Source organism: Gavia stellata, unplaced genomic scaffold (assembly GCF_030936135.1).
Source record: "Gavia stellata isolate bGavSte3 unplaced genomic scaffold, bGavSte3.hap2 HAP2_SCAFFOLD_53, whole genome shotgun sequence".
NCBI classification, from domain to species: domain Eukaryota; kingdom Metazoa; phylum Chordata; class Aves; order Gaviiformes; family Gaviidae; genus Gavia; species Gavia stellata.
The window spans coordinates 156,666-217,613 of record NW_026776569.1 but is presented as its reverse complement, the minus strand read 5'-3'; the positions used below and the strand labels follow the sequence as shown (position 1 = coordinate 217,613).

Genomic DNA, 60,948 nt, shown 5'->3' with positions numbered 1-60,948 from the left:
CAGGGACTGGGGGGACAGCGTCGGTGTGCTGGGACATAGGGACCATGCCGGTGTCCTGGAATATGGAAACAGTGCTGGTGCCCTGCCGGGGACATGGGGACAGTGCCGGTGCTCCCTGTGTCCCGCTGGAGGTTTTGCCGGGGGCTGGAGCTCTACAGCAGAAGGAAAGGCGCCATGGGCAATGGCTCCTGCCGGTGCAGCGAGGGCAGCCGTTTACGCAGGATGCTGGATACACCCTCCTGCCTCCAAATCGGGCAAGAGCCAGGTCTGAGGCAGACCTCAGACCTTCCTTTTTACAAGGAAGACACACAAGCCAAACTGCCACACATCTTGTTTCATTAGTCTTCTCAAAGGAGATCTTGGGCCTGTGGGTGGTCGTGGTGGCTCGCCGTCTTCCCGTGAACCTGTACACGGTACACACAGGTGTACTCTGGGTTTCCCCAGTTGCTCTGCACCTCGAATTTGATGTAGCGAAAGGTCCTGGGAAGCTCCTTCTGTAAAGAAATGGGGGCAGCCATCATTAGGCAGGTGGCAAGAGCCACAGCACATCGCCGGAGCCCCCTCTGCCCACGCTGCCCCTGCCGAGGACCAAACGGCAGCCCTGACGAAGGAGGAAGCAAGGGCAACCAGAGCTCTTTCCTCCACGGACTTGCAGGGAACCCGGCCTTCTTCCCGCGCATGCTGCCCACAGCTCTTGCGGTACCTGCACGTGGAACGTCTGAGCCACCTCCTTGTGCACCTCGTAGGTGAATGTCCCCAGGAGAGTTTCTGCCCCTGCCTCATCCACGCCCTCACAGACAAGAGACAAAGGGAGCAGGTCAGGCTCGAGCAGGGCGCCAGAAAAAGGGCCCGCCGAGGCCGAACCGGGAAGCCTTGCCCACCTCCCTCGGCTCTAGCGGTAGACTAGCACGGCTTAGGCTGACTCTGGGTGCTTTGAGCACGTGCTCCAGGATCCTTGGCCATGAAGCAGAGGGAAGCCCCCAGAGGCACAGACCCGCCACGTGCCCCCAGTGGCCCCCCAGGGGAGGCGGTGCCCTGCAGCAGCCAGCCCCAGACAGAGCTCTGAGAGAAGCTGCTGTGAGAAGCACGTCTCTGGTAGAGCTTTTCCCTGGGGCCAGGCCCCACCCTGAGAAGCACAAGGCAAAGACTTACGGAGACGGCAAACTCTTTGGGGGCGCTGCTGACTTCCCCGGAAGGAGAGACTGCCTCGGAGATATGCCAGATGGTGAAAGCCCTTGGCCAGATCTGCTCAGGCAGCCGGATGACCACGTGGCCCCGAGATCCTTGGAAAGCCCAGCAGTTGCCAGGGGCCATACGGGGCTGAAACCAGAAAGCCGTGACCATCAGTAGCAAGGCAGCCAAAGAGCCTCGCAGAGGTCAGGACTGCAATGCAGGCGGCAGGGCTGAGCGATACGGCCGGCCGGAAGGGAAGCGCTGTGCACTTCGTCTGGCAGCCCAAAAGCAAGGAGGTGAGCCACGAGTCCGGACTGTCCTCGTGATACCTGCAAGATCGTCTCTGGAGGGTTTGCAGAAGAGAAGCCGAATGGAGAAAGCCACCAGCTCTTCTTGCCTTGCCCACCGTAACTCTTGGATGTCCTCTCCTCCTCAATGGTGGCACCTGACATGAAGGTGGCCAGAGATTAGGAGTTGAAGCGGTGCATTAGGATGTATTTCTCAGGCTTGACAGCAGAGCTCGGCAGATTTGGGGAGTGCCATACACAAACCGAGGGCAGTGAGGCTTCCCGTCTGCGTACCTATGGCTTCCAGAGCCCAGTCAGGCATCGGGAGGTAGTTTTCAAGCACGTTCTTAATTGCCGCCTGAGTCAGCTGCAGAATTTCCTGGGGAAAGATTAGGACCGGAGAGATGGCAGTGAACACAAACACATGGATGGGCCGTTCTGTGCGAACAGCGGGCCACAAAGAAGCAGCAGGAGGCAGCCCGCAAAGGCAGCAAGGTCTCTGATCTACCCCCAGCACCCTTACCTCTCTCTTCTCCTCTTGGACACCATGGTCTCTGAGGACCTCTCGCACTGCCTGCAGTATATTCGCCCTGGCAGCAGACACCTGAGCCGCCGTCTCCTTGAGCTCCTGCATCTTCTGCTCCAGCCAAGCCTGTGAGTTCCTGGAGGCAAAGAGAAAGCAGCTCTTGTCCAGCAGCTGCCCAGCCTCTGCAGGCAGGCTCCAAACGCCGTGCAGAGAAGGGTGCTCTGGGCTTGGGTCACCCCCCGCCCCCCAGCCCCTTTCCTTCCTCCTGTTTACAAACGGCTCCCTTCCACCACCGCAGGTAGCAGACGGGGAAGGTCAGGAGCCCTGGACGCGAGGCGAGTGAGTGCAGGCAGCACGAAGCCAGCTGAGACGGCTCCACAGAGTGCGTTCCTTGGCAAGAAAGCGCTCTTACCCCAGAGACTGCAGCTCCGCTTCAGGAAACCCTGGCGCCTCCTGCAAGATGAAGAGGGGGCGGGATGGATGCAGGCAGCAAAGGCACCTTCTGCCAAAGTGCTCCCCACTTCAGCCTGCCACCCTGCGGAGGTCACTCGGGAAGATCCGTCTCCGCCTTTGCAGGCGTTGGCTTTCCCGCAGCAAGAGACACTTACGTGCAAGGCTCCCTTTCCCCACGCCGTTGAGCCCCGGCAGTAGACAACAGCTGTGGGTCACATTGTCAAGAGGTGGTTATTTTCCGCAGGAGTTGGTCCCTCTCCCCAGGACTGAGGACACCATTTGTGGTCAGGGATACTCACCAGACAGGATGGGAAGCAGCAGGAAAAGGAGCCTCAGGACCCTCCTGCCCTTCTGGTGGGTGATGCATTGTCTAAAAAGAGAAGGAACACTCTTGTTACCAAAGCCCAAGGCTGGGACGCAGGTTTGCCAGGGATCCGTTCAGGAGCTCACTTGCTATGAGGTTTCTGTGCTCAGCACAGCTGCAAGCCCAAGGGCCCCCGGGCCTTTGGGAAGGTCTGGCCCCTTGCACAACACCCCTGGGACACACACAGGCCTCTGGCCTGACACAGGGGCGGCAGCCTGGCCCCGCTCGGCTCTCCCCAGAGAAGGGGCAGGACGGTGCCCCCGGAATGGGGGTGCTGGGCTGCGCGGCTGGAGGGCAGTAGTGCAGACAGCCCCCATGCTCTGAGGCTGCCTGCTCCTGCCGGGCAGCCGGGCAGCACACGGGGCTTCTGGCCTGATCCCTCCCTGCTTTCTGGGCCCTCTTGCACCCACCTGCCCAACCTGGCTGGCATCTCCGCAACCCCAGCACCCTGGCCAGGTGGAGGGAAAAGCCTGCTCTCCTCCCGAGACCCAAGCACCTCTTCTCTAGGCATCGGCTAGCAGCTGGAAGCGCTCTGCTTCGCCCTGCTGCCCACCTCTGCAGCGTGGGGTTTTATGGAGGGCAGCAGGTTATGACCGGGCTCTCTCCGTCTCTAGTCGTGCTGCTGTCCTGGCCTCACTCCCTGCCTGCCTGCCGCCCTCCTCCCAGGGCTGGGGCCAGCTGCTCTCCCCAGGCCAGGAAGAGCTGCTGCAGGCACCCAGAGCACTCCGCGGTGAGCCCTGTACCGCCTCCGCTGCCTTCCTGGCTGCCCAGGGATGTTCCTTAGCCCACAGCTAAGCTAAGCTGTCACAGTTACTGCAGCAGGATGGAGCTGGGCAACCGCTTGGGACTCCCTCCGTGCGATCCAAAAGGGACTCGTCCCCCATTTGGCAGAGACAAAAGGCTTTCAAGGCCTAGTGCTGGCGTTTGTGAAGGGACTGAGGAGACTGCTGCTGCCTTACACCGCCTCCAGGCCGAGCTCTCAGGCTGCCCTCGTGTGCGTCCCCTCTCCGTCCCCCACCCACCCCAGCAGATGAGGCGGAAAATACCCTTGGGGAAAGGAGAGGAGGATTTTTCAAACATACCCGTTCAGATCGAGGGCCCTCCATGGCTGTCTCTCTGCATCCGTTGAGGTGCGGGAAACAGGCATCCTGCTTGCTCGGGAGCGAGCCAACCACTCTCTTCTCTCAAGACCGAGAGTGACAATGGTGCAGGCACGACCCCGATCTTATGCCCTGCTGGGTCTAACTCAGCGCCGACGACGCTTTGTGACATCAACGGCAGTCAGTGATGTCACAACAGAAAGGGCAGCGCCACGTTTTGAGGCAAAGTCCAACCTGACGGGGAGCAGGTTTTGCACTCCTCTCCGCAAGGGAAGAAACCCTGAAAAACCAGAACGTCTCCTACCGAGGGGTCAGCTCTTTCAATTCCCACTTGTCCTGGTTTTGGCTGGGATGGAGCTAATTTTCTTCCTAGTAGCTGGTATGGTCCTGTGTTTTGGATGTAGGAGGAGAATAACGTTGGTAACACACTGATGGTTTAGTTGTTGCTGAGCAGTGCTTACACTAAGTCAAGGGGGTAACCAGTTTGGAAAACCCCACCGAGACCCGTCTAGTCTACCTTTTGGTTGTGCAGCCTCCTCCAAGACCAAAGGAAGAGACATCATTCTACTGCTGTTAAAGATTTCAGTAACACTTGCTTCCCCACGGACGTCCACCTGCCTCAACTGAACCGTCATTCGAGAAATCCCTCAGGCACCAGCATGAGCTGTCATCTGAGAAGTAATAAAAGAGGAATTGGACACCTTCACTCGGACCTTGCACTTTCAGCCGTATCCTAGGGCCGGACCCTGGCACGCTTGCTGGCATGTGGAAAGTCATATCACTTGGGACCATAAAACTGAGGCTTTGGAGCCTGAAATGAGGCTTTGGAAACCAAACCTAAGATTTGGAAAGTAAAAAGGAGGCTTTGGACACTAGAAATGTAGCTTTGGAGCCTAAAAAGAGGCTTTCTGCCCTGATGGTGCGGGATTAGACCCTCAGAATGAAACCGTAGGCTTAAAAAATAGACTATGGGTAATAAAAGACAGGTTGGGACCCTAGAAATGAGGGGTCTGGCCCTAAAAAAGAGACTTTTGGTGCTAAAAGATGGGCTCGATGCTAAAAATGAGATTTTGGAGCCTGCAAAGGAGGGGAAACTCTTGGATCGTCCATGGCCCCAAGAAATGAAGTTTTAGAGCTTTGGGCACTCCAGTGGAGGCTCAGAGCTGTAAAAGAGAGGTTTGGACCTAATAATAAATGAGAGTTTGGACCCTCAAAAGGAGGGTGTGGGCCTTCAAAATGGGGCTTTGTTCTTTAAAAACGGGGCTTTGGAAATGAGATTGAGACTTCAAACCCAGAAATTAGGCTTTGTGCCCTCAAATGATGCTTCCGTACCAAAACCTAAGCCTTTGCACCCTAGAAATGGGTCTTGGGAGGCTCAAAATAGGTGTTGGGTTCTCCAAATTGTGGACCGAATCCTGAAAAGGAGGCTATGGTCCCTGAAAAGGAGGCTTTGGAAGCTACAAATGAGCCTTTGGACCCACTACATAAGGCTTTGGCCTCTAAAACTGAGGCTTTGACCTTCACAATCAGAGTTTGGGCTTTAAAAATGAAACTCTGGGCCCTTAAAAGCATAGAATCATAGAATTGTAGAAATATAGAATCGTTAAAGTCGTTCATCGTTGAGTCTTTGAACCTTAAAAGGGGGGTTTGGAACTTATGATTGAGGGTTTGTACCCTAAAAATGAGGGTTTGGGACCATACAAATGAGGCTTTCAACCGTACAATCAAAGCTGTGGACTCTGAAAATGAGGCTGGGGGACAAAGTGCCACCCCCCATCCCTTGGCAATGACAGGGACTCACAGGTGAGGATGGCGGCCCTCCTGCAGGGACGGGCGCTGGCGGCGGCCGGGGGAGAGGGGTGCAGAGGTGGCGCCAGGCGGCCTCGCTGTCGCACACCTCGTGGAGGCAGCGGCAGGTCTGGCCCAGTCTCAGCAGGGGGTGGGGGCAGCGTCAGGAAGGAGATGATGTGCAGCAGCTGTGGGGAGAGAGGTGGGGAGAGCATCAACCCTGGGACCCCCCTGCTCTGAGGGGGGACCCCAGCCCCACATCCCCCCTACTCAACTCACCACCTCAGGCGGGAGACGCCGGATGGCGGCCGGGTCCTCCCCCTCCTCCCCACCCTCAGCCTCACAGCAGGCCCCACCTGCGCCATCTTGAAGCTCGGCCCGGCTGCCGGTGGAGCCCGCCTTCTTCTCACACCAGTCTTTGCCGGCATAGGTCGGGAGGGCTGTCAGTCTCCTCCCCTGAGGGGATGCTGCCTCTGATTGGCCCCCAGCTGGTTCAGGCTGCCCTGGTGGGCTCCCGCCCTTCACCTGGACTCTGACCTCTCATTGCCCACATGGGCTGTCACTCTGCCCTCAGTTGGGGCCCACCCTCCCCTGAGGTGATGCTCTCTCTTATTGGCTGCCTGAGGGCTCCCTCCCCACCCCCATCAGTGCCCGCCCTTCCCTGAGGTGATGTTGCCTCCGATTGGCTGTCTGGTTACATGTCAATCACACCCTTCCCAAATGCGATTGGCTGTCCTGGGTCCACTGACTCCCCCCAGACTCCTGGGCGGCCGTTGCCAGGCGACCAGCTCCGCCTTCAGGGTTTAGGCCCTCGAGAGGGAACTGGGGGCCCTGAGAAAAGGCTGGGGGTCATGAAAGACAGGTTGGGACCTGTAAGTGAGGAAACGCGGAAGAAATGGTGTCTCTCTTTTCTCCACGGCCTGAACCTCTTTAACCAATGCCCTCCCGTCCCCAGACTGAGAGACAGAGAACTTGAGGAGTTGTTTTGAGAGACAACACTTCATTTTGAGGGCCCAAAGCCTCATTTTGAGGGTCCAAAGCCTCGTTTTGAGGGTTCAGATAGTAAATTTGTGGGTTGAAATAGTCATTTTGAAGGTCTAAAACATCATTTTGAGGGTCCAAAGAGGCATCTTGAGGGTCCAAATGGTCATTTTGAGGGTCCAAAACCTCATTTTGAGTGTCCAAACTTTCATTTTTGCGCCTCCGCAGACCCATTTGTAGGCTTCCGCGATGCAATTTTTGGTGGCAACAGATCCCTTGAGGGCACAAAACCTAAGGTGAAGATCCGAGGCCCCGTTTTCAGGGCCGGAATCCAAAGTTTGGGAGTCCAAAGCCTCATTTTGAAGGTCCAAGTGCTCTTTTTGTGCATCCAAATCCTCATTTTAGGGCCCTTAGCCTCATTTTGTGGCTCCAAATAGCCATTTCGAGGGCCCAGAGCCTCATTTTTAGGTTCCAGATAGTCATTTTGAGGGCCCGTAGCTTCACTTTGAGGGTCCAAATAGTCATTTTGAGGGGCAAATGGTCATTTTGAGGGTCCAAAACCTCATTTTGAGGGTCCAAAGGTTAATTTTTGCACCTCCGCAGACCTGTTTTTAGGCTGCCGCGCCCCAGTTTTTAGTGGCAGTAGATCCCTTGAGGGCATAAAACCTATTGTCAAGGTCCAAGGCCCCGTTTTGAGGGCTGGAATCCCCATTTTGAGAGTCCAAAGTCTCATTTTGAAGGTCCAAATATTCTTTTTGAGCATCCAAATCCTCATTTTAGGGCCCTTAGCCTCATTTTGCGCCTCCAAATAGTCATTTTGAGGGCCCAGAGCCTTATTTTGAGGGCCCAAATAGTCATTTTGAGGGTCCAAAGCCTCATTTTGAGGGTCCAAAATCTTATTTTTGCACCTCTGCAGACCCAAGTCCAAGTATTCTTTTTGAGCATCCAAATCCTCACTTTAGGGCCCGTAGCCTCATTTTGTGGCTCCAAATAGCCATTCTGAGGGTCCAGATCCTCATTTTGAGGGTCCAAATAGCCATTTTGAGGGCCCAGAGCCTCATTTTGAGGGCCTAAAGAGTCATTTTGAGGGCCCGTAGCTTCACTTTGAGGGTCCAAATAGTCATTTTGAGGGTCCAAATTGTCATTTTGAGGGTCCAAAACCTCATTTTGAGGGTCCAAACTTTCATTTTTGCCCCTCCGCAGACCTGTTTTTAGGCTGCTGCGCCCCAGTTTTTAGTGGCAGGGGATCCCTTGAGGGCACAAAACCTATTGTCAAGGTCCAAGGCCCCGTTCTGAGGGCTGGAATCCCCATTTTGAGAGTCCAAAGTCTCATTTTGAAGGTCCAAGTACTCTTTTTGAGCATCCAAATCCTCATTTTAGGGCCCTTAGCCTCATTTTGTGCCTCCAAATAGTCATTTTGAGGGCCCAGAGCCTCATTTTGAGGGCCCAAATAGTCATTTTGAGGGCCCAAAGGCTCATTTTGAGCTTCTGCCAACCTGTTTTTAGGCTGCCACGCCTCAGTTTTTAGTGACGATAGATCCCTTGAGGGCACAAAACCTAATGTCCAAATGCGAAGCCTTGTATTGAGGCCCAAAATCTTCATTTTGAGGGCCTGAAGCCCCTGATTTGAGCGCCGAAATCTTCATTTTGAGCATCGAATTCTTCATTTTGAGGGCCCGAATCCCCTTTCTGAGGGCTGAAATCTTCATTTTGAGGAAGGAACTCTTTGTTTTGAAGGTCAAAAGCTTTATTCTGAGGGCCCGAATCCCCATTTTGAGTCTCCAAAGCCTCATTTTGAAGTCTGAAAGTCTTCTTTGAGGGTATATTTCCTCATTTTGAGGGCCCAAATAGTCATTTTGAGGGCCGAAAATCTGATTTTGATCTTCCAAAACCTCATTGTGACGGTCCAAATACTCACGTTTTGGGTCCAAATAGAAAGTTTGAGGGCCCAAATCCTCATTTTGAGGGTCCAAATTGTTATTTTGAGGGCCCAAAATCTCATTGTGAGGGTCCAAAACCTCATTATGAGGAGCCCAGACATCATTTTGAGGGCCCAAAGCCTCATTTAAGGGTTCAAAGCCTCATTTTGAGGGTCCAAACAGTGATTTTGAGGGTCCAAACAGTAATTTTGAAGGGTCCAAAGAGGCATTTTGAGGGGCCAGATGGTCATTTTGAGGGTCCAAAGCCTCATTTTGCGCCTCCGCAGACCAGTTTTTAGGCTGCCACGCCTCACTTTTTAGTTGCAATGGATCCCTTGAGGGCACAAAACCTATTGTCAAGGTCCAAAGCCCCGATTTGAGGGCCAAAATCTTCATTTTGAAGGTCCAAGAATTCTTTTTGTGCATCTAAATCCTCATTTTAGGGCCCGTAGCCTCATTTTGTGGCTCCAAATAGCCATTTTGAGGGCCCCTAGCCTCATTTTGAGGGTCCAAATAGTCATTTTGAGGGCCCGTCGCCTCAGTTAAGGCTCAAAGCCTCATTTTGAGGGTTTGAAGCCTTGTTTTGAGCCTCCAAATCCTTATTTTCTTCAAATTGTAATTTTGAGGGTACAAATAGTCATTTTGATGGTCCAAAGACTCATTTTAAAGGCCTAAATAGTAATTTTGAGGGCCCAAAAACTCATTTTGACAGTCCAAATACGCATTTGGAGGGCCCAAAGTCTGATTTTCAGTGTCCAAATGCTAATTTTGAGCCTCAAATAGTCATTCCGGGTCCAAGCCCCCATTTTGAGGGCCGGAATCCCCATTTTGAGAGTCCAAAGCCTCATTTTGAGGGTCCAAGTATTCTTTCTGAGCATCCAAATCCTCGTTTTAGGGCCCGTAGCCTCATTTTGTGGCTCCAAATAGCCATTTCGAGGGCCCAGAACCTCATTTTGAGGGCCCAAATAGTCATTTTGAGGGCCCGTAGCTTCATTTTGAGGGTCCAAATAGGCATTTTGAGGGTCCAAATAGTCATTTTGAGGGCCCAACGGCTCATTTAAGGGTCAAAGCCTCATTTCAAGGGTTTGAAGCCTCCTTTTGAGCGTCCATATCCTTATTTTGAGGGTTCAAATGGTAGTTTTGAGGGCCCAAATAGTCATTTTGAGTCTCCAAAGCTGCAATTTGAGAGTCCAAAATGACATTTTAAAGGCCCAAACAGTCATTTGGAGGGTCCAAAACTTAATTTTGAGGTCCCAAAGCCTCATTTAAGGGTTCGAAGCCTCATTTTGAGGGTCCAAATCCTCATTTTGGGCGTCCAGACAGTAATTTTGAGCATCCAAACAGTAATTTTGAGCGTCGAAATTGTCATTTTGAGGGTCCAAAGCCTCATTGTGACCGTCCAAAACCTCATTTTGAGGACCCCAGGTGTCATTTGGAGTGTCCAAAACTTCATTTTGAGGTCCCAAGGCCTCATTTTGAGGGTCCAAAGCCTCGTTTTGAGGGTCCAAATCCTCCTTCTGAGGGTTCAGATAGTGATTTTGAGCGTCGAAATAGTCATTTTGAAGGTCCAAAGCATAATTTTGAAGGGTCCAAAGAGGCATTTTGAGGCGCCAAATGGTCATTTTGAGGGTCCAAAGCCTCATTTTGGGCCTCCGCGGACCGTTTTTTAGGCTGCCACGCCTCAGTTTTTAGGGGCAATGGATCCCTTGAGGGCACAAAACCTATTGTCAAGGCCCAAAGCCCCGATTTGAGGGTCCAAAGCTGTGGAGGAATGGTTTAGTAACAAGGGACACGATCTGATTCCCATGAGCAACTCAGTCTCTGATGAGAGGAAAGGCTCAGAGGAAACCGCTAACTGTCCTTGAAAGCCTGTTGTGATAAGAGACAGCGGAATGGTAAACAAGAAGAAGGAGCTACATCCACGAAGAGGAGAAGTGCTTCTGTGCGTGCACAAGAGCACTGTACCAATCACACTCGCCGCCCTGGCGCATGAACAGAGGCTGTAAGCCAATTATACAACTGTTGCGGACGCGTGTTCTTGGCATCTGTCTATATATACTCTGTAAGCTTGAATAAAGGGGAGAACGACTATACTCATACTGAGATTTCATCGTTACTCCGGGTGGTTCTCCCTCTCCAACACAAAGCCTCACTTTGAAGGCCCAAGTATTCTTTCTGAGCATCTAAATCCTCATTTTAGGGCCCGTAGCCTCATTTTGTGGCTCCAAAGAGCCATTTTGAGGGCCCAGAACTTCATTTTGAGGGCCCAAATAGTCATTTTGAGGGCCAAACCCTCAGTGAAGGCTCAAAGCCTCATTTCGGGGGTTTGAAACCTCGTTTTGAGCGTCCAAATCCTTATTTTGTGACTTTCAAATTGTAATTTTGAGGGTCCAAATAGTCATTTTGAGGGCCCAAAATCTGGTTTTGATCTTCCAAAACCTCATTTTGAGGGTCTAAATACTCACGTTTAGGGTCCGAATAGACAGTTTGAGGGTCCAAATCCTCATTTTGAGGGTCCAAATTGTTATTTTGAGGGCCCAAATCCTCATTGTGAGGGTCCAAAACCTCATTATGAGGACCCCAGACATCATTTTGAGGGTCCAAAGCCTCATTTAATGGTTTGAAGCCTCATTTTCAGGGTCCAAATCCTTTTTTTGAGGGTTGAAATAGTAATTTTGAGGGTCCAAAGCCTCATTTTCAGGGTCCAAAACACTAATTTTGAGCATCCAAACTAATTTTGAGGGTCCAAATTGTCATTTTGAGGGTCCAAAGCCTCATTTTGTGCCTCCGCAGAGCGGTTTTTAGGCTGTCACGCCTCAGTTTTTAGTAGCAATGGATCCCTTGAGGGCACAAAACCTATTGTCAAGGTCCTAAGCCCCGATTTGAGGGTCCAGAGTCTCATTTGGAAGGTCCAAGTATTCTTTTTGAGCATCCAAATCCTCATTTTAGGGACTATAGCCTCATTTTGTGGCTCCAACTAGCCATTTTGAGGGCCCAGAGCCTCATTTTGAGGACCAAAATAATCATTTTGAGGGCCCATAGCCTCAGTTAAGGCTCAAAGCCTCATTTTGAGGGTCTGAAGCCTCATTTTGAGCATCCAAATCCTTATTTTTGAGGTTTTCAAATTGTAAACTTGAGGGTACGAATAGTCATTTTGATGGTCCAAAGCCTCATTTTAGAGGCATAAATAGTAATTTTGAGGACCCAAAACCTCATTTTGATGGTCCAAATAGTCATTTGGAGGCCACAAAGTCTGATTTTCAGTGCTCAAATCCTCATTTTGAGGCCCAAATAGTCATTTTGAGTCTCCAAAGCCTCATTTTGAGAGTCCAAAACCACATTTTAAAGGCCCAAGTAGTCATTTTGACATCCCAAAGCCTCATTGCGATGGTCCAAAACCTCATTTTGAGGACCCCAGGTGTCATTTTGCGTGTCCAAAACTTCATTTTGAGGTCCCAAGGCCTCATTTTGAGGGTCCAAAGCCTCGTTTTGAGGGCCCAAATCCTCCTTCTGAGGGTTCAGATAGTGATTTTGAGTGTCGAAATAGTCATTTTGAAGGTCCAAAGCATAATTTTGAAGGGTCCAAAGAGGCATTTTGAGGCGCCAAATGGTCATTTTGAGGGTCCAAAGCCTCATTTTGGGCCTCCGCGGACCGTTTTTTAGGCTGCCACGCCTCAGTTTTTAGGGGCAATGGATCCCTTGAGGGCACAAAACCTATTGTCAAGGCCCAAAGCCCCGATTTGAGGGTCCAAAGCTGTGGAGGAATGGTTTAGTAACAAGGGACACGATCTGATTCCCATGAGCAACTCAGTCTCTGATGAGAGGAAAGGCTCAGAGGAAACCGCTAACTGTCCTTGAAAGCCTGTTGTGATAAGAGACAGCGGAATGGTAAACAAGAAGAAGGAGCTACATCCACGAAGAGGAGAAGTGCTTCTGTGCGTGCACAAGAGCACTGTACCAATCACACTCGCCGCCCTGGCGCATGAACAGAGGCTGTAAGCCAATTATACAACTGTTGCGGACGCGTGTTCTTGGCATCTGTCTATATATACTCTGTAAGCTTGAATAAAGGGGAGAACGACTATACTCATACTGAGATTTCATCGTTACTTCCGGGTGGTTCTCCCTCTCCAACACAAAGCCTCACTTTGAAGGCCCAAGTATTCTTTCTGAGCATCTAAATCCTCATTTTAGGGCCCGTAGCCTCATTTTGTGGCTCCAAAGAGCCATTTTGAGGGCCCAGAACTTCATTTTGAGGGCCCAAATAGTCATTTTGAGGGCCAAACCCTCAGTGAAGGCTCAAAGCCTCATTTCGGGGGTTTGAAACCTCGTTTTGAGCGTCCAAATCCTTATTTTGTGACTTTCAAATTGTAATTTTGAGGGTCCAAATAGTCATTTTGAGGGCCCAAAATCTGGTTTTGATCTTCCAAAACCTCATTTTGAGGGTCTAAATACTCACGTTTAGGGTCCGAATAGACAGTTTGAGGGTCCAAATCCTCATTTTGAGGGTCCAAATTGTTATTTTGAGGGCCCAAATCCTCATTGTGAGGGTCCAAAACCTCATTATGAGGACCCCAGACATCATTTTGAGGGTCCAAAGCCTCATTTAATGGTTTGAAGCCTCATTTTCAGGGTCCAAATCCTTTTTTTGAGGGTTGAAATAGTAATTTTGAGGGTCCAAAGCCTCATTTTCAGGGTCCAAACACTAATTTTGAGCATCCAAACTAATTTTGAGGGTCCAAATTGTCATTTTGAGGGTCCAAAGCCTCATTTTGTGCCTCCGCAGACCGGTTTTTAGGCTGTCACGCCTCAGTTTTTAGTAGCAATGGATCCCTTGAGGGCACAAAACCTATTGTCAAGGTCCTAAGCCCCGATTTGAGGGTCCAGAGTCTCATTTGGAAGGTCCAAGTATTCTTTTTGAGCATCCAAATCCTCATTTTAGGGACTATAGCCTCATTTTGTGGCTCCAACTAGCCATTTTGAGGGCCCAGAGCCTCATTTTGAGGACCAAAATAATCATTTTGAGGGCCCATAGCCTCAGTTAAGGCTCAAAGCCTCATTTTGAGGGTCTGAAGCCTCATTTTGAGCATCCAAATCCTTATTTTTGAGGTTTTCAAATTGTAAACTTGAGGGTACGAATAGTCATTTTGATGGTCCAAAGCCTCATTTTAAAGGCATAAATAGTAATTTTGAGGACCCAAAACCTCATTTTGATGGTCCAAATAGTCATTTGGAGGCCACAAAGTCTGATTTTCAGTGCTCAAATCCTCATTTTGAGGCCCAAATAGTCATTTTGAGTCTCCAAAGCCTCATTTTGAGAGTCCAAAACCACATTTTAAAGGCCCAAGTAGTCATTTTGACATCCCAAAGCCTCATTGCGATGGTCCAAAACCTCATTTTGAGGACCCCAGGTGTCATTTTGAGTGTCCAAAACTTCATTTTGAGGTCCCAAGGCCTCATTTTGAGGGTCCAAAGCCTCGTTTTGAGGGCCCAAATCCTCCTTCTGAGGGTTCAGATAGTGATTTTGAGCGTCGAAATAGTCATTTTGAAGGTCCAAAGCATAATTTTGAAGGGTCCAAAGAGGCATTTTGAGGCGCCAAATGGTCATTTTGAGGGTCCAAAGCCTCATTTTGGGCCTCCGCGGACCGTTTTTTAGGCTGCCACGCCTCAGTTTTTAGGGGCAATGGATCCCTTGAGGGCACAAAACCTATTGTCAAGGCCCAAAGCCCCGATTTGAGGGTCCAAAGCTGTGGAGGAATGGTTTAGTAACAAGGGACACGATCTGATTCCCATGAGCAACTCAGTCTCTGATGAGAGGAAAGGCTCAGAGGAAACCGCTAACTGTCCTTGAAAGCCTGTTGTGATAAGAGACAGCGGAATGGTAAACAAGAAGAAGGAGCTACATCCACGAAGAGGAGAAGTGCTTCTGTGCGTGCACAAGAGCACTGTACCAATCACACTCGCCGCCCTGGCGCATGAACAGAGGCTGTAAGCCAATTATACAACTGTTGCGGACGCGTGTTCTTGGCATCTGTCTATATATACTCTGTAAGCTTGAATAAAGGGGAGAACGACTATACTCATACTGAGATTTCATCGTTACTCCGGGTGGTTCTCCCTCTCCAACACAAAGCCTCACTTTGAAGGCCCAAGTATTCTTTCTGAGCATCTAAATCCTCATTTTAGGGCCCGTAGCCTCATTTTGTGGCTCCAAAGAGCCATTTTGAGGGCCCAGAACTTCATTTTGAGGGCCCAAATAGTCATTTTGAGGGCCAAACCCTCAGTGAAGGCTCAAAGCCTCATTTCGGGGGTTTGAAACCTCGTTTTGAGCGTCCAAATCCTTATTTTGTGACTTTCAAATTGTAATTTTGAGGGTCCAAATAGTCATTTTGAGGGCCCAAAATCTGGTTTTGATCTTCCAAAACCTCATTTTGAGGGTCTAAATACTCACGTTTAGGGTCCGAATAGACAGTTTGAGGGTCCAAATCCTCATTTTGAGGGTCCAAATTGTTATTTTGAGGGCCCAAATCCTCATTGTGAGGGTCCAAAACCTCATTATGAGGACCCCAGACATCATTTTGAGGGTCCAAAGCCTCATTTAATGGTTTGAAGCCTCATTTTCAGGGTCCAAATCCTTTTTTTGAGGGTTGAAATAGTAATTTTGAGGGTCCAAAGCCTCATTTTCAGGGTCCAAACACTAATTTTGAGCATCCAAACTAATTTTGAGGGTCCAAATTGTCATTTTGAGGGTCCAAAGCCTCATTTTGTGCCTCCGCAGACCGGTTTTTAGGCTGTCACGCCTCAGTTTTTAGTAGCAATGGATCCCTTGAGGGCACAAAACCTATTGTCAAGGTCCTAAGCCCCGATTTGAGGGTCCAGAGTCTCATTTGGAAGGTCCAAGTATTCTTTTTGAGCATCCAAATCCTCATTTTAGGGACTATAGCCTCATTTTGTGGCTCCAACTAGCCATTTTGAGGGCCCAGAGCCTCATTTTGAGGACCAAAATAATCATTTTGAGGGCCCATAGCCTCAGTTAAGGCTCAAAGCCTCATTTTGAGGGTCTGAAGCCTCATTTTGAGCATCCAAATCCTTATTTTTGAGGTTTTCAAATTGTAAACTTGAGGGTACGAATAGTCATTTTGATGGTCCAAAGCCTCATTTTAAAGGCATAAATAGTAATTTTGAGGACCCAAAACCTCATTTTGATGGTCCAAATAGTCATTTGGAGGCCACAAAGTCTGATTTTCAGTGCTCAAATCCTCATTTTGAGGCCCAAATAGTCATTTTGAGTCTCCAAAGCCTCATTTTGAGAGTCCAAAACCACATTTTAAAGGCCCAAGTAGTCATTTTGACATCCCAAAGCCTCATTGCGATGGTCCAAAACCTCATTTTGAGGACCCCAGGTGTCATTTTGAGTGTCCAAAACTTCATTTTGAGGTCCCAAGGCCTCATTTTGAGGGTCCAAAGCCTCGTTTTGAGGGCCCAAATCCTCCTTCTGAGGGTTCAGATAGTGATTTTGAGCGTCGAAATAGTCATTTTGAAGGTCCAAAGCATAATTTTGAAGGGTCCAAAGAGGCATTTTGAGGCGCCAAATGGTCATTTTGAGGGTCCAAAGCCTCATTTTGGGCCTCCGCGGACCGTTTTTTAGGCTGCCACGCCTCAGTTTTTAGGGGCAATGGATCCCTTGAGGGCACAAAACCTATTGTCAAGGCCCAAAGCCCCGATTTGAGGGTCCAAAGCTGTGGAGGAATGGTTTAGTAACAAGGGACACGATCTGATTCCCATGAGCAACTCAGTCTCTGATGAGAGGAAAGGCTCAGAGGAAACCGCTAACTGTCCTTGAAAGCCTGTTGTGATAAGAGACAGCGGAATGGTAAACAAGAAGAAGGAGCTACATCCACGAAGAGGAGAAGTGCTTCTGTGCGTGCACAAGAGCACTGTACCAATCACACTCGCCGCCCTGGCGCATGAACAGAGGCTGTAAGCCAATTATACAACTGTTGCGGACGCGTGTTCTTGGCATCTGTCTATATATACTCTGTAAGCTTGAATAAAGGGGAGAACGACTATACTCATACTGAGATTTCATCGTTACTCCGGGTGGTTCTCCCTCTCCAACACAAAGCCTCACTTTGAAGGCCCAAGTATTCTTTCTGAGCATCTAAATCCTCATTTTAGGGCCCGTAGCCTCATTTTGTGGCTCCAAAGAGCCATTTTGAGGGCCCAGAACTTCATTTTGAGGGCCCAAATAGTCATTTTGAGGGCCAAACCCTCAGTGAAGGCTCAAAGCCTCATTTCGGGGGTTTGAAACCTCGTTTTGAGCGTCCAAATCCTTATTTTGTGACTTTCAAATTGTAATTTTGAGGGTCCAAATAGTCATTTTGAGGGCCCAAAATCTGGTTTTGATCTTCCAAAACCTCATTTTGAGGGTCTAAATACTCACGTTTAGGGTCCGAATAGACAGTTTGAGGGTCCAAATCCTCATTTTGAGGGTCCAAATTGTTATTTTGAGGGCCCAAATCCTCATTGTGAGGGTCCAAAACCTCATTATGAGGACCCCAGACATCATTTTGAGGGTCCAAAGCCTCATTTAATGGTTTGAAGCCTCATTTTCAGGGTCCAAATCCTTTTTTTGAGGGTTGAAATAGTAATTTTGAGGGTCCAAAGCCTCATTTTCAGGGTCCAAACACTAATTTTGAGCATCCAAACTAATTTTGAGGGTCCAAATTGTCATTTTGAGGGTCCAAAGCCTCATTTTGTGCCTCCGCAGACCGGTTTTTAGGCTGTCACGCCTCAGTTTTTAGTAGCAATGGATCCCTTGAGGGCACAAAACCTATTGTCAAGGTCCTAAGCCCCGATTTGAGGGTCCAGAGTCTCATTTGGAAGGTCCAAGTATTCTTTTTGAGCATCCAAATCCTCATTTTAGGGACTATAGCCTCATTTTGTGGCTCCAACTAGCCATTTTGAGGGCCCAGAGCCTCATTTTGAGGACCAAAATAATCATTTTGAGGGCCCATAGCCTCAGTTAAGGCTCAAAGCCTCATTTTGAGGGTCTGAAGCCTCATTTTGAGCATCCAAATCCTTATTTTTGAGGTTTTCAAATTGTAAACTTGAGGGTACGAATAGTCATTTTGATGGTCCAAAGCCTCATTTTAAAGGCATAAATAGTAATTTTGAGGACCCAAAACCTCATTTTGATGGTCCAAATAGTCATTTGGAGGCCACAAAGTCTGATTTTCAGTGCTCAAATCCTCATTTTGAGGCCCAAATAGTCATTTTGAGTCTCCAAAGCCTCATTTTGAGAGTCCAAAACCACATTTTAAAGGCCCAAGTAGTCATTTTGACATCCCAAAGCCTCATTGCGATGGTCCAAAACCTCATTTTGAGGACCCCAGGTGTCATTTTGAGTGTCCAAAACTTCATTTTGAGGTCCCAAGGCCTCATTTTGAGGGTCCAAAGCCTCGTTTTGAGGGCCCAAATCCTCCTTCTGAGGGTTCAGATAGTGATTTTGAGCGTCGAAATAGTCATTTTGAAGGTCCAAAGCATAATTTTGAAGGGTCCAAAGAGGCATTTTGAGGCGCCAAATGGTCATTTTGAGGGTCCAAAGCCTGATTTTGGGCCTCCGCGGACCATTTTTTAGGCTGCCACGCCTCAGTTTTTAGGGGCAATGGATCCCTTGAGGGCACAAAACCTATTGTCAAGGTCCAAAGCCCCGATTTGAGGGTCCAAAGCTGTGGAGGAATGGTTTAGTAACAAGGGACACGATCTGATTCCCATGAGCAACTCAGTCTCTGATGGGAGGAAAGGCTCAGAAGGAACCGCTAACTGTCCTTGAAAGCCTGTTGTGATAAGAGACAGCGGAATGGTAAACAAGAAGAAGGAGCTACATCCACGAAGAGGAGAAGTGCTTCTGTGCGTGCACAAGAGCACTGTACCAATCACACTCGCCGCCCTGGCGCATGAACAGAGGCTGTAAGCCAATTATACAACTGTTGCGGACGCGTGTTCTTGGCATCTGTCTATATATACTCTGTAAGCTTGAATAAAGGGGAGAACGACTATACTCATACTGAGATTTCATCGTTACTCCGGGTGGTTCTCCCTCTCCAACACAAAGCCTCACTTTGAAGGCCCAAGTATTCTTTCTGAGCATCTAAATCCTCATTTTAGGGCCCGTAGCCTCATTTTGTGGCTCCAAAGAGCCATTTTGAGGGCCCAGAACTTCATTTTGAGGGCCCAAATAGTCATTTTGAGGGCCAAACCCTCAGTGAAGGCTCAAAGCCTCATTTCGGGGGTTTGAAACCTCGTTCTGAGCGTCCAAATCCTTATTTTGTGACTTTCAAATTGTAATTTTGAGGGTCCAAATAGTCATTTTGAGGGCCCAAAATCTGGTTTTGATCTTCCAAAACCTCATTTTGACGGTCTAAATACTCACGTTTAGGGTCCGAATAGACAGTTTGAGGGTCCAAATCCTCATTTTGAGGGTCCAGATTGTTATTTTGAGGGCCCAAATCCTCATTGTGAGGGTCCAAAACCTCATTATGAGGACCCCAGACATCATTTTGAGGGTCCAAAACCTCATTTAATGGTTTGAAGCCTCATTTTCAGGGTCCAAATCCTTTTTTTGAGGGTTGAAATAGTAATTTTGAGGGTCCAAAGCCTCATTTTCAGGGTCCAAACACTAATTTTGAGCATCCAAACTAATTTTGAGGGTCCAAATTGTCATTTTGAGGGTCCAAAGCCTCATTTTGTGCCTCCGCAGAGCGGTTTTTAGGCTGTCACGCCTCAGTTTTTAGTAGCAATGGATCCCTTGAGGGCACAAAACCTATTGTCAAGGTCCTAAGCCCCGATTTGAGGGTCCAGAGTCTCATTTGGAAGGTCCAAGTATTCTTTTTGAGCATCCAAATCCTCATTTTAGGGACTATAGCCTCATTTTGTGGCTCCAACTAGCCATTTTGAGGGCCCAGAGCCTCATTTTGAGGACCAAAATAATCGTTTTGAGGGCCCATAGCCTCAGTTAAGGCTCAAAGCCTCATTTTGAGGGTCTGAAGCCTCATTTTGAGCATCCAAATCCTTATTTTTGAGGTTTTCAAATTGTAAACTTGAGGGTACGAATAGTCATTTTGATGGTCCAAAGCCTCATTTTAGAGGCATAAATAGTAATTTTGAGGACCCAAAACCTCATTTTGATGGTCCAAATAGTCATTTGGAGGCCACAAAGTCTGATTTTCAGTGCTCAAATCCTCATTTTGAGGCCCAAATAGTCATTTTGAGTCTCCAAAGCCTCATTTTGAGAGTCCAAAACCACATTTTAAAGGCCCAAGTAGTCATTTTGACATCCCAAAGCCTCATTGCGATGGTCCAAAACCTCATTTTGAGGACCCCAGGTGTCATTTTGCGTGTCCAAAACTTCATTTTGAGGTCCCAAGGCCTCATTTTGAGGGTCCAAAGCCTCGTTTTGAGGGCCCAAATCCTCCTTCTGAGGGTTCAGATAGTGATTTTGAGCGTCGAAATAGTCATTTTGAAGGTCCAAAGCATAATTTTGAAGGGTCCAAAGAGGCATTTTGAGGCGCCAAATGGTCATTTTGAGGGTCCAAAGCCTCATTTTGGGCCTCCGCGGACCGTTTTTTAGGCTGCCACGCCTCAGTTTTTAGGGGCAATGGATCCCTTGAGGGCACAAAACCTATTGTCAAGGCCCAAAGCCCCGATTTGAGGGTCCAAAGCTGTGGAGGAATGGCTTAGTAACAAGGGACACGATCTGATTCCCATGAGCAACTCAGTCTCTGATGAGAGGAAAGGCTCAGAGGGAACCACTAACTGTCCTTGAAAGCCTGTTGTGATAAGAGACAGCGGAATGGTAAACAAGAAGAAGGAGCTACATCCACGAAGAGGAGAAGTGCTCCTGTGCGTGCACAAGAGCACTGTACCAATCACACTCGCCGCCCTGGCGCATGAACAGAGGCTGTAAGCCAATTATACAACTGTTGCGGACGCGTGTTCTTGGCATCTGTCTATATGTACTCTGTAAGCTTGAATAAAGGGGAGAACGACTATACTCATACTGAGATTTCATCGTTACTCCGGGTGGTTCTCCCTCTCCAACACAAAGCCTCACTTTGAAGGCCCAAGTATTCTTTCTGAGCATCTAAATCCTCATTTTAGGGCCCGTAGCCTCATTTTGTGGCTCCAAAGAGCCATTTTGAGGGCCCAGAACTTCATTTTGAGGGCCCAAATAGTCATTTTGAGAGCCAAACCCTCAGTGAAGGCTCAAAGCCTCATTTCGGGGGTTTGAAACCTCGTTCTGAGCGTCCAAATCCTTATTTTGTGACTTTCAAATTGTAATTTTGAGGGTCCAAATAGTCATTTTGAGGGCCCAAAATCTGGTTTTGATCTTCCAAAACCTCATTTTGAGGGTCTAAATACTCATGTTTAGGGTCCGAATAGACAGTTTGAGGGTCCAAATCCTCATTTTGAGGGTCCAGATTGTTATTTTGAGGGCCCAAATCCTCATTGTGAGGGTCCAAAACCTCATTATGAGGACCCCAGACATCATTTTGAGGGTCCAAAGCCTCATTTAATGGTTTGAAGCCTCATTTTCAGGGTCCAAATCCTTTTTTTGAGGGTTGAAATAGTAATTTTGAGGGTCCAAAGCCTCATTTTCAGGGTCCAAACACTAATTTTGAGCATCCAAACTAATTTTGAGGGTCCAAATTGTCATTTTGAGGGTCCAAAGCCTCATTTTGTGCCTCCGCAGACCGGTTTTTAGGCTGTCACGCCTCAGTTTTTAGTAGCAATGGATCCCTTGAGGGCACAAAACCTATTGTCAAGGTCCTAAGCCCCGATTTGAGGGTCCAGAGTCTCATTTGGAAGGTCCAAGTATTCTTTTTGAGCATCCAAATCCTCATTTTAGGGACTATAGCCTCATTTTGTGGCTCCAACTAGCCATTTTGAGGGCCCAGAGCCTCATTTTGAGGACCAAAATAATCATTTTGAGGGCCCATAGCCTCAGTTAAGGCTCAAAGCCTCATTTTGAGGGTCTGAAGCCTCATTTTGAGCATCCAAATCCTTATTTTTGAGGTTTTCAAATTGTAAACTTGAGGGTACGAATAGTCATTTTGATGGTCCAAAGCCTCATTTTAAAGGCATAAATAGTAATTTTGAGGACCCAAAACCTCATTTTGATGGTCCAAATAGTCATTTGGAGGCCACAAAGTCTGATTTTCAGTGCTCAAATCCTCATTTTGAGGCCCAAATAGTCATTTTGAGTCTCCAAAGCCTCATTTTGAGAGTCCAAAACCACATTTTAAAGGCCCAAGTAGTCATTTTGACATCCCAAAGCCTCATTGCGATGGTCCAAAACCTCATTTTGAGGACCCCAGGTGTCATTTTGAGTGTCCAAAACTTCATTTTGAGGTCCCAAGGCCTCATTTTGAGGGTCCAAAGCCTCGTTTTGAGGGCCCAAATCCTCCTTCTGAGGGTTCAGATAGTGATTTTGAGCGTCGAAATAGTCATTTTGAAGGTCCAAAGCATAATTTTGAAGGGTCCAAAGAGGCATTTTGAGGCGCCAAATGGTCATTTTGAGGGTCCAAAGCCTGATTTTGGGCCTCCGCGGACCATTTTTTAGGCTGCCACGCCTCAGTTTTTAGGGGCAATGGATCCCTTGAGGGCACAAAACCTATTGTCAAGGCCCAAAGCCCCGATTTGAGGGTCCAAAGCTGTGGAGGAATGGTTTAGTAAAAAGGGACACGATCTGATTCCCATGAGCAACTCAGTCTCTGATGGGAGGAAAGGCTCAGAAGGAACCGCTAACTGTCCTTGAAAGCCTGTTGTGATAAGAGACAGCGGAATGGTAAACAAGAAGAAGGAGCTACATCCACGAAGAGGAGAAGTGCTCCTGTGCGTGCACAAGAGCACTGTACCAATCACACTCGCCGCCCTGGCGCATGAACAGAGGCTGTAAGCCAATTATACAACTGTTGCGGACGCGTGTTCTTGGCATCTGTCTATATATACTCTGTAAGCTTGAATAAAGGGGAGAACGACTATACTCATACTGAGATTTCATCGTTACTCCGGGTGGTTCTCCCTCTCCAACACAAAGCCTCACTTTGAAGGCCCAAGTATTCTTTCTGAGCATCTAAATCCTCATTTTAGGGCCCGTAGCCTCATTTTGTGGCTCCAAAGAGCCATTTTGAGGGCCCAGAACTTCATTTTGAGGGCCCAAATAGTCATTTTGAGGGCCAAACCCTCAGTGAAGGCTCAAAGCCTCATTTCGGGGGTTTGAAACCTCGTTCTGAGCGTCCAAATCCTTATTTTGTGACTTTCAAATTGTAATTTTGAGGGTCCAAATAGTCATTTTGAGGGCCCAAAATCTGGTTTTGATCTTCCAAAACCTCATTTTGACGGTCTAAATACTCACGTTTAGGGTCCGAATAGACAGTTTGAGGGTCCAAATCCTCATTTTGAGGGTCCAGATTGTTATTTTGAGGGCCCAAATCCTCATTGTGAGGGTCCAAAACCTCATTATGAGGACCCCAGACATCATTTTGAGGGTCCAAAACCTCATTTAATGGTTTGAAGCCTCATTTTCAGGGTCCAAATCCTTTTTTTGAGGGTTGAAATAGTAATTTTGAGGGTCCAAAGCCTCATTTTCAGGGTCCAAACACTAATTTTGAGCATCCAAACTAATTTTGAGGGTCCAAATTGTCATTTTGAGGGTCCAAAGCCTCATTTTGTGCCTCCGCGGACCGGTTTTTAGGCTGTCACGCCTCAGTTTTTAGTAGCAATGGATCCCTTGAGGGCACAAAACCTATTGTCAAGGTCCTAAGCCCCGATTTGAGGGTCCAGAGTCTCATTTGGAAGGTCCAAGTATTCTTTTTGAGCATCCAAATCCTCATTTTAGGGACTATAGCCTCATTTTGTGGCTCCAACTAGCCATTTTGAGGGCCCAGAGCCTCATTTTGAGGACCAAAATAATCATTTTGAGGGCCCATAGCCTCAGTTAAGGCTCAAAGCCTCATTTTGAGGGTCTGAAGCCTCATTTTGAGCATCCAAATCCTTATTTTTGAGGTTTTCAAATTGTAAACTTGAGGGTACGAATAGTCATTTTGATGGTCCAAAGCCTCATTTTAGAGGCATAAATAGTAATTTTGAGGACCCAAAACCTCATTTTGATGGTCCAAATAGTCATTTGGAGGCCACAAAGTCTGATTTTCAGTGCTCAAATCCTCATTTTGAGGCCCAAATAGTCATTTTGAGTCTCCAAAGCCTCATTTTGAGAGTCCAAAACCACATTTTAAAGGCCCAAGTAGTCATTTTGACATCCCAAAGCCTCATTGCGATGGTCCAAAACCTCATTTTGAGGACCCCAGGTGTCATTTTGCGTGTCCAAAACTTCATTTTGAGGTCCCAAGGCCTCATTTTGAGGGTCCAAAGCCTCGTTTTGAGGGCCCAAATCCTCCTTCTGAGGGTTCAGATAGTGATTTTGAGCGTCGAAATAGTCATTTTGAAGGTCCAAAGCATAATTTTGAAGGGTCCAAAGAGGCATTTTGAGGCGCCAAATGGTCATTTTGAGGGTCCAAAGCCTCATTTTGGGCCTCCGCGGACCGTTTTTTAGGCTGCCACGCCTCAGTTTTTAGGGGCAATGGATCCCTTGAGGGCACAAAACCTATTGTCAAGGCCCAAAGCCCCGATTTGAGGGTCCAAAGCTGTGGAGGAATGGCTTAGTAACAAGGGACACGATCTGATTCCCATGAGCAACTCAGTCTCTGATGAGAGGAAAGGCTCAGAGGGAACCACTAACTGTCCTTGAAAGCCTGTTGTGATAAGAGACAGCGGAATGGTAAACAAGAAGAAGGAGCTACATCCACGAAGAGGAGAAGTGCTCCTGTGCGTGCACAAGAGCACTGTACCAATCACACTCGCCGCCCTGGCGCATGAACAGAGGCTGTAAGCCAATTATACAACTGTTGCGGACGCGTGTTCTTGGCATCTGTCTATATATACTCTGTAAGCTTGAATAAAGGGGAGAACGACTATACTCATACTGAGATTTCATCGTTACTCCGGGTGGTTCTCCCTCTCCAACACAAAGCCTCACTTTGAAGGCCCAAGTATTCTTTCTGAGCATCTAAATCCTCATTTTAGGGCCCGTAGCCTCATTTTGTGGCTCCAAAGAGCCATTTTGAGGGCCCAGAACTTCATTTTGAGGGCCCAAATAGTCATTTTGAGGGCCAAACCCTCAGTGAAGGCTCAAAGCCTCATTTCGGGGGTTTGAAACCTCGTTCTGAGCGTCCAAATCCTTATTTTGTGACTTTCAAATTGTAATTTTGAGGGTCCAAATAGTCATTTTGAGGGCCCAAAATCTGGTTTTGATCTTCCAAAACCTCATTTTGACGGTCTAAATACTCACGTTTAGGGTCCGAATAGACAGTTTGAGGGTCCAAATCCTCATTTTGAGGGTCCAGATTGTTATTTTGAGGGCCCAAATCCTCATTGTGAGGGTCCAAAACCTCATTATGAGGACCCCAGACATCATTTTGAGGGTCCAAAACCTCATTTAATGGTTTGAAGCCTCATTTTCAGGGTCCAAATCCTTTTTTTGAGGGTTGAAATAGTAATTTTGAGGGTCCAAAGCCTCATTTTCAGGGTCCAAACACTAATTTTGAGCATCCAAACTAATTTTGAGGGTCCAAATTGTCATTTTGAGGGTCCAAAGCCTCATTTTGTGCCTCCGCGGACCGGTTTTTAGGCTGTCACGCCTCAGTTTTTAGTAGCAATGGATCCCTTGAGGGCACAAAACCTATTGTCAAGGTCCTAAGCCCCGATTTGAGGGTCCAGAGTCTCATTTGGAAGGTCCAAGTATTCTTTTTGAGCATCCAAATCCTCATTTTAGGGACTATAGCCTCATTTTGTGGCTCCAACTAGCCATTTTGAGGGCCCAGAGCCTCATTTTGAGGACCAAAATAATCATTTTGAGGGCCCATAGCCTCAGTTAAGGCTCAAAGCCTCATTTTGAGGGTCTGAAGCCTCATTTTGAGCATCCAAATCCTTATTTTTGAGGTTTTCAAATTGTAAACTTGAGGGTACGAATAGTCATTTTGATGGTCCAAAGCCTCATTTTAGAGGCATAAATAGTAATTTTGAGGACCCAAAACCTCATTTTGATGGTCCAAATAGTCATTTGGAGGCCACAAAGTCTGATTTTCAGTGCTCAAATCCTCATTTTGAGGCCCAAATAGTCATTTTGAGTCTCCAAAGCCTCATTTTGAGAGTCCAAAACCACATTTTAAAGGCCCAAGTAGTCATTTTGACATCCCAAAGCCTCATTGCGATGGTCCAAAACCTCATTTTGAGGACCCCAGGTGTCATTTTGCGTGTCCAAAACTTCATTTTGAGGTCCCAAGGCCTCATTTTGAGGGTCCAAAGCCTCGTTTTGAGGGCCCAAATCCTCCTTCTGAGGGTTCAGATAGTGATTTTGAGCGTCGAAATAGTCATTTTGAAGGTCCAAAGCATAATTTTGAAGGGTCCAAAGAGGCATTTTGAGGCGCCAAATGGTCATTTTGAGGGTCCAAAGCCTCATTTTGGGCCTCCGCGGACCGTTTTTTAGGCTGCCACGCCTCAGTTTTTAGGGGCAATGGATCCCTTGAGGGCACAAAACCTATTGTCAAGGCCCAAAGCCCCGATTTGAGGGTCCAAAGCTGTGGAGGAATGGCTTAGTAACAAGGGACACGATCTGATTCCCATGAGCAACTCAGTCTCTGATGAGAGGAAAGGCTCAGAGGGAACCACTAACTGTCCTTGAAAGCCTGTTGTGATAAGAGACAGCGGAATGGTAAACAAGAAGAAGGAGCTACATCCACGAAGAGGAGAAGTGCTCCTGTGCGTGCACAAGAGCACTGTACCAATCACACTCGCCGCCCTGGCGCATGAACAGAGGCTGTAAGCCAATTATACAACTGTTGCGGACGCGTGTTCTTGGCATCTGTCTATATGTACTCTGTAAGCTTGAATAAAGGGGAGAACGACTATACTCATACTGAGATTTCATCGTTACTCCGGGTGGTTCTCCCTCTCCAACACAAAGCCTCACTTTGAAGGCCCAAGTATTCTTTCTGAGCATCTAAATCCTCATTTTAGGGCCCGTAGCCTCATTTTGTGGCTCCAAAGAGCCATTTTGAGGGCCCAGAACTTCATTTTGAGGGCCCAAATAGTCATTTTGAGGGCCAAACCCTCAGTGAAGGCTCAAAGCCTCATTTCGGGGGTTTGAAACCTCGTTCTGAGCGTCCAAATCCTTATTTTGTGACTTTCAAATTGTAATTTTGAGGGTCCAAATAGTCATTTTGAGGGCCCAAAATCTGGTTTTGATCTTCCAAAACCTCATTTTGAGGGTCTAAATACTCACGTTTAGGGTCCGAATAGACAGTTTGAGGGTCCAAATCCTCATTTTGAGGGTCCAGATTGTTATTTTGAGGGCCCAAATCCTCATTGTGAGGGTCCAAAACCTCATTATGAGGACCCCAGACATCATTTTGAGGGTCCAAAGCCTCATTTAATGGTTTGAAGCCTCATTTTCAGGGTCCAAATCCTTTTTTTGAGGGTTGAAATAGTAATTTTGAGGGTCCAAAGCCTCATTTTCAGGGTCCAAACACTAATTTTGAGCATCCAAACTAATTTTGAGGGTCCAAATTGTCATTTTGAGGGTCCAAAGCCTCATTTTGTGCCTCCGCAGACCGGTTTTTAGGCTGTCACGCCTCAGTTTTTAGTAGCAATGGATCCCTTGAGGGCACAAAACCTATTGTCAAGGTCCTAAGCCCCGATTTGAGGGTCCAGAGTCTCATTTGGAAGGTCCAAGTATTCTTTTTGAGCATCCAAATCCTCATTTTAGGGACTATAGCCTCATTTTGTGGCTCCAACTAGCCATTTTGAGGGCCCAGAGCCTCATTTTGAGGACCAAAATAATCATTTTGAGGGCCCATAGCCTCAGTTAAGGCTCAAAGCCTCATTTTGAGGGTCTGAAGCCTCATTTTGAGCATCCAAATCCTTATTTTTGAGGTTTTCAAATTGTAAACTTGAGGGTACGAATAGTCATTTTGATGGTCCAAAGCCTCATTTTAAAGGCATAAATAGTAATTTTGAGGACCCAAAACCTCATTTTGATGGTCCAAATAGTCATTTGGAGGCCACAAAGTCTGATTTTCAGTGCTCAAATCCTCATTTTGAGGCCCAAATAGTCATTTTGAGTCTCCAAAGCCTCATTTTGAGAGTCCAAAACCACATTTTAAAGGCCCAAGTAGTCATTTTGACATCCCAAAGCCTCATTGCGATGGTCCAAAACCTCATTTTGAGGACCCCAGGTGTCATTTTGAGTGTCCAAAACTTCATTTTGAGGTCCCAAGGCCTCATTTTGAGGGTCCAAAGCCTCGTTTTGAGGGCCCAAATCCTCCTTCTGAGGGTTCAGATAGTGATTTTGAGCGTCGAAATAGTCATTTTGAAGGTCCAAAGCATAATTTTGAAGGGTCCAAAGAGGCATTTTGAGGCGCCAAATGGTCATTTTGAGGGTCCAAAGCCTCATTTTGGGCCTCCGCGGACCATTTTTTAGGCTGCCACGCCTCAGTTTTTAGGGGCAATGGATCCCTTGAGGGCACAAAACCTATTGTCAAGGCCCAAAGCCCCGATTTGAGGGTCCAAAGCTGTGGAGGAATGGCTTAGTAACAAGGGACACGATCTGATTCCCATGAGCAACTCAGTCTCTGATGGGAGGAAAGGCTCAGAAGGAACCGCTAACTGTCCTTGAAAGCCTGTTGTGATAAGAGACAGCGGAATGGTAAACAAGAAGAAGGAGCTACATCCACGAAGAGGAGAAGTGCTCCTGTGCGTGCACAAGAGCACTGTACCAATCACACTCGCCGCCCTGGCGCATGAACAGAGGCTGTAAGCCAATTATACAACTGTTGCGGACGCGTGTTCTTGGCATCTGTCTATATATACTCTGTAAGTTTGAATAAAGGGGAGAACGACTATACTCATACTGAGATTTCATCGTTACTCCGGGTGGTTCTCCCTCTCCAACACAAAGCCTCACTTTGAAGGCCCAAGTATTCTTTCTGAGCATCTAAATCCTCATTTTAGGGCCCGTAGCCTCATTTTGTGGCTCCAAAGAGCCATTTTGAGGGCCCAGAACTTCATTTTGAGGGCCCAAATAGTCATTTTGAGGGCCAAACCCTCAGTTAAGGCTCAAAGCCTCATTTCGGGGGTTTGAAACCTCGTTCTGAGCATCCAAATCCTTATTTTGTGACTTTCAAATTGTAATTTTGAGGGCCCAAAAAGTCATTTGGAGGGTCCAAAGCCTCATTTTGAGGGTCCAAATTGTTATTTTGAGGGCCCAAATCCTCATTTTGAGGGTCCAAAGCCTCATTTAAGGGTTTGAAGCCTCATTTTCAGGGTCCAGATCCTTTTTTTGAGGGTTGAAATAGTAATTTTGAGGGTCCAAAGCCTCATTTTCAGGGTCCAAACACTAATTTTGAGCATCCAAACTAATTTTGAGGGTCCAAATCCTTTTTTTGAGGGTTGAAATAGTAATTTTGAGGGTCCATAGCCTCATTTTCAGGGTCCAAACACTAATTTTGAGCATCCAAACTAATTTTGAGGGTCCAAATTGTCATTTTGAGGGTCCAAAGCCTCATTTTGTGCCTCCGCAGACCGGTTTTTAGGCTGTCACGCCTCAGTTTTTAGTAGCAATGGATCCCTTGAGGGCACAAAACCTATTGTCAAGGTCCTAAGCCCCGATTTGAGGGTCCAGAGTCTCATTTGGAAGGTCCAAGTATTCTTTTTGAGCATCCAAATCCTCATTTTAGGGACTATAGCCTCATTTTGTGGCTCCAACTAGCCATTTTGAGGGCCCAGAGCCTCATTTTGAGGACCAAAATAATCATTTTGAGGGCCCATAGCCTCAGTTAAGGCTCAAAGCCTCATTTTGAGGGTCTGAAGCCTCATTTTGAGCATCCAAATCCTTATTTTTGAGGTTTTCAAATTGTAAACTTGAGGGTACGAATAGTCATTTTGATGGTCCAAAGCCTCATTTTAAAGGCATAAATAGTAATTTTGAGGACCCAAAACCTCATTTTGATGGTCCAAATAGTCATTTGGAGGCCACAAAGTCTGATTTTCAGTGCTCAAATCCTCATTTTGAGGCCCAAATAGTCATTTTGAGTCTCCAAAGCCTCATTTTGAGAGTCCAAAACCACATTTTAAAGGCCCAAGTAGTCATTTTGACATCCCAAAGCCTCATTGCGATGGTCCAAAACCTCATTTTGAGGACCCCAGATGTCATTTTGAGCGTCCAAAACTTCATTTTGAGGTCCCAAGGCCTCATTTTGAGGGTCCAAAGCCTCGTTTTGAGGGTCCAAATACTCATTTGAGGGTCCAATGCTTCATTTTGAAGTTTGGAAGTCTTCTTTTGTGGGTATAATTCCTCATTTTGAGGGCCCCAAATCTGATTTTGATCTCCCAAAACCTCATTTTGACGGTCTAAATACTCACGTTTAGTGTCCAAATAGACAGTTTGAGGCCCAAAGCCTCATTTTGAAGGTCAAACAGTAATTTTGAAGGTCCAAATAACCATTTTGAGGGTCCAAATTGTTATTTTGAGGGCCCAAATCCTCATTGTGAGGGTCCAAATCCTCATTCTGAGGGCCCAAATAGTCATTTTGAGGGTCCAAAGCCTCGTTTTGAGGGTCCAAAGTCTCATTTTGTGCCTCCACAGACCCGTTTTTAGGCTGCCACGCCTCAGTTTTTAGTGGCGACGGATACCTTGAGGGCACAAAACCTAATGTCAAAATCGGAAGCCTTGTATTGAGGGCCAAAATCTTCATTTTGAGGGATGAAATCCTCATTTTGAGGGCCTGAAGCCCCTTTTTGAGGGCTGAAATCTCATTTTGAGGAATGAAGTCTGTTTTGAGGGCCAAAAGCTTTACTCCGAGGGCCCGAATCCCCATTTTGAGGGTCTGATTTTGATCTTCCAAAACCTCATTTTGACGGTCTAAATACTCATGTTTAGGATCCAAATAGACAGTCTGAGGGCTCAAAGCCTCATTGTGAGGGTCCAAAGAGTCATTCTGAGGGTCCAAATGCTCATTACGCCCATTGAATTTCTTCTTGTGTTGCCCATTCTTGCACTTCCTACACGGGAGAAGTGCGAGCCGTTATCACTGCAGATGACATCAGGAGTAGGTAGACTTGAGAACCAAAACCATAGCCCTCATACTGTATTTCACCCATCGGCCTTCGGGCACTTTGTTGCCAAAAGCAAGCCAGAGACGACTTCCGCTCCTGCAAGAATGCATCGATGCATTGGCGTTAGCGTGGCTGATGTGAGGGGAGACGATCTGGGGTCAGATCCTGAACACGGGGACTGTGGGCCATATCCGCAGCTGCGGCTGAATGGCCCCAGAGCCCTGAAAGGCCGCACAAGAGGAGCGAGGAGGGGAGCCCTGCCCGAGTGCTGCCCACAGGGCTGGGCTGAAGGGCAGCTGTCTTTGCAGAGCACCCATCTGTAGGGCTCAGGCTCCCACGGCAGCCTTACATCACCAAAGAGGGGCAGGAACTTTTCCGCCAGCTGCAAAGCGATGACGCTGGCCTCCTCCCTCTTCACGTGACGCATCGTGTTCCTGCGGAATACCAGGGCCTTCATCTTGACATCAGTGTTGGCATCCTGCAGGGTCTCCATGACGTCCGGCAGCAGGACCGGCATTTTTCTTGCCTATATGCTCACCGTCTCAGGTGTCTTCGCAAGCGTGATGAGGGCCCTGAGCACCAGCGAGAGCATCACCAGGCTTGGATGCCTCAGGTACCTCTGGGCCTTGTACAGGGCAACAAACTCCTCTGTTTTGACGTCAGCGCAGAGCAGCAGCTGAAATGAAGTCAGCAGGGAGAGACCAGCAGAGCCCGCCGGGCTCCCTCCACCGCGCTGGCACAAAGGAGGCAGGACACGCGGGCGGTGGCAAGTGTCTCCTCTCCCCAGACTTGAAGCTCCCTCAGCCTGTGTAGAGGCCATGCCTCTGCCCCAGGCTCAGCAACTGGCATGACTCTGGCTTCTGCCCCTTTCTCTGCCCCTGCCCCAGGTTTGCAGGAGATTCAATAGAAAATCCTTTATTGGTTGGAGACAAAAGGGATGGAATGTCCCTGACGACCTCTATAGTTATATAATTCCCAAGCAACGGGTAAAAGGAAAAAGAAGGAAGGGTAAGAATCGACAAGAGAAAAGGAGAAATAGAAAAGAGAGAGACATATCACCACCCTAGGTTCCAGCGATGTCTTATCCTGCGTAGTGTCTCGTTCGTGGTTCCTGGGTGGTGGGGCGCCTTCACCCAGTCTGTCCTGGCGTCTTTTATAGTCTCTTTCTTCCCAGGACCCTCTTTTCAGGCAGACTCTCGACACGCAGGAGCACTATTCACTTGGAGTGCTTGGAACGTTCTCAAGACGAGTAACTTTTGAGTAGATAGAAAGTTCATTTTGAAGACTGAAATCTTCATTTTGAGGAACAAAAACTTAGTTTGGGGGCTGGAATCCCCATTTTGAGGGTCCAAAGCCTCATTGTGAGGGTCCAAAACCTCATTTTGAGGGTCAAAACAGTAATTTTGAGGGTCCAAATGGTCATTTTGAGGGTTCAAAGCCTCATTTGGGGCCTCCGCAGACCTGTTTTTAGGCTGCTAAGCCTCAGTTCCTGGCGGCGAGGGATCCCTTGAGGACACAAAAACTAATATCAAGGTCCAAAGCCTTGTTTTGAGGGCCAAAATCTTCATTTTGACCATCAAAATCTTCATTTAGAGGGCCCAAACCCCCATTTTGAAAGCTGAAATTTTCATTTTGAAGAATAAAATCTTTGTTTTGAGGGTCCAAATAGCCATTTTGAAGGTCCAAAGCCTCATTTTCAGAGTCCAAATAGTCATTTTGAGGGCCCAGATCCTCATTGGGAGGGGCCAAAATCTGATTTTGAGAATGCCATGCCTCATTTTGAGGGTCCAAAACTTCATTTTGACGGTCCAAAGAGTCATTTTGAGGGCCCAAAGCCTCATTTTGAGAGTCCAAAGCATAATTTTGAAGGTCCAAAGCCTCATTTAAGGGTCCGAAGCCTCAATTTGAGGGTCCAAATAGTCATTTTGTGGGTCCAAATCATAATTTCCAGCATCCAAATAGACATTTTGTAGATGCAAATCCTAATTTTGAGGGTTTGAATAGGCATTTTGAGGGTCCTTAGTCTCATTTTGAGGGTCTAAATAGGCATTTTGAGGGTCCAAAATCTCATTCTGAACGTCCAAATTGTTATTTTGAAGTCCCAAAGCCTCATTGTGAGGGTACAAAACCTCATTTTGAGGGCTCGAAGCCTCATTCAACGGTCCAAAGCATCATTTGAGGGTCCAAATCCTCATTTTGCGGGTCCAAATACTTATTTTGAGAGCCCATAGCCTCATTTTGAGGGGCTAAAGCCTCATTTGCAGGGTCCAAATCCTCATTTTGAGGATCCAAACGCTCATTTTGAGGGTCCAAATCCTCCTTTTGAGGGTCCAAATCGTCATTTTGAGGGTCCAAATAGGCATTTTGAGGGTTCAAAACATCTGCCGCCATTTTCTGCAAGAAGGACGTCAAATTGCCCGCTCTGCAGTGGACGGAGGTGGGAGATCAAGTTCCCTGCGCAGGGAGCAGATGACTACCTGGAGCATGTCATCGCGTCCCCCCGCCCTGTGTAGCCATCAGTCGCCACAGCCCGCCAGCTCCGACACGGAGGAGGAAGCGAGAACATTGGAGGTCACCCTCCGCAGGGGTCCCAACTGTGCCCCGTCTGTGCCCGTCCCTGCAGAACAGGAGCAGCCCCAGGAAGAGCCAGGGGAGGCAGCAGCAGCGGGTCCCTCTGCCCGGGGCCGCAGCCGCAGCTCCTCCACTCCTGGACAGGGCAGGTCTTCCCATGCCGCTTTCTCCCCCTTCTCCTGGTGCCTTTCCTTGCTCCCTGCACCCCGCTGTGGGTAGCACCAGCCTGCTGGGGGGCACAGCCGTAGGCTTCTGCTCTGCTCTGGTTTCTCTCTGCTGTCTGACGTCGGCCAGGGCAACCTTGCTACGGGGAGGGCTGTCAAGGAGGCACGGACAACAGGCAGGGGCATCCGAGCCGGAGGCGAGCCTTGGCGTAACGGTATTTGGCAGGTACAGAGTGATTTCTACCAGCCCAAGCCTTTACCAAGGCAAACAAGACCTTCAGCTTTCACCTACAACAGGCTGGCATTTCACTTCTCATTTGGGCAACAGAGAAAGGGATGAAGGAAGGTGGGGTCGTCCCAGATCACAAAACAACTCCTTGCTGATGCTCAGCTTCTGGAAGCTCCCGGCTCCCAGTCCTGCGTAAAGCAATTCACGTGTCTGAGAGGAGCTCCTGAATGGGGAAGTGAAAGGTTTTCTCTGTGTAGGGCTGGCGGGACCAGAGATATTTCCAACGTTTTGTACAACATCTCTACTCCAGGACAAAGGTGGAACTGTAGACTATCACCAGAGGAGAAGAGATAAGGAGCATGAGCCGGGAAGGTGCAGATGTTGACAAGAGGCACCTGCTCAAACGTCACCTCTTTGCGTACGCCCCGTCCACTCCCATTCTCCTAAAATCCCACGGTTACGGTACCAGGAGGGCTTTTGTAGGGAGGCGTCATCTTCTAAGCCGAATCCTATCAGCACTACCTCCAAGAGAAAGTACAATGATGGTTGGGTTGGGTTGGGTTGGGTTGAGTTGCGTTGGGTCGAGCTGGTTTTCGAGCCCAGGTTGCACAGCTGTAGAAACTGCAATGCCTTCAGCCCACGCTGTCCTCTTTATAGCACAGCATAGCATACAAGAGAATAAAATATTTCATTTGGAAGGGACCTACAAGGATCGCCTAGTCCAACTGCCTGACCGATTCAGGGCTGACCAAAAGTTAAAGCATGTTGTTAAGGGCGTTGTCCAAATGCTTCTTAAACACTGAGAGGCCTGTGGCATGGACCACCTCTCTAGGAAGCCTGTTGAAGTGCTTGAGCACCCTCTCAGTAAAGAAATGCCTCCTAATGTCAAGTCTGAACCTCCCCTGGGGCAGCTTTGAACCATTCCCATGTGTCCTATCGCTGGGAGAAGTGCTCAGCACCTCCCTCTCGACGTCCCCTCCCCAGGAAGCTGCGGAGAGCAACGTCTTCGCCCCTCGGCCTCCTTTTCTCCGAGCTAGACGAACGCAAAGACCCGCTCTCGGCCCGCAACACTGAGGCTCAGCCCAGCTCCCGCAGCAGGACGGAGCAGAGACATCTCCCCCTTCCCCTGGGGCAGCCGTCCCCAGCGCTCAACAGGCAAACTGCCCGGCCTGCCTGCGGCAGCGGCGCATCGAACAGCGCCGGGCCGAGGGGCAGCCGAGGCGGGAGAGCGACCCCACGCTCAGCAGGATCGGGCCGCTCCCTCCTGTGCTGCCGCGAGCAGCGCTGGCAGGATGAGCCCTCCCCTGCTCGGCCTCTGGCTCGGCTACACCCGGCAGCCGGAGGGGTGGGAAAAGGGAAACGGGTTTGTGCTGCTCTTACCACGGGTGTCCTCAGCCAGTGCTACACTGGTGGGAACTGGTTTAGGCTGGGGGAGAGGATGCAATTCATGTAATTAACCAATTAGGCAATTAAAAAGGGAGCAGGAGAGCAGCAACAAACCCCAATGATAACGGCTTCCCCCAGCCCCGCTCTTCCCAGGCTCAGCCTCACTCCTCCCTTCCCGACTCCTCCGCCCCCTCTCCCCTCCAAGCGGCACAGGGCGATGGGGAATGGGGCTGTGGGCAGCCCACAGCGCCTCGTCTCTGCCGCCCCTTCCTCCTCCTCACCTTGTCCCCCTGCTCCCGCCTGGGCCCCAGGGGCCGCAGCTCCTGCCAGGAGCCTGCTCCGGCCTGGGCTTTTCTCCAAGGGTTGCAGCTTCCTGGTGGAGCTGTCGATGGCCGCCTGATGGGGACAGCGTTGGTGGCTGGATCCATTTCACAGCATCACAGGCTACTTGAGGCTGGCCGGGAGGTCACCTGGAGGGTGAAGTCACCTGGTCCAACCCCCCCTTGCTCAAGCAGGGCCACCTGCAGCCAGTTGTCCATGACCATGTCCAGAGGGCTGTGGAACATCTCCAAGGATGGAGACGCCACAAGCTCCCTGGGCACTCTGTGCCGCTGCTCGTCACCCGCACAGCACCCTTTGCACTTCCCCTTGCTGAACTGCATGAGGTCCCTGTCAGCCCATCTCTCCAGTCTGCCCAGGTCCCTCGGGATGGCAGCACGGCGCCCCGGCCTAAGCGCCACTCCTCCCCGTCTGGTGCCATCTGCCAGCTTGCTGAGGGTGCACTCTGCCCCATCATCCAGACCATTAAGGAAGATGTTAAACAGGATTGGAGCCAGTACTGACCCCTGGGCAACACCAGGAATTACCGGCCTCCAACTCGTCTTGGTGCCACTGAGCAGCACCCTCTGGGCCCGGCCGTTCAGCCGGTTTTCGTTTCCCCTCGCTGTCAGCTCATCCAGCCCATTTCTGTTTGTGTGACTTGAACTCCATATTTAAAAAGAAGAGATTGGAAGATGGGCATGTGCAAGCACACGGCTTTCAAAATCTCAAGATATAAACCTCCCACAGTGGGTATTTCCACCAAAAGCCTCAAAACCGAGAGAGAAGAAGACACCCTGGAAGGCCAACAAATGTTTTTAATTCTGGCTTTGGCTTTTCTGCCTGTTGGTTCCAAAGGAGTTGTTTTTGCAAGGTGATACCAAAATCTGACCACGGATTAAAGGTCTTCCTCGAGGGACCTGTGGGCAGGCGGGCCAGGCGGCAGAGCTGTCCATCGCTCTGGAAGGTCTCTCTGAGCTCTTCCTGGCCAGAGGCAGCACTGGGAGGAGGGACAGGGTGGGCTGCTGGTGCCCTTAGTGCAGCTTGGTCCCTGCTGGGGGCAGCTTTGGTGCTTCCTGGATTCCTCCTCCTCCTCCTCCTCCTCCTCATCTCTGGCTTTGCAGGAGTCAGATGTTGTGCTCCTCCCTCAACCAGGGTCACAAGCTGCCCCCATCACCGCTGCAGTGTTTGTCTGGCATGTCTCTCTGGGGCGCTGAAACCCTTCTCCTCCTCCCTGCTGAGGGGTCACAGTCCGTGGTGGCCACAAACCGGCTGCGGAGATCATAGCCCCGTGGCGGGGATCTACTCCGCTCTCTCTGCCTCAGCCAAGTTTGCCCCCGAGCAGCCCTGGGTGCGGGAGCCAACTGGGAGCTGGCGTTGGAGGGCCCTGGAGCTCCATTATCCCTTGGGGCTCGGTCACAACGTGGAAGACTTATTCTCCCCCTCCTCCTCCTCCTCCTTGCTGAGCAGTACTCACTGTACTCTACAAAACGGCTGCGGAGATCATAGCCCCGCCGCGGGGATCTGCTCCGCTCTCTCTGCCTCGGCAGGGTGTGCTCCCAAGCAGGACTGGGTGGGGGAGCCAACTGGAAGCGGACATCGGAGGGCCCTGGAGCTGCGTCATCCCTGGGAGCATGGCCACAATTTGGAGGACCAGTTATCATCCTTCTCCTCCCTGTTGAGTGGTCATAGTCCGTGGCGTCCACGAACCAGCTGCGCAGACCACTGCCCCACTGCGGGGATCTGCTCCAGACCCTCTCCCTGGCCCCGTTCCTCTGGCAGCAGGAAAAAGGGCCGAATCCATGCTCCTCGTCGTTATCATCTTCTCGCACGCTGTGCAGCGCACGGTCAAATGGTTGACGGTGGAGCGGGAAATCAGGCTGTCTTCTGGGCACGGCGGAGGTGACGCTGAGCCTGCCTGGCCAGATGAGGCACGGCCGGCCTGCAGACGCCTCCCGGGCACCTGCCCAGGTTAGCTGGCTGGTGCTGGCTGGTGCGGAGGAGCTGCCGTGCTCTGGAGAGTCCTCCATGCCCACCGCCATGTCCTGCAAAGAGAGCTGTGAAAAGGTCCTGCCCTTTCCTCCCAAGAGGACCACAACAGTGGGGAAACCCCAGGAGCTCTGGGAGGGGACAGCTAAAGGCCTCCCAAAGGCTCTTCTGGAGGGCTGCCAAGGCAGAAGGGCCAAAGGCGGAAAAGGGGATGGATCTAGGCGGGATGCTTTCAGAGGGAGCAGCCTCGCGGCTGGTAAGAAAGCTGCAGTGTGGGAGGGAAAAGAGAGCAACGCCAAGATCCCAGAAAGAAATGCGCCTGGTGCCCTGACCCACTTCCCCAGAGCTACCTTAGTCTGACGAGGCAGATCCCATGCTCCAACAGAACCCGCCTGCTTGCTGCCGGCCGCCCACTGACTGAGGAAGGAGCGGGCATGTGATGGTGCCGGTGAGGAAGAAGTCCTTTCTCCCATTTTCAGATCGGAGCGTCTGGAGAGAAAGAGTGATCTCTGTTTAGGGCTGTTCTCGCAGTTTAGACCTGGGCAGCAGCCCAGCAAGGAAGGATAAGGACTGACGTGGGGTAGCTCGGGTTTGACAGCACTGAACGATGCAGGTAGTAATTGTCTTCTGTGACGGAAAGAGAAACACTCAGGAGGACGAGAAGAAAAGTAGCAAAGCCAGGAAAAGGAAACACAGTATTCTGAACACAGTTAATACTGCTTATTACCTGACATAGAACAGTAAATAGGCTTGCTGCCTGAGAACTGTGTTGAAGTCACAGGGAACCACAGACGAATCGTCCATCTCGTACCACAGTCCATTGCTGGCCTGCAAAGAAGGCATCGGTATCTGGAGATGAACTGCATGGTGTCTCCACAAAAAGACAGGCAGAAAACTACAGAACCAAGAGGACGCCAAAACCGATCCAACCCGGCCGGTAAGGAGACCTTCCCCCCAAAAGCTTGGCTGCCGGGAACACTGCCGCGGAAGTTGTCTTCCCCAGGGTACGTTTTTCCCTTGTTAGGTGAGAAATTGCTCTTCACCTTCGTGTAGCAGAAATAGTGTCCTGTATGACAGCTGCCACCGCTGTGCACCAGGACAGCATATAAGGAGTAGAGGAGCGGTTCTCCAGCTGTCTGAGACGTGTATGGCCGAAGATCCAAGTACATGGGATACTCCACAACCTACGGAGAGACCAAGAGGGCTCAGAAATGATCCTGAAATTCGACACGAAATAGCTTTCCAAGACCAGGGGCCAGAGGTTTACAAATACATCTTTTGTGGCTGATGGAAACTTGGTTTTCCCTAAAGCGACATGTCATGGTTTGGGTGGCAGGAAAGTGTTCTCAGCCAAAGCAGCTCTGCCGGAGCAGAGTGCATGCTCATCTTCCCACGGGAGCTCTCCTCTCCCCAGAAGGGAACACGAAAATCTCAACATGAAGAGCTTGGGAAAGAGCGCACTGCTTTGGGAAACCTCCCGCTCCAGGGAGAAAGTCGCGCTCCAATTGCGTACGCACCTTGCTGATCTTCCCGCCGGTGAAATGGTCAAACCTTTTCAGACACACCGTGAGAACCTTTGGCGCCCGATGGATTGTAAACCTCTTGGAGGCGGCAACTATCTTGTCACACCTGGAATCCAAGCACAGAGCCGAGTGGTGAAACGCAGCCTTAAATGCCCCCTTTTCTCCCCCCAGAAGGCCGGACAAGCTTTCACGTCTCACACGTCCTTCCGCTATTTTAAGGCTATTCAGTTGTCTAAGGCCGGATTAGAAAAAAAAGCCGCGTGTCCTTGTTGTGCATCTCACCTAGAGGAAAAGATGACTTACGCTCGATGACATGCAGCACCTTCCCCCAGGATCTAGTATTAATATGTCGTTAGGAATCATCTTACTTGCTACATTTAAAGCAGTTTTCACCATCCAGCTGCTCAGGTTTCACAAAGTCCTTGAGAGCTGCGCTGACCGATGAGGCTGCCTGGAGGAGTGAGAAAGGAGAGCACTGAGCTGAGGGCAACGCCCTCGTCCCAACACTTCCTAGGAGTTGACCAGAAGAGCCAGGTAGCTGACGCTGAGGAGACCCACCCTGAACCCGCAAGCAGCGCCCAGGAGGAGGCCGAAAGAGGGGATTACGCTGAACATTCCCCTCAATTCCACGGAATCCCAGGGCCATCAAGAGCCACCTCTCTGGGGCACCGCACGGTTCAGCTACCGATGGTGTGCAGGGTCATCAATAAGGAAAACACCACAACCCATCAGCCTGGGAGTCAGACGGGTGTGGAGGGAGGGCAAAGGGAAGAAGGATGAGAGCACGTCGAGGCTGCAGAGAGGATAATTCGTGCTTGTCGGGCTTAAAGCCGGCACCTCCAGGGAGACGACTGCCACGGCCTCCCCAGAAGGACGCCTTCCATTCCACTCCCCACCCACCACCAAGCTCTCTTGTGTTTGCCGTCTACGTTTTTAAAGCCAAATGCGTTTATGCTGGAAAGCTACAGGAGCCTTGGGACGTCTGGAAGCACAATTCCAAACCCTCTTACTTTTATATCCAGAGGAACATCCAGGAAGGTCTCGTAGGAATCAGAAACCGCTTTGCAGCTCAAGCACGTGACTGGAAGGCAAATGGAAATGCTCAGCGATAGAGGGAGTGGACTGTGCGGGTTTACGCTCGTCGTACCTACTACGCCAGTCACAAGAACAGCTGTTGATCACAGGCAGACAGAAGGGCACAGACAATTCCAAGGAGAGCAATAGGTGTGGAAAAGTACCTCTGGATCTCAGAAAGCCCCCAAATATTTGATGGACAACGGTAGTTGATTGAGAAGAGATGTCCAAGCTGGAAATAAATGGTAAGGCAGGGAGTTATCTCCTCCAAGAGTTTCACTTTGTCTGAAAGCCCTGGGCGCAGTTTTTCCCTGACGGGAGTACGTCGAGGAGTCCAAAGGGCTGGGGAACATTCAAAAGGTCATTTGCTTGTGCTTACTCGCTGCTTCCACTCAGACAAGCTCTCTGCATGGCATCGACAGTATAGCGTAAGAACTCGTGGGCGTCTTCCTGCATGCCAAGCTGGAAATGTTCTCCTATTCCTAAGAAAGAAGAAGTTAGGAGTTCTCTCCTACGAGAACAGAAGACACCGTGTCAAAGCACCTGAAATGACTTACGCTTGAGGACACTGAGGACAGCCCAAGGCTCGATGGCACTGGCGGAGGAACGCAAGACCATGTTAACGTGCGCTTCCATTCTGCACATCATGCAGAAGCCTAGCTGGCGACCTGAGGAGAGAGAGGAAAGCGATTTGTCAGCTTAGCAAAATATCCGTAGCAACGGGAAACTTAATGGAGAGGAGTTCTACTCTCTTCTCCTAGGGTGACAATGTCCCAACAAGCCCGGGACATTTCTGTGCGTAGAAAACTTTTTTCAGAGGGATGCTAAACTGACAGAAGTTTTGTGTGCCGTAAGCAAAGAGAGTTTAAGCTGCAGGAATAGGGACGGAGACCCGGGGCTAGAAAGAGGTGACTTTCTGAAGAGGAACACGCCTAGGTACGACAAGCGGCTTCTAGGCTTGAGCGTTCAAAGGACACCCGCTCGGGGCGGGCGGGGTGGGGGGTTGACAAAGAAGGGCTGCTTTTCCCCTAAATCAAATTCCAGGTTCTGGGAATCCTCAGGAAGTGCCCAACAGATTGACAAAGAGCTGTTCCTAAAAGTACTCACACGACAAGCTGTGCTCACGAGAGAGCAGGTAGTTGGCCAGAGGGGGTGTGTACGTCAGGCACTGCAGGACGGAGTTGAGGAAGCACGTATTGTGCAGGTTGTGGAGTCCCGCTCCAGCTCTCTGTCGTTGCTGCCAGCCCATGCAAATCTTCTCCGGGGGAAAGAGGATCCTTTGTGGCGGAGCCATTCCCTCGGCAATGACTGCAGGGAAACGACGTTTGAAAAGAGGTGAGACGATACTGTTGCACAAAAGCATATTTCAAAGTCGAGTTCTGTGCAGGAGCACCCAGGACAACCAGCTCTAACCTCCAACACAGAGACATTGGGGGAAGCCTAACGCTGCCATTGAAATTTGCTTGTTAAGAAACAGCTGTGGAAGATAGTCTGTTCCCTCGCTTACGTTGCCCAAAGTCCAACAAACCCACACTCTGATTTCTGTGCCTCGGGCTACCTTCCTTTCCCTCTAGGCTCTTGAACTAGATTATCAGGTCAAGTCTTCCCTTTTCCTGATTGTAACTGGACAAAAACAAGCAAGACCCTAGCACAGAAGGTAACCCTACTGATGTCAGAGCTTTCTATGAGCAATGTCATCTTTCAACGTCTTGTACATAGTGGCAGAGGAGTGAGAAAACGCCGTTTCCTGTGTCTAATTGAAAACACCTGGGTAGCTCTGGCCACTATAAGGAAACGCCCCAGACTTCACTCCAGGTTGTCAGCACATCAGCTTTCAGGGATGGAGGACCAGCCGCGTCCATCGCCTTTGGGGATTCACAAAGTCCAAGCCTGCTGGGGAAACTGTTACTCACAGGAGTCGTTCCCCATTGCGGCCATCGCTCCTCTCAGGAACAGAGGGGAAAGCTCAGGATGACAAAGGATGTCAGGATGTGCTCGCGGAAGAGAAGACCAGCGCCAATCCCGTCACCTGATCGCCAAGAAATAATTGTAGCTCAACAAAATGATGGAAGAAAACCCCAAAGGAAACTCACAGAACAGCATCCGCCATCAAAACTGTTTCCGTGGTAGTTTTAACTGCTGCAGAGCCGCAGGCTGACGACCTCACCATCACTGTCACGGGGCCCTGGTTCACAGCAGTTCCAAAGGCCCTTTTGAAAGGCTCAAATGTGCGTCACCTTCTCGGAAGAGGACCTGCTGCTGACCTGTTGCCAGCTTTAGCAGCAGAGCCCTCTGGCTCTCCAGCCCACACTTTCCCACCTCGGATGCAGGAGTGACGGACCAGCTTTTGGCCACTACTTTAACGGCTGCCTTTGCCGTGCTCCTTTTCTGCCTTCCTTCCTACCGCAGCAGCCAGGGTGGGCTCCTTGTCATTCTAGGCTGAGCCCAACGCCTCAGACTACGCTGCCCCCACCCCCCACTTACCTATCCCAGGCTACGGTAGAGACATCAGAATTAGCAAATAGGAACTCTACCCATAGCGCATATCTGGCCAGCCCAGAGAGGCCGACAGCTCGGAAGGTATAGACCAGCGGAGACTTTTATCCTGTATCTACCTACTCTGTGATCTGTCCCGAAAGTCTAATCTTAATTACCTTTGAAAGAGGATGGAAGTGGAGGCCAAGTGGGCAGTAAACGATAAATGGTTGGAACAACGTAGCCACGCAAGAAGCAAAGGAAGGAGCCAAGTTATCCCGAAGGCCAGCTCAGCCCAAGTGGCTTTCACTGGCCCGCTTTTCAGGATGTGAAGCCCTGGCCTGGTGAGCTCACAAGCAGCGGGCGGGTCCTGCATCACTGCCCCTTTGTGACACGGAGACGCACGGGGACGCACGGGGACTCATGGGGACGCACTGCGGCCACGCAGCCGCTGCAGCCTGGGCACCTCACGTAGCCAGCAGCTGGCAGCCGCTGGGCTTCCCCACACACTGCTGGCAAAGGGCTGTTCGTCCGCCGGCAGAGCTCCCACCTCTTCCCTGAGCCGCACAGCCAGAGGAATAAAAACCTGCCCAGGGCAGTAAGCGTGCCTGTTCACAGCTTTGGCCGGCACATTGGGTTACTGAGAGTTTCTTTTCCGCTCTTCCCAGCTACGGGACTGTGTCCGTGAGACGCGTGCAGCAAAGCACCAGGTCTCTTACGGGTTCGTTTCCAATGAATTTCATCTGCCCCCCCAAGATACAGCCTCAGGCTGACTCTGAACTAGTGCTACCACAGGAACACTCAGCAACTGGGCAGGGTTGACCCTAGCTGGCTGCCAGGCCCCCACCCAGCTGCTCTCCCACCCTGGAGCTCCAAAAATGTTCAGGAGCGGCTTTTTAGCGTCTTCACATTTTCTCCCGCCTCCAGGGTTTGTGAGATTTCTGGCTGCCACACATTTGCCCAATTCCCACTCGGGGTGGCTGGAGGCAGTTTTATTCCCGCCCCGCTTGGCTTATGTAGTTTTGGGCAGTCCTCACTTGGGACGTCTGCTATAACCCCCTGTTCCTGCTCGGCGGGCAGTTGTATTGCTCCTGCCCTGACGAGGCAGCCGGTTCTTATTCCTGCCCTACTTGAACTGTCTGGTTTGGCCCCTGCCCCACCTGGGTCATCTAGTTTCCCCAGTCCTACTCGGGGCAGTTAGTTGTACTCCTGCTCAGTCAGGGCAGGGAGTTTTGCCCCTGCTCCACTCAGGGAGGTTTTCTTCTTTTTATCCTCTACGTGGGGCATCCAGTTTGGCCACAGCCTTGCTCGGCTTTTTCTCATCACGTCCCTCTCGGGACGGCTCTTTGTTCCCCTCTCTTGCTTGGGGAAGCTCTTTTTTCCCCCTTCTCCACGCAGGGTACCTGGATTTACTCCTGCCCTGCCTGTTACGGAAAATCGTAACCAAGAAAACTCCCAAAGCCAAATGACAGTTCAGAAGGCCGACATTGGTTTATTGCTGCGCTGGGTGCATGGGGGATTTCTCCTCCTAGCATGCACACCCGCTTGAAATCATGACAAGTATTTAAACAGTTAGCAAAGTGAGTGACGCCTACCGGTCCCACCCCTTAACTAACTATTGGTTGTTACCTTTCTTACTTCACCTGAAAGCGACAGTTCTCTTTTAATTCACTACGCATGCCCAGAGAGGAGGGGGCTTATTTGGGTTGGGGGCGTTTTCTACCTAGGAGGTGTGGTTTTCGCAGGATAATGAGGTGGGTCAGCCTTCGGACACTGTATTGGCACTCTATTCTATCTTCCTAGAAGTCGTCCTTGTGTTAATGCTTATTGTTAGTTAGTGGAGACAGGTTTTATCTTTACACGTCTACATGCCAGGTGCATTCCTTACAAAGTGTCTTCCTTCCTTACCTTTGGGATTGGCTTTCTTCTTCAAGAAGAAATACTCTTTGGGTGCATTCCAAACACACGTTGGGGTCACCTGAGGAGGATCTTCTTGGCCAAGACGTTTTGGCACCTCTGTAGCTCTCTGCAAGTTCAGAGCACAGAAGGAGACCCGACTAGTCTGCGATGCTCCTGCCAGGCACCACAAACTCTTCACGGGCACCGCTGGAACCCAACGACTTTGTTAAACACGGGAGTGACGATGCAGCCGAGGAGAGGATCTGCCTCTCAGCTGTCGCTGCCTGCTCCTTTGCAGCATCCTAACGTTTCACTCCAGCATCTCAGTACCGCCTCCCATGCCGTGGGGTCGGAGCACAGAGAAGTGATCTGCAACAGGGCAGCAGGAGGGGGCTGCTCTTCAGCCCTCTTCCGAGACTCCTCCTTTCCACCTCTTTGGCCTGGTTTCCAGGTGCTGCTCTCGATCTCGATGTGCTCGCAGGAGGTGGAGCGTCAGCGCCTGAAGATGGGTAGTAGCCTGCGGGCTGCCTGATCTGCCTTACGCCTTCTCCCTCTTCCATGACCTCGTCTGCCGGCTGCAGCAGGGCTGCTGGCAAAACGCGCGGTGGAAAGACAACAGTCCTGCCTCGCCCTGCCCAGCGATGGGGTGAGGACAGCAGATGCTGAATGGCACCAAGGCCCTTGCTGAGCTGCAGAGAGGGGAACGGGAGGGACAGGAGGGGACTCACGACCTGCAGGGAGCAGTCGCACACAACTTGGCTGGCTGGAAAATAAGATGAACATGAGTTATTGCTAACCGCAAAATAGAGGAGGCCATGGGATGAAAATTAGTTCCCCCCCAATAAAATAGAGGACGATGTTGGGGGGATTTATTTCCCTCCACAAAAAATGCAGTAGGGCCATAGGGACGGATGGTATTTCTGCCCCCAAACAACAAGGTGGTAGCACAGGAAAAGAATATAGAAAGGGAACGGGGAAAGGAAAGGGAACTGCTGCATGTTTGCAGTGAGCATCAATCTGGAGAAGCCGGCAAGAAGGGGACCTGTGGGGTGGCTCTGTGTGGTCTCTGGGACACGTACTCAGCCACGGCAGTGCCCACGGGGCAGCGCCCTTGCGTGTTTCTCGCAGAACCTGGTCGTCGTGCCCCCGGGCAGGGGCTGAAGAGGAAGGAGCTCCCTGTGTCCCGCTGGAGGTTTTGCCGGGGGCTGGAGCTCTACAGTAGAAGGAAAGGGGCCACGGGCAACGGCTCCTGCCGGTGCAGCGAGGGCAGCCGTTTATGCAGGATGGTGGATACACCCTCCTGCCTCCAAATCGGGCAAGAGCCAGGTCTGAGGCAGACCTCAGACCTTCCTTTTTACAAGGAAGACACACAAGACAAACTGCCACACATCTTGTTTTATTAGTCTTCTCAAAGGAGATCTTGGGCCTGTGGGTGGTCGTGGTGGCTCGCCGTCTTCCCGTGAACCTGTACACGGTACACACAGGTGTACTCTGGGTTTCCCCAGTTGCTCTGCACCTCGAATTTGATGTAGCGAAAGGTCCTGGGAAGCTCCTTCTGTAAAGAAATGGGGGCAGCCATCATTAGGCAGGTGGCAAGAGCCACAGCACATCGCCAGAGGCCCCTCTGCCCACGCTGCCCCTGCCGAGGACCAAACGGCAGCCCTGACGAAGGAGGAAGCAAGGGCAACCAGAGCTCTTTCCTCCACGGACTTGCAGGGAACCCGGCCTTCTTCCCGCACATGCTGCCCACAGCTCTTGCGGTACCTGCACGTGGAACGTCTGAGCCACCTCCTTGTGCACCTCGTGGGTGAATGTCCCCAGGAGAGTTTCTGCCCCTGCCTCATCCACGCCCTCACAGACAAGAGACAAAGGGAGCAGGTCAGGCTCGAGCAGGGCGCCAGAAAAAGGGCCCGCCGAGGCCGAACCGGGAAGCCTTGCCCACCTCCCTCGGCTCTAGCGGTAGACTAGCACGGCTTAGGCTGACTCTGGGTGCTTTGAGCACGTGCTCCAGGATCCTTGGCCATGAAGCAGAGAGAAGCCCCCAGAGGCACAGACCCGCCACGTGCCCCCAGTGGCCCCCCAGGGGAGGCGGTGCCCTGCAGCAGCCAGCCCCAGACAGAGCTCTGAGAGAAGCTGCTGTGAGAAGCACGTCTCTGGTGGAGCTTTTCCCTGGGGCCAGGCCCCACCCTGAGAAGCACAAGGCAAAGACTTACGGAGACGGCAAACTCTTTGGGGGCGCTGCTGACTTCCCCGGAAGGAGAGACTGCCTCGGAGATATGCCAGATGGTGAAAGCCCTTGGCCAGATCTGCTCAGGCAGCCGGATGACCACGTGGCCCCGAGATCCTTGGAAAGCCCAGCAGTTGCCAGGGGCCATACGGGGCTGAAACCAGAAAGCCGTGACCATCAGTGGCAAGGCAGCCAAAGAGCCTCGCAGAGGTCAGGACTGCAATGCAGTCGGCAGGGCTGAGCGATACGGCCGGCCGGAAGGGAAGCGCTGTGCACTTCGTCTGGCAGCCCAAAAGCAAGGAGGTGAGCCACGAGTCCGGACTGTCCTCGTGATACCTGCAAGATCGTCTCTGGAGGGTTTGCAGAAGAGAAGCCGAATGGAGAAAGCCACCAGCTCTTCTTGCCTTGCCCACCGTAACTCTTGGATGTCCTCTCCTCCTCAATGGTGGCACCTGACATGAAGGTGGCCAGAGATTAGGAGTTGAAGCGGTGCATTAGGATGTATTTCTCAGGCTTGACAGCAGAGCTCGGCAGATTTGGGGAGTGCCATACACAAACCGAGGGCAGTGAGGCTTCCCGTCTGCGTACCTATGGCTTCCAGAGCCCAGTCAGGCATCGGGAGGTAGTTTTCAAGCACGTTCTTAATTGCCGCCTGAGTCAGCTGCAGAATTTCCTGGGGAAAGATTAGGACCGGAGAGATGGCAGTGAACACAAACACATGGATGGGCCGTTCTGTGCGAACAGCGGGCCACAAAGAAGCAGCAGGAGGCAGCCCGCAAAGGCAGCAAGGTCTCTGATCTACCCCCAGCACCCTTACCTCTCTCTTCTCCTCTTGGACACCATGGTCTCTGAGGACCTCTCGCACTGCCTGCAGTATATTCGCCCTGGCAGCAGACACCTGAGCCGCCGTCTCCTTGAGCTCCTGCATCTTCTGCTCCAGCCAAGCCTGTGAGTTCCTGGAGGCAAAGAGAAAGCAGCTCTTGTCCAGCAGCTGCCCAGCCTCTGCAGGCAGGCTCCAAACGCCGTGCAGAGAAGGGTGCTCTGGGCTTGGGTCACCCCCCGCCCCCCAGCCCCTTTCCTTCCTCCTGTTTACAAACGGCTCCCTTCCACCACCGCAGGTAGCAGACGGGGAAGGTCAGGAGCCCTGGACGCGAGGCGAGTGAGTGCAGGCAGCACGAAGCCAGCTGAGACGGCTCCACAGAGTGCGTTCCTTGGCAAGAAAGCGCTCTTACCCCAGAGACTGCAGCTCCACTTCAGGAAGCCCTGGCGCCTCCTGCAAGATGAAGAGGGGGCGGGATGGATGCAGGCAGCAAAGGCACCTTCCGCCAAAGTGCTCCCTGCTTCAGCATGCCACCCTGCGGAGGTCACTCGGGAAGATCCGTCTCCGCCTTTGCAGGCGTTGGCTTTCCCGCAGCAAGAGACACTTACGCGCAAGGCTCCCTTTCCCCACGCCGTTGAGCCCCGGCAGTAGACAACAGCTGTGGGTCACATTGTCAAGAGGTGGTTATTTTCCGCAGGAGTTGGTCCCTCTCCCCAGGACTGAGGACACCATTTGTGGTCAGGGATACTCACCAGACAGGATGGGAAGCAGCAGGAAAAGGAGCCTCAGGACCCTCCTGCCCTTCTGGTGGGTGATGCATTGTCTAAAAAGAGAAGGAACACTCTTGTTACCAAAGCCCAAGGCTGGGACGCAGGTTTGCCAGGGATCCGTTCAGGAGCTCACTTGCTATGAGGTTCCTGTGCTCAGCACAGCTGCAAGCCCAAGGGCCCCCGGGCCTTTGGGAAAGTCTGGCCCCTTGCACAGCACCCCTGGGACACACACAGGCCTCTGGCCTGACACAGGGGCGGCAGCCTGGCCCCGCTCGGCTCTCCCCAGAGAAGGGGCAGGACGGTGTCCCCGGAATGGGGGTGCTGGGCTGCGCGGCTGGAGGGCAGTAGTGCAGACAGCCCCCATGCTCTGGGGCTGCCTGCTCCTGCCGGGCAGCCAGGCAGCACACGGGGCTTCTGGCCTGATCCCTCCCTGCTTTCTGGGCCCTCTTGCACCCACCTGCCCAACCTGGCTGGCATCTCCGCAACCCCAGCACCCTGGCCAGGTGGAGGGAAAAGCCTGCTCTCCTCCCGAGACCCAAGCACCTCTTCTCTAGGCATCGGCTAGCAGCTGGAAGCGCTCTGCTTCGCCCTGCTGCCCACCTCTGCAGCGTGGGGTTTTATGGAGGGCAGCAGGTTATGACCTGGCTCTCTCCGTCTCTAGTCGTGCTGCTGTCCTGGCCTCACTCCCTGCCTGCCTGCCGCCCTCCTCCCAGGGCTGGGGCCAGCTGCTCTCCCCAGGCCAGGAAGAGCTGCTGCAGGCACCCAGAGCACTCCGCGGTGAGCCCTGTACCGCCTCCGCTGCCTTCCTGGCTGCCCAGGGATGTTCCTTAGCCCACAGCTAAGCTAAGCTGTCACAGTTACTGCAGCAGGATGGAGCTGGGCAACCGCTTGGGACTCCCTCCATGCGATCCAAAAGGGACTCGTCCCCCATTTGGCAGAGACAAAAGGCTTTCGAGGCCTAGTGCTGGCGTTTGTGAAGGGACTGAGGAGACTGCTGCTGCCTTACACCGCCTCCAGGCCGAGCTCTCAGGCTGCCCTCGTGTGCGTCCCCTGTCCGTCCCCCACCCACCCCAGCAGATGAGGTGGAAAATACCCTTGGGGAAAGGAGAAGAGGATTTTTCAAACATGCCCATTCAGATCGAGGGCCCTCCATGGCTGTCTCTCTGCATCCGCTGAGGTGCGGGAAACAGGCATCCTGCTTGCTCGGGAGCGAGCCAACCACTCTGCGATCTCTCTTCTCTCAAGACCAAGAGTGACAATGGTGCAGGCACGACCCCGATCTTATGCCCTGCTGGGTCTACCTCAGTGCCGACGACGCTTTGTGACATCAACAGCAGTCAGTGATGTCACAACAGAAAGGGCAGCGCCACGTTTTGAGGCAAAGTCCAACCTGACAGGGAGCAGGTTTTGCACTCCTCTCCGCAAGGGAAGAAACCCTGCAAAACCAGAACGTCTCCTACCGAGGAGTCAGCTCTTTCAATTCCCACTTGTCCTGGTTTCGGCTGGGATGGAGCTAATTTTCTTCCTAGTAGCTGGTATGGTCCTGTGTTTTGGATGTAGGAGGAGAATAACGTTGGTAACACACTGATGGTTTAGTTGTTGCTGAGCAGCGCTTACACTAAGTCAAGGGGGTAACCAGTTTGGAAAACCCCACCGAGACCCATCTAGTCTACCTTTTGGTTGTGCAGCCTCCTCCAAGACCAAAGGAAGAGACATCATTCTACTGCTGTTGAAGATTTTGGTAACGCTTGCTTCCCCACGGACGCCCACCTGCCTCAACTGAACCGTCATTCGAGAAATGCCTCAGGCACCAGCATGAGCTGTCATCTGAGAAGTAATAAAAGAGGAATTGGACACCTTCACTCGGACCTTGCACTTTCAGCCATATCCTAGGGCCGGACCCTGGCACGCTTGCTGGCATGTGGAAAGCCATATCACTTGGGACCATAAAACTGAGGCTTTGGAGCCTGAAATGAGGCTTTGGAAACCAAACCTAAGATTTGGAAAGTAAAAAGGAGTCTTTGGACACTAGAAATGTAGCTTTGGAGCCTAAAAAGAGGCTTTCTGCCCTGATGGTGCGGGATTAGACCCTCAGAATGAAACCGTGGGCCCTAAAAATAGACTAGGGGTAATAAAAGACAGGTTGGGACCCTAGAAATGAGGGGTCTGGCCCTAAAAAAGAGACTTTTGGTGCTAAAAGATGGGCTCGATGCTAAAAATGAGGTTTTGGAGCCTGCAAAGGAGGGGAAACTCTTGGATCGTCCATGGCCCCAAGAAATGAAGTTTTAGAGCTTTGGGCACTCCAGTGGAGGCTCAGAGCTGTAAAAGAGAGGTTTGGACATAATAAATGAGAGTTTGGACCCTCAAAAGGAGGGTGTGGGCCTTCAAAATGGGGCTTTGTTCTTTAAAAACGGGGCTTTGGAAATGAGATTGAGACTTCAAACGCAGAAATTAGGCTTTGTGCCCTCAAATGATGCTTCCGTACCAAAACCTAAGCCTTTGCACCCTAGAAATGGGTCTTGGGAGGCTCAAAATAGGTGTTGGGTTCTCCAAATTGTGGACCGAATCCTGAAAAGGAGGCTATGGTCCCTGAAAAGGAGGCTTTGGAAGCTACAAATGAGCCTTTGGACCCTCTACATAAGGCTTTGGCCTCTAAAACTGAGGTTTTGACCTTCACAATCAGAGTTTGGGCTTTAAAAATGAAACTCTGGGCCCTTAAAATCATAGAATCATAGAATTGTAGAAATATAGAATCGTTAAAGTCGTTCATCGTTGAGTCTTTGAACCTTAAAAGGGGGGTTTGGAACTTATGATTGAGGGTTTGTACCCTAAAAATGAGGGTTTGGGAGCATACAAATGAGGCTTTCAACCGTACAATCAAAGCTGTGGACTCTGAAAATGAGGCTGGGGGACAAAGTGCCACCCCCCATCCCTTGGCAATGACAGGGACTCACAGGTGAGGATGGCGGCCCTCCTGCAGGCACGGGCGCTGGTAGAGGCCGAGGAGAGAGGGGTGCAGAGGTGGCGCCAGGCGGCCTCGCTGTCGCACACCTCGTGGAGGCAGCGGCAGGTCTGGCCCAGTCTCAGCAGGGGGTGGGGGCAGCGTCAGGAAGGAGATGATGTGCAGCAGCTGTGGGGAGAGAGGTGGGGAGAGCATCAACCCCGGGACCCCCCTGCTCTGAGGGGGGACCCCAGCCCCACATCCCCCCTACTCAACTCACCACCTCAGGCGGGAGACGCCGGATGGCGGCCGGGTCCTCCCCCTCCTCCCCACCCTCAGCCTCACAGCAGGCCCCACCTGCGCCATCTTGAAGCTCGGCCCGGCTGCCGGTGGAGCCCGCCTTCTTCTCACACCAGTCTTTGCCGGCATAGGTCGGGAGGGCTGTCAGTCTCCTGCCCTGAGGGGATGCTGCCTCTGATTGGCCCCCAGCTGGTTCAGGCTGCCCTGGTGGGCTCCCGCCCTTCACCTGGACTCTGACCTCTCATTGCCCACATGGGCTGTCACTCTGCCCTCAGTTGGGGCCCACCCTCCCCTGAGGGGATGCTCTCTCTTATTGGCTGCCTGAGGGCTCCCTCCCCACCCCCATCACTGCCCGCCCTTCCCTGAGGTGATGTTGCCTCGGATTGGCTGTCTGGTTACATGTCAATCACACCCTTCCCCAAATGCGATTGGCTGTCCTGGGTCCACTGACTCCCCCCAGACTCCTGGGCGGCCGTTGCCAGGCGACCAGCTCCGCCTTCAGGGTTTAGGCCCTCGAGAGGGAACTGGGGGCCCTGAGAAAAGGCTGGGGGTCATGAAAGACAGGTTGGGGCCCTAAAAGTGAGGAAACGCGGAAGAAATGGTGTCTCTCTTTTCTCCACGGCCTGAACCTCTTTAACCAATGCCCTCCCGTCCCCAGACTGAGAGACAGAGAACTTGAGGAGTCATTTTGAGAGTCCAACACTTCATTTTGAGGGCCCAAATCCTCATTTTGAGGGTCCAATGCCTGATTTTGAGGGTTCAGATAGTAATTTTGTGGGTAAAAATAGTCATTTTGGTGGTCCAAAACATCATTTTGAGGGTCCAAAGAGGCATCTTGAGGGTCCAAATGGTCATTTTGAGGGTCCAAAACCTCATTTTGAGGGTCCAAACTCTCATTTTTGCGCCTCCGCAGACCGGTTTTTAGGCTGCCGCGACACAGTTTTTAGTGGCAATGGATCCCTTGAGGGCAAAAAACCTATTGTCAGGTTCTAATCCCCGATTTGAGGGTCCAAAGCCTCATTTTGAGGGTCCAAGTATTCTTTCTGAGCATCTAAATCCTCATTTTAGGGCCCTTAGCCTCATTTTGTGGCTCCAAATAGCCATTTCGAGGGCCCAGAGCCTCATTTTGAGGTTCCAGATAGTCATTTTGAGGGCCCGTAGCTTCATTTTTGAGGGTCCAAATAGGCATTTTGAGGGTCCAAATAGTTATTTTGAGTCTCCAAAGCCTCATTTTCAGCATCCAAATAGTAATTTTGAAAGCCCCAAACCTCATTTTAAGGGCCCAAAATCTCATTTTGAAGGTCCAAATCCCCATTTTGAGGATCAAAACCTCATTTTGAGGGTCCAAATTGTCATTTTGATGTCCCAAAGCCTGATTGTGACGATCCAAAAGCTCATTTTGAGGACTCCAGATGTCATTTTGAGGGTCCAAAACTTCATTTTGAGGTCCCACGGCCTCATTTTGATAGTCCAAAGCCTCGCTTTGAAGTCTGGAAGTCTTCTTATGAGGGTATAATTCCACATTTGGAGGGAATAAATACTAATTTTGAGGGCCCAAAATCTGATTTTGATCTTCCAAAACCTCATTTTAACGGTCTGAATACTCACGTTTATGGTCCAAAAAGACAGTTTGAGGACCCAAAGCCTCCTTTCGAGGGTCCAAAGCCTCATTCTGAGGGTCCAAAGCCTCATTTTGAGGGTTCAGATAGTTATTTTGAGGGTCGAAATAGTCATTTTGAAGGTCCAAAGTATCATTTTGAGGGTCCAAAGAGGCATCTTGAGGGTCCAAATTGTCATTTTGAAGGTCCAAAGCCTCATTTTGAGGGTCCAAAATCTCATTTTTGCACCTCCGCAGACGTGTATTTAGGCTGCTGCGACACAGTTTTTGGTGGCAACAGATCCCTTGAGGGCACAAAACCTATTGTGAAGGTCCGAGTCCCCGTTTTGAGGGCCGGAATCCCAGTTTTGAGGAAGAAAGCCTCATTTTGAAGGTCCAAGTATTCTTTGTGATCAACCAAATCCTCTTTTTAGGGCCCAGAGCCTTATTTTGAGGGCCCAAATAGTAATTTTGAGGGCCCAAAGGCTCATTTAAGGGTCAAGGCCAATGATGGTTGGGTTGGGTTAGGTTGGGTTGGGTTGGGTTGCGTTGGGTCGAGCTGGTTTTCGAGCCCAGGTTGCACAGCTGTAGAAACTGCAATGCCTTCAGCCCACGCTGTCCTCTTTATAGCACAGCATAGCATACAAGAGAATAAAATATTTCATTTGGAAGGGACCTACAAGGATCGCATAGTCCAACTGCCTGGCCGATTCAGGGCTGACCAAAAGTTAAAGCATGTTGTTAAGGGCGTTGTCCAAATGCTTCTTAAACACTGAGAGGCCTGTGGCATGGACCACCTCTCTAGGAAGCCTGTGGCAGTGCTTGAGCACTCTCTCGGTAAAGAAATGCCTTCTAATGTCAAGTCTGAACCTCCCCTGGGGCAGCTTTGAACCATTCCCATGTGTCCTATCCCTGGGAGAAGTGCTCAGCACCTCCCTCTCGACGTCCCCTCCCCAGGAAGCTGCGGAGAGCAACGCGGTCGCCCCTCGGCCTCCTTTTGTCCGAGCTAGATGAACGCAAAGACCCGCTCTCGGCCCTCAACACTGAGGCTCAGCCCAGCTCCCGCAGCAGGACGGAGCAGAGACATCTCCCCCTTCCCCTGGGGCAGCCGTCCCCAGCGCTCAACAGGCAAACTGCCCGGCCTGCCTGCGGCAGCGGCGCATCAAACAGCGCCGGGCCGAGGGGCAGCCAAGGCGGGAGAGCGACCCCGCACTCAGCAGGATCAGGCCGCTCCCTCCTGTGCTGCCGCGAGCAGCGCTGGCAGGATGAGCCCTCCCCTGCTCGGCCTCTGGCTCGGCTACACCCGGCAGCCGGAGGGGTGGGAAAAGGGAAATGGGTTTGTGCTGCTCTTACCACGGGTGTCCTCAGCCAGTGCTACACTGGTGGGAACTGGTTTAGGCTGGGGGAGAGGATGCAATTCATGTAATTAACCAATTAGGCAATTAAAAAGGGAGCAGGAGAGCAGCAACAAACCCCAACCATAACGGCTTCCTCCAGCCCCACTCTTCCCAGGCTCAGCCTCACTCCTCCCTTCCCGACTCCTCCGCCCCCTCTCCCCTCCAAGCGGCACAGGGCGATGGGGAATGGGGCTGTGGGCAGCCCACAGCGCCTCGTCTCTGCCGCCCCTTCCTCCTCCTCACCTTGTCCCCCTGCTCCCACCTGGGCCCCAGGGGCCGCAGCTCCTGCCAGGAGCCAGCTCCAGCCTGGGCTTTTCTCCAGGGGTTGCAGCTTCCTGGTGGAGCTGTCGATGGCCGCTTGAGGGGGACAGCGTTGGTGGCTGGATCCATTTCGCAGAATCACAGACTACTTGAGGCTGGCCGGGAGGTCACCTGGAGGGTGAAGTCACCTGGTCCAACCCCCCTTGCTCAAGCAGGGCCACCTGCAGCCAGTTATCCATGACCACGTCCAGAGGGCTGTGGAACATCTCCAAGGATGGAGACGCCACCAGCTCCCTGGGCACTCTGTGCCGCTGCTCGTCACCCGCACAGCACCCTTTGCACTTCCCCTTGCTGAACTGCATGAGGTCCCTGTCAGCCCATCTCTCCAGCCTGCCCAGGTCCCTCGGGATGGCAGCACGGCCCCCCGGCCTAAGCGCCACTCCTCCCAGTCTGGTGTCATCTGCCAGCTTGCTGAGGGTGCACTCTGCCCCATCATCCAGACCATTAAGGAAGATGTTAAACAGGATTGGAGCCAGTACTGACCCCTGGGCAACACCAGGAACTACCGGCCTCCAACTCGTCTTGGTGCCACTGAGCAGCACCCTCTGGGCCCGGCCGTTCAGCCGGTTTTCGGTTCCCCTCGCTGTCAGCTCATCCAGCCCATTTCTGTTTGTGTGACTTGAACTCCATATTTAAAAAGAAGAGATTGGAAGATGGGCATGTGCAAGCACACGGCTTTCAAAATCTCAAGATATAAACCTCCCACAGTGGGTATTTCCACCAAAAGTCTCAAAACCGAGAGAGAAGAAAACACCCTGGAAGGCCAACAAATGTTTTTAATTCTGGCTTTGGCTTTTATGCCTGTTGGTTCCAAAGGAGTTGTTTTTGCAAGGTGATACCAAAATCTGACCACGGATTAAAGGTCTTCCTCGAGGGACCTGTGGGCAGGCGGGCCAGGCGGCAGAGCTGTCCATCGCTCTGGAAGGTCTCTCTGAGCTCTTCCTGGCCAGAGGCAGCACCGGGAGGAGGGACAGGGTGGGCTGCTGGTGCCCTTTGTGCAGCTTGGTCCCTGCTGGGGGCAGCTTTGGTGCTTCCTGGATTCCTCCTCCTCCTCCTGCTCCTCTCTGCCTTTGCAGGAGTCAGATGTGCTCCTCCCTCAACCAGGGTCACAATCTGCCCCCATCACCGCTGCAGTGTTTGTCTGGCATGTCTCTCTGGGGCGCTGAAACCCTTCTCCTCCTCCCTGCTGAGGGGTCACAGTCCGTGGTGGCCACAAACCGGCTGCGGAGATCATAGCCCCGCGGCGGGGATCTACTCCGCTCTCTCTGCCTCAGCCAAGTTTGCCCCCGAGCAGCCCTGCGTGCGGGAGCCAACTGGGAGCTGGCGTTGGAGGGCCCTGGAGCTCCATCATCCCTTGGGGCTCGGTCACAACGTGGAAGACTTATTCTCCCCCTCCTCCTCCTCCTCCTCCTTGCTGAGCAGTACTCTCTGTACTCTACAAAACGGCTGCGGAGATCATAGCCCCGCCGCGGGGATCTGCTCCGCTCTCTCTGCCTCGGCAGGGTTTGCTCCCAAGCAGCACTGGGTGGGGGAGCCAACTGGAAGCTGACATCGGAGGGCCCTGGAGCTGCGTCATCCCTGGGAGCATGGCCACAATTTGGAGGACCAGTTATCATCCTTATCCTCCCTGTTGAGTGGTCATAGTCCGTGGCGTCCACGAACCAGCTGCGGAGACCACTGCCCCACTGCGGGGATCTGCTCCAGGCCCTCTCCCTGGCCCCGTTCCTCTGGCAGCAGGAAAAAGGGCCGAATCCGTGCTCCTCGTCGTTGTCATCTTCTCGCACGCTGTGCAGCGCACGGTCAAATGGTTGACGGTGGAGCGGGAAATCAGGCTGTCTTCTGGGCACAGCGGAGGTGACGCTGAGCCTGCCTGGCCAGATGAGGCACGGCCGGCCTGCAGACGGCTCCCGGGCACCTGCCCAGGTTAGCTGGCTGGTGCTGGCTGGTGCGGAGGAGCTGCCGTGCTCTGGAGAGTCCTCCATGCCCACCGCCATGTCCTGCAAAGAGAGCTGTGAAAAGGTCCTGCCCTTTCCTCCCAAGAGGACCACAACAGTGGGGAAACCCCAGGAGCTCTGGGAGGGGACAGCTAAAGGCCTCCCAAAGGCTCTTCTGGAGGGCTGCCAAGGCAGAAGGGCCAAAGGCAGACAAAGGGGATGGATCTAGGCGGGATGCTTTCAGAGGGAGCAGCCTCGCGGCTGTGGAGAAAGCTGCAGTGTGGGAGGGAAAAGAGAGCAACGCCAAGATCCCAGAAAGAAATGCGCCTGGTGCCCTGACCCACTTCCCCAGAGCTACCTTAGTCTGACGAGGCAGATCCCATGCTCCCACAGAACCCGCCTGCTTGCTGCCGGCCGCCCACTGACTGAGGAAGGAGCGGGCATGTGATGGTGCCGGTGAGGAAGAAGTCCTTTCTCCCATTTTCAGATCGGAGCGTCTGGAGAGAAAGAGTGATCTCTGTTTAGGGCTGTTCTCGCAGCCTCCTCTGGGGTTTAGTTCCAACCTGTCATTTTCTCAGGGCAGATTCTATGACAGAGAGAAGACGCAACCAAAACTACAAGTGGGAAATTCGATTAGGGTCTTCCCACCAGGTCTGCCCCTGTCGGAGCAAGACCTCGTCTTTACACCCCCTACAACCGCCGTTTCATAGAATCATAGGATCATCAAATGGTTTGGGTTGGAAGGCATCATCTAGTTCCATCTCCCCTGCCACGGGCAGGGACACCTTCCACTAGATCAGGTTGCTCAAAGCCCCATCCAGCCGGGCCTGGAACATGTCCAGGGAGGGACATCCGCAAGTTCCCTTAGCAACCTCTTCCAGTGCCTCACCACCTCCAGCATAAAGAATTTCTTCCTAACGTCTAATTGAAATCTACCCTCCTTCAGCTTCAAACCGTTACCCCTCGTCCTATCCCTGCGCTCCCTGATCAAGAGCCCCTCCCCATCTTTCCCGTAGGCCCCCGTTAACTACTCTCCTCTACATTAGCCAGCTTCAGATAGCAGAGGAGCAGCAGTTTAGACCTGGGCAGCAGCCTAAAGCCCAGCAAGGAAGGATAAGGACTGACGTGGGGTAGCTCAGGTTTGACAGCACTGAACGACGCAGGTAGTAATTGTCTTCTGTGACGGAAAGAGAAACACTCAGGAGGACGAGAAGAAAAGTAGCAGAGCCAGGAAAAGGAAACACAGTATTCTGAACACAGTTAATACTGCTTATTACCTGACATAGAACAGTAAATAGGCTTGCTGCCTGAGAACTGTGTTGAAGTCACAGGGAACCACAGACGAATCGTCCATCTCGTACCACAGTCCATTGCTGGCCTGCAAAGAAGGCATCGGTATCTGGAGATGAACTGCATGGTGTCTCCACAAAAAGACAGGCAGAAAACTACAGAACCAAGAGGACGCCAAAACCGATCCAACCCGGCCGGTAAGGAGACCTTCCCCCCAAAAGCTTGGCTGCCGGGAACAGTGCCACGGAAGTTGTCTTCCCCCGGGTACGTTTTTCCCTTGTTAGGCGAGAAGTTGCTCTTCACCTTCGTGTAGCAGAAATAGTGTCCTGTATGACAGCTGCCACCGCTGTGCACCAGGACAGCATATAAGGAGTAGAGGAGCGGTTCTCCAGCTGTCTGAGACGTTTACGGCCGAAGATCCAAGTACATGGGATACTCCACAACCTACGGAGAGACCAAGAGGGCTCAGAAATGATCCTGAAATTCGACACGAAATAGCTTTCCAAGACCAGGGGCCAGAGGTTTACAAATACATCTTTTGGGGCTGATGGAAACTTGGTTTTCCCTAAAGCGACATGTCGTGGTTTGGGTGGCAGGAAAGTGTTCTCAGCCAAAGCAGCTCTGCCGGAGCAGAGTGCATGCTCATCTTCCCACGGGAGCTCTCCTCTCCCCAGAAGGGAACACGAAAATCTCAACATGAAGAGCTTGGGAAAGAGCGCACTGCTTTGGGAAACCTCCCGCTCCAGGGAGAAAGTCGCACTCCAATTGCGTACGCACCTTGCTGATCTTCCCGCCGGTGAAATGGTCAAACCTTTTCAGACACACCGTGAGAACCTTTGGCGCCCGATGGATTGTAAACCTCTTGGAGGCGGCAACCATCTTGTCACACCTGGAATCCAAGCACAGAGCCGAGTGGTGAAACGCAGCCTTAAATGCCCCCTTTTCTCCCCCCAGAAGGCCGGACAAGCTTTCATGTCTCACACGTCCTTCCGCTATTTTAAGGCTATTCGGTTGTCTAAGGCCAGATTAAAAATAAAAGCCGCGTGTCCTTGTTGTGCATCTCACCTAGAGGAAAAGATGACTTACGCTCGATGACATGCAGCACCTTCCCCCAGGATCTAGTATTAATATGTCGTTAGGAATCATCTTACTTGCTACATTTAAAGCAGTTTTCACCATCCAGCTGCTCAGGTTTCACAAAGTCCTCGAGAGCTGCGCTGACCGATGAGGCTGCCTGGAGGAGTGAGAAAGGAGAGCACTGAGCTGAGGGCAACGCCCTCGTCCCAACACTTCCTAGGAGTTGACCAGAAGAGCCAGGTAGCTGACGCTGAGGAGACCCACCCTGAACCCGCAAGCAGCGCCCAGGAGGAGGCCGAAAGAGGGGATTACGCTGAACATTCCCCTCAATTCCACGGAATCCCAGGGCCATCAAGAGCCACCTCTCTGGGGCACCGCACGGTTCAGCTACCGATGGTGTGCAGGGTCATCAATAAGGAAAACACCACAACCCATCAGCCTGGGAGTCAGACGGGTGTGGAGGGAGGGCAAAGGGAAGAAGGATGAGAGCACGTCGAGGCTGCAGAGAGGATAATTCGTGCTTGTCCGGCTTAAAGCCGGCACCTCCAGGGAGACGACTGCCACGGCCTCCCCAGAAGGACGCCTTCCATTCCACTCCCCACCCACCACCAAGCTCTCTTGTGTTTGCCGTCTACGTTTTTAAAGCCAAATGCGTTTATGCTGGAAAGCTACAGGAGCCTTGGGACGTCTGGAAGCACAATTCCAAACCCTCTTACTTTTATATCCAGAGGAACATCCAGGAAGGTCTCGTAGGCATCAGAAACCGCTTTGCAGCTCAAGCACGTGACTGGAAGGCAAATGGAAATGCTCAGCGATAGAGGGAGTGGACTGTGCGGGTTTACGCTCGTCGTACCTACTACGCCAGTCACAAGAACAGCTGTTGATCACAGGCAGACAGAAGGGCACAGACAATTCCAAGGAGAGCAATAGGTGTGGAAAAGTACCTCTGGATCTCAGAAAACCCCCAAATATTTGATGGACAACGGTAGTTGATTGAGAAGAGATGTCCAAGCTGGAAATAAATGGTAAGGCAGGGAGTTATCTCCTCCAAGAGTTTTACTTTGTCTGAAAGCCCTGGGCGCAGTTTTTCCCTGACGGGAGTACGTCGAGGAGTCCAAAGGGCTGGGGAACATTCAAAAGGTCATTTGCTTGTGCTTACTCGCTGCTTCCACTCAGACAAGCTCTCTGCATGGCATCGACAGTATAGCGTAAGAACTCGTGGGCGTCTTCCTGCATGCCAAGCTGGAAATGTTCTCCTATTCCTAAGAAAGAAGAAGTTAGGAGTTCTCTCCTACGAGAACAGAAGACACCGTGTCAAAGCACCTGAAATGACTTACGCTTGAGGACACTGAGGACAGCCCAAGGCTCGATGGCACTGGCGGAGGAACGCAAGACCATGTTAACGTGCGCTTCCATTCTGCACATCATGCAGAAGCCTAGCTGGCGACCTGAGGAGAGAGAGGAAAGCGATTTGTCAGCTTAGCAAAATATCCGTAGCAACGGGAAACTTAATGGAGAGGAGTTCTACTCTACTCTCCTAGGGTGACAATGTCCCAACAAGCCCGGGACATTTCTGTGCGTAGAAAACTTTTTTCAGAGGGATGCTAAACTGACAGAAGTTTTGTGTGCCGTAAGCAAAGAGAGTTTAAGCTGCAGGAATAGGGACGGAGACCCGGGGCTAGAAAGAGGTGACTTTCTGAAGAGGAACACGCCTAGGTACGACAAGCGGCTTCTAGGCTTGAGCGTTCAAAGGACACCCGCTCGGGGCGGGCGGGGTGGGGGGTTGACAAAGAAGGGCTGCTTTTCCCCTAAATCAAATTCC

General features: G+C 51.2%; 2 protein-coding genes across 2 annotated transcripts; both read right to left on the bottom strand.

Moving 5' to 3' along the window:
* Positions 1 to 347: 347 nt before the first annotated feature.
* Positions 348 to 31,341, bottom strand: LOC132321128 (SUN domain-containing protein 3-like). Its single transcript, XM_059834700.1, has 8 exons — positions 31,174 to 31,341; positions 2,739 to 2,809; positions 1,984 to 2,122; positions 1,755 to 1,839; positions 1,503 to 1,618; positions 1,153 to 1,320; positions 704 to 790; positions 348 to 494 (listed from the first exon to the last, which is right to left on the bottom strand). The coding sequence occupies exons 1-8, from the start codon at positions 31,339 to 31,341 to the stop codon at positions 348 to 350; spliced, it is 981 nt and encodes a 326-aa protein (XP_059690683.1).
* A 9-nt stretch (positions 31,342 to 31,350) lies between these two features.
* Positions 31,351 to 42,007, bottom strand: LOC132321127 (ubiquitin carboxyl-terminal hydrolase 42-like). Its single transcript, XM_059834699.1, has 13 exons — positions 41,992 to 42,007; positions 41,186 to 41,386; positions 40,636 to 40,746; positions 40,458 to 40,560; positions 40,243 to 40,310; positions 40,015 to 40,085; positions 39,373 to 39,455; positions 38,999 to 39,110; positions 38,525 to 38,665; positions 38,209 to 38,309; positions 37,874 to 37,970; positions 37,247 to 37,537; positions 31,351 to 31,500 (listed from the first exon to the last, which is right to left on the bottom strand). Exons 1-13 carry the CDS (start codon positions 42,005 to 42,007, stop codon positions 31,351 to 31,353), a joined length of 1,545 nt encoding a protein of 514 aa, XP_059690682.1.
* Between the last annotated feature and the right edge of the window lie 18,941 nt (positions 42,008 to 60,948).

Bases quoted from the DNA above. Each gene is read 5' to 3' on its own strand.
- LOC132321128 (XM_059834700.1), bottom strand. From the start codon at position 31,341: ATGCCGGTCCTGCTGCCGGACGTCATGGAGACCCTGCAGGATGCCAAC. The intron at 2,810-31,173 runs GTAAGGCTGCCG...TTCTCTTTTTAG, and splicing joins TCCTGCCCCTCTTTGGTGAT to ACAATGCATCACCCACCAGA. The intron at 2,123-2,738 runs GTGAGTATCCCT...CTTTGCCTCCAG, and splicing joins GCTGCTTCCCATCCTGTCTG to GAACTCACAGGCTTGGCTGG.
- LOC132321127 (XM_059834699.1), bottom strand. The intron at 37,971-38,208 runs GTAATAAGCAGT...CTTTCTCTCCAG, and splicing joins TATTTACTGTTCTATGTCAG to ACGCTCCGATCTGAAAATGG. The intron at 31,501-37,246 runs GTCTGGAGCAGA...ACTTCATTTCAG, and splicing joins GGAACGGGGCCAGGGAGAGG to CTGCTGCTCTGCGCTGACGT.